Source organism: Prunus dulcis, chromosome 6 (genome assembly GCF_902201215.1).
Source record: "Prunus dulcis chromosome 6, ALMONDv2, whole genome shotgun sequence".
NCBI lineage: Eukaryota > Viridiplantae > Streptophyta > Magnoliopsida > Rosales > Rosaceae > Prunus > Prunus dulcis.
The window spans coordinates 16,369,312-16,440,724 of record NC_047655.1 but is presented as its reverse complement, the minus strand read 5'-3'; the positions used below and the strand labels follow the sequence as shown (position 1 = coordinate 16,440,724).

At 35.9% G+C, this 71,413-nt stretch overlaps 5 protein-coding genes across 8 annotated transcripts; 3 read left to right on the top strand and 2 right to left on the bottom strand.

The window, feature by feature from the left end:
- Nucleotides 1-25,796: 25,796 nt before the first annotated feature.
- Nucleotides 25,797-28,352, bottom strand: LOC117632138 (probable WRKY transcription factor 51). Its single transcript, XM_034365551.1, has 3 exons — nt 28,079-28,352; nt 27,801-27,947; nt 25,797-26,321 (listed from the first exon to the last, which is right to left on the bottom strand). Exons 1-3 carry the CDS (start codon nt 28,309-28,311, stop codon nt 26,111-26,113), a joined length of 591 nt encoding a protein of 196 aa, XP_034221442.1. The 5' UTR covers nt 28,312-28,352; the 3' UTR covers nt 25,797-26,110.
- A 6,853-nt stretch (nt 28,353-35,205) lies between these two features.
- LOC117631840 (ras-related protein Rab7) lies at nt 35,206-36,990 on the top strand. Of its 2 annotated transcripts, none has more exons than XM_034365162.1 (7): nt 35,206-35,499; nt 35,630-35,656; nt 35,792-35,891; nt 35,994-36,086; nt 36,343-36,423; nt 36,520-36,665; nt 36,794-36,990. In XM_034365162.1, exons 1-7 carry the CDS (start codon nt 35,441-35,443, stop codon nt 36,855-36,857), a joined length of 570 nt encoding a protein of 189 aa, XP_034221053.1. In that variant the 5' UTR covers nt 35,206-35,440; the 3' UTR covers nt 36,858-36,990. The 2 variants fall into 2 exon arrangements, with proteins under 2 accessions (XP_034221053.1, XP_034221052.1); XM_034365161.1 differs by having other exon boundaries at nt 35,994-36,140.
- A 529-nt stretch (nt 36,991-37,519) lies between these two features.
- LOC117632594 (iron-sulfur assembly protein IscA, chloroplastic) lies at nt 37,520-42,006 on the top strand. Its single transcript, XM_034366121.1, has 3 exons — nt 37,520-37,769; nt 38,465-38,683; nt 41,690-42,006. The coding sequence occupies exons 1-3, from the start codon at nt 37,604-37,606 to the stop codon at nt 41,830-41,832; spliced, it is 528 nt and encodes a 175-aa protein (XP_034222012.1). The 5' UTR covers nt 37,520-37,603; the 3' UTR covers nt 41,833-42,006.
- Nucleotides 42,007-48,805: 6,799 nt separating this feature from the next.
- On the top strand, nt 48,806-54,134 carry LOC117629929 (probable ATP synthase 24 kDa subunit, mitochondrial). Its single transcript, XM_034362600.1, has 7 exons — nt 48,806-49,007; nt 49,311-49,404; nt 49,771-49,915; nt 50,826-50,936; nt 52,694-52,840; nt 53,315-53,437; nt 53,762-54,134. The coding sequence occupies exons 1-7, from the start codon at nt 48,969-48,971 to the stop codon at nt 53,823-53,825; spliced, it is 723 nt and encodes a 240-aa protein (XP_034218491.1). The 5' UTR covers nt 48,806-48,968; the 3' UTR covers nt 53,826-54,134.
- An 886-nt stretch (nt 54,135-55,020) lies between these two features.
- On the bottom strand, nt 55,021-68,826 carry LOC117631579 (RNA cytidine acetyltransferase 1). Of its 3 annotated transcripts, XM_034364812.1 has the most exons (26): nt 68,289-68,826; nt 68,073-68,164; nt 67,817-67,988; nt 67,585-67,707; nt 66,839-67,012; nt 66,413-66,523; nt 66,181-66,314; nt 65,943-66,036; nt 64,960-65,058; nt 63,914-64,050; nt 63,624-63,712; nt 62,151-62,274; nt 61,963-62,050; nt 61,784-61,883; nt 61,653-61,705; nt 60,132-60,308; nt 60,001-60,038; nt 59,289-59,382; nt 58,181-58,360; nt 57,985-58,075; nt 57,815-57,884; nt 57,597-57,744; nt 56,593-56,721; nt 56,117-56,242; nt 55,519-55,584; nt 55,021-55,417 (listed from the first exon to the last, which is right to left on the bottom strand). In XM_034364812.1, the coding sequence occupies exons 1-26, from the start codon at nt 68,391-68,393 to the stop codon at nt 55,151-55,153; spliced, it is 3,081 nt and encodes a 1,026-aa protein (XP_034220703.1). In that variant the 5' UTR covers nt 68,394-68,826; the 3' UTR covers nt 55,021-55,150. The 3 variants fall into 3 exon arrangements, with proteins under 3 accessions (XP_034220703.1, XP_034220704.1, XP_034220705.1); XM_034364813.1 differs by lacking the exon at nt 58,181-58,360 and having other exon boundaries at nt 68,289-68,799; XM_034364814.1 differs by lacking the exons at nt 67,585-67,707; nt 67,817-67,988; nt 68,289-68,826 and having other exon boundaries at nt 68,073-68,148.
- Nucleotides 68,827-71,413: the final 2,587 nt, after the last annotated feature.

The following is a 71,413-nucleotide window of genomic DNA, read 5'->3' as shown; positions in this document are numbered from 1 at the left end:
TAACAGCATTTCATCCATTGGAATAAGGAAATTCCTAGCTACTATGACAGCAGTCGCATCATTCATCATCACAGAATCATTAACCATGAGATGACGATTTTGGATACAAAGGATGGACCAAACTTTGGCGTCACGAGTTGTGTTGGGAGCAACATTTAAATCAAGATGGTTTGGGCAAGAAGAAGAGGAAGCCATTTTAAGAAGGTTTCGAAAAAAGTCTTAGAAAAACTGAAGTTTCAGAAAATGAAGGAAGTTGAGTTGAAACGCAGTTGCTCCAATCAAGTTTTGCAGAGGCAATATCTATAGGCGGAAATATGGCTACGGTTTCCAGGATCCCAATATTATCTCCGATCCCCATATTCTCTTTTTCTTTCCCAGATTCCAAAACTTCACGCAGCCTCCATTAATGTTTGTCGGCACTTTCGGCTTTTCAAGTATTATTTTCATCAAAGCCGATCTTGCTTTGCAGATTTCACGGAGCTACTTTTTCAAAAGCACCCTGAGAACCTCGCAAATTTCTGTGGTTAATTTGAAATTCACCGGATCTACCTATTCCTTCTTTTTTGTGTATAAATATGTTACTAACGAAATTTTCTTTGCAGAAGACATCCAGTTTTCTCCATACCTAGTGATGCAATATCTACTTGTTTTTCCTATCATGAGCACTCGATGTGCTTGAGAAGCGAGACTATCTCTGATCATCCATTCAAGAAGCGAGACTATCCCTGATCACGTTTTCGCTACATCAGGGAACTGTAATGACGACCATGCTCTAATCTCCTGAGGTTCTTCTAGACTAGGAGAAATGAGAGTTTGTTGTCTGCTTTCATTAGCTTCCTCCCCTGATTGCTTACCTTACCTTGCAATCAATATCACAATTTTTGTATCTTTTCTTTCTTTTTATAACTCTCTGTTCATAAGGGATTTTATTTCTTTAGAATGAACATCCGAAGAAAGAATCCATGAAGTGATCCTAACTCTGAGGGTTATTTGTTTTGACAAAGACAAAAGAGTTGTGATTTTTGCTCTTGCAGGATAAACTAGATCATCAAACATTACATTGTATTTGCTGAATCGATACGAGCTTGGAAGATATTTGAGCAAAGTCTCTCCCACCTAAGGATGTAAGCGATACTTATGTTATTTCATACTTGTACTCTTATTTTGATATTTTGTACAACATCCTTGAAGGTAACCAAATGGGGAGATAAGGCTGTTCCACAAGAACGCCATGCAAAGGACCATTCCAGAAGAATGACTTGCATTATAGATCATTCCAGAAGAACGACTTGTATTATGACCATTCCAGAAGAATGGCTTGTATCATTCTGATATGTATTCATGAATTATTAATGCAAATTTCATAGATGGCAAGTTGAATACATTAACGATAGACTGCATAGATTAAAGTCCCATAAGAACAGAACATGGGTATAGCAGTGATCAATATGATGCACGCCTGTTACATAGCAAATGATATGGATTGAAGTCCCGAAAGGACAATCCTTTAACATGTCAACATTAATACGGTGCATGCCTAATGCGTAGCAAATTATATGGTTTAAAGTCCCAGAAAGACAATTAAATTGACATGTATGTATTAATATGTGGCATGCCTGTAACATGACAGATATATGGGTTCTAAATGTTCCAACTCCCTAAATGGAGATTATCCACGCCTTACTGTAAAATAACACTCCATTGGAGGTTATGATCCACATTCTCACGTAATTCATCTTATAAGAGATGTCTGTCTGGAAAGAGACAATAAAAGCCCTCTAAAGTGGCTTGGGTACCCAAAAGCAAATAAATGCTTATAATTGATGCATGCGCATGCACATGAGAATGATGGGATCATGAATTGATGAATGAAAATTTTTGATTTTAGAGTAGCTACTCAAATCATCAATGGGCTGTATTGAATGGAACCACGTTCAATTATTAAATGTCGACAATATCATTGGCCAAAATGGAAAGAGGTAATTTCATTATAAATGAGAATGAACGTGAAAGAACAAACCCATATTACGAACCCCAAAAAGATGTTAATACTAAAAGTTATACTTGGGTGTTCGGAATAAAAGGGAATATACCCACTTTATATGACACAATGTTTCTGGCAGAAACAATAAATGTTAGGTTTCTCCATATTTACAGATGCAATTGTGCCATCTTATTGCACATTTACAAAGACCAACATGTTATCTTTAGGGTTTATTAAATGAACAAAGCATATCACCAGAAGTGATTCCCTAAAGATGTATAAATAGCTGAGTTAAAGCTATATAATGTGTCATAAAGTTTAATCCCTTTAACAAAATCCCTAAAAGGATTGCAATTGCATGAAGCAAGTCCCTGAAGGACATATGCTTGAAGCACAAAACCTGTACTCAATACTAATGTGCATAAATTACCTCAGTGAGTACATTGATTATAATATGTTTGCAACACATTAAAACTCCTGAAGAGTTCAAGAAATATTTGTCTCGGCCTAAAGATCGAGCATTATGCCAATGAGATTCTTGCTTATACTAAGAAGATATTGACGTATTTTTATATGGATTATCCGTTGGGCACTTAAATAATTTTTCGAAAGCATACTAGGCCAAATATTATATTTTCCAGATAAAGCTCAGCTCCGTCACCACCATTTTGGGATGATGGGAGGCATATTTGATGCTATCTCCGCAAAACACCATATATGGGCATATTCTTTTCAAGTGAACTTACAAATAGCCCCAATTTTGTTAAATACGCGGACTCTGGAAATTTCTATGGTCGCTTACTGGAAAAAGTTAGGCATGAAGATTTTAGGGCGAGATTTTCAGGGGAGCATCTAACAATATTACAAGATTGACTCACAGAAGTAGTGTCACACGCATATCAATATACACAGAATTTTATGTTACACAAAGTTATGTACTCTTTTTCCTTTGACTAGGGTTTTTCCCACTGGGTTTTTCCTAGCAAGGTTTTAACGAGACAACATGAACGCATTTAACATTACCCTTATGTCCCAAATAAAGTTGTACTCTTTTTCCTTCGCTTAGGTTTTTTCCCACTGAGTTTTTCCAAGCAAGGTTTTAGTGAGGCAACCAATCTAGAGACATGTGGTCTTCAAGGGGGAGTGTTGTAATGAAAGTGGTGAAGCCCACATAAAGGAAAAGAAGGAAGCTTAGTCAAAAGCTTAATGATGATGTTGGATAATGAAGCCATCCAATTTGCCTATAAATAGACTTGCCCATTCAATTGTAGAAGACACCAAAGGAGAAGAGAGAAATGAAAGGAAGAGAAGAAATGAAGAGTGAGAGGAAACAAAAGAGAGTGAGTTTTTATCTGAGAGGAAATTCTGTTAGTGTAAACATCACAAGAGCAAATACAATTCTACTCCCAATATTCAGTGGTACTTCCTATACTTTGCTTATTTTATTTTTATAACAATGACTTGAATTTTCAGGTCTATTTCGAAGCTCAAAATTGCTTTATTGTTAATGCATTTGCACTTCCCCTTATCAATTGAGGGAGTGAAACTTGCATGGGCGTCGAGAATCATTAAAACCTGCTAAGGAAGATTTCAAAGCTTCTCATCCCAGCACCAAGTTCTCTCTATGAAAATATATATTGTAATGTTGGGAAATAAAACAACTAAAAAACGCAAGTAGTCTACAAATGATCTTCGCCAAGCCTTAATTTAAAATTGGCCAACTTAATATATATATATATATATATATAAAGGTGTCCTTCATTAATGGAAGAGAGAGGTCAAATACGATAAATATGGCAAAGGAATTCCAGATGGCTAGATAGGTTATTTACAAGAGAACATGCAAGTAAAACAATGGATCTGAATCAACTAAACTAAAGTCTTGGAAAACCACCCAAGTTTTTCTCCCAAAATGCTTTCAATCCTTTTTGGAGGATCATCTAGCCAAGTGAGAGTATTTTATAATCCAAATATGTTTGATCTTGATTCTTGAAGTGAGGCCACAAGTTCAAATCAGGCAAGATACAAGCGTGCAAAAAAATAAAAAATAAAAAATAAAAGAGGAAAAAAATGAAATTGAGTCATGGTAACCTAGCCAGCTGATGGTTCAATGACCATTTGTTTAGAACTAAATCATGTATTGAGTTTAGGAGTTTGGGAATGTGTATGAAATTACATTTTTAGGTTTCGAAAATGTACCACTGGAAATGCAATACCTAACTCATGGGTATGAACTTCCCACATAGGGAGAATTTCCTCCCCTTGGGAAAATAAAATTCCCTCCATTTGGGAAAATATTTAATGCAATTTTTGGACTAGCTTACCCCTATCATAATTTTTAAATACCATTTTTTACCCTAAAATACTATTCGTATTAATAACTTTTTAAAATGAAAATTTAAGGGTATTGTTGGAAACCTGATCAACAACTTATTCCTAACACTACACAAGCCAAACATGAAAATGGGAGAAAACGACATTTCATTGTCCTCATTTACCATTGCTAAGAATAGAAAATGGCAAGTACAACTACAAATGACAATACTTGTTGGAATATTACAATATTTATTATTGCTGGTGTTCAGTGGTTGTTGTATTGGGACGAATCTCATCTATTGAGCATCCCAAAGTGGTTGAAGAGAATATTGGAGATACTCTAAAACTATTGGTTGTTTTCTTGTCTCAATATTGGTGATTGTACTTGTTTAAATTGTTGGAGCTATTACATGAGTTCCTATTGTTGGAGAACAATCAAAATATAACCAAATAACATAATAAAACAGTACTAAATATTTTATATATATATATATATAATCAAATCAATACAGCAACAGAACGAATTACAAAATACTGATTAGGATAGATGATAGAGTCCTCCAGAGTTGCAGTGCCCTTTAGATAGTATTTCTCCTCTACCCTTTGCTTGTAGTTCGATAGGAGTTTGCCCACTAGGATTAAACTATCACAAATCAAAAGCCTAAGCACTGTGGCTTTGATTTGTGGCGAACAATGATATGCTTTCTCTAAGGAATTATTTATGTATGAGAATGATAATGCAATTCCAAATTCTATGTCTTCTAATTTGGACGAATTGTCAATATATAGAGGTCTGACACCTCTTCATCAGCCCAAAAGCCCCAAGTCCATTTTTTGACAATTAAATATATATATTCATTAGTTCCAAGGCCAAACCAAGATGAGGCCCAACTTTGGATCCATTAAGCCAATACTCTATTTTAGTATTTCTAAAGTACTGGTGCTTATAAACCATAAAAGAAAACAACTCTCTTCCGATACGGGATTAAATAAAAATGTATTTTTCTATACAAACTCTAACATCTATGAATAAACCTCCATTATCTTGGCTCCGTGGATGTAGGCAAAGAAAGTCATTGGTGAACCACATAAATTATTGTGTTGTTCCTTCTCTTTCTGTGTACCACGAAATCATTTGTATCTGAATGTGGTCCAAGCCATTCTTTGTCCATTCAATCAAACTCGGGAAGTGGTCTCCTTTCTTTGTATCTAGTCTTCGTCTTTATTCTGTTGTCCCCAATGGGTTTAACTATATTCCATGGTGTTGTTTTCTTGGCACTTGGTTGGAGGAAGTTCAAAGCTTCGTTACATAAATTGTAAATTTTCAGCTCTTATTGATGATGATCTAAAATACAACTATTCATGTATTTTCAGGACTTCAAATTTTTTCTCCTCCAACCCTACAGACTCATAATTTGAGTCCACAACTTTATTAAATTATTTAAGAATGATTAACCCTTAAATTTTTTTTATCATTAATTTTTCTTGACATTATTTTTGTTTCAACATTCGTGATTTAATTTTCTAAACATTTTAATCTAAAAAAATTGAAATTCCATAAACATAACATTTTTCTTTACTTAAAATTAAAATGAGAATGCCATTTGTACAGTTTGAGAGTGGGATCTCATTTAGATAAATGAATAATATTATTTTAATCATTTGATTTTTATTTTAATCAAGTTGGAAAAAATCTAGGCCATTTATATATATTTGATAAAGCTTGAAAAATCACAAAAAGTTGGTTCCCATTGCTTGACATGTGGCCAGCTTTTAAAGGCTCCAAAAGATTAGATTAAAAAAAAATTTTAAAACAAGAAGATGCATCATTGGTTTTCAAAGGGAGCTGTTGGATTCCAACGTCCCTTTGATGTGAGCCTTCCACGCGTCCAGAAAGTTGGCTTTGTCCTGCCATTTCTTCACGTGCTGCACAAGTTGGCTTTGACTTGGGCCCACAGAAATTCTGCCTAGACTGGAGAGTTTGGCCAAATTCCACCTAAGATTTCAGTCTGAACCAAATTACCACCTCTCCCTATACATGGTTGGAGAAAGTTTTTGGGGCTATAATTCTAAAATTTGGGTTTGTCCCTCATGGTTGGAGATGGTCTAACAACTTCTGAAATAAGTACGACCCCCCTTTTTTTCCAAGATTTTTTATGAAAAAGTTCACTAATTGCTATGTTAAGACACTTCTTACAATTTATGCCAAAAAAGTCTCGAGTGCATTGAACTGCAGCATAAACTAAATCTGTGGTCGATGCCGAAATTTTTGTTTCCCATGAGCATACAACAATTGACTAGTGGAAACTATATAGCTTAATTTAGTTAACAACGCTTGAACTTTCTTGTCAAACAATTGATGATTTTCAACGAAGCTGGTATTTATAAGTGTCAATTTCGTCAAAGAAATATGTATTTGAGCATTTTACAAGGCAATTTTCATACCAAATTATAGCTCCCTCACTGCGAGGGCAATGCCTACGAAGCTGTTCACTTTGCTTCATGGATATAAATTTTACAAGCGTCGTTGCCTCTTTGATAATGCGCATGCTAAATTATACAAACTCATTTTGTGGTGTAGTTTTGCGCTGAATGAAGCCCGTTTGATAGGAATGCCAGGGAGGCAATTCAGATAAGTGTACTGGTAACTTATTCAAGTGAACCCCATAAGTCTCATTTGCTGAAAATTCTTGTTGACTAAAACAGTTATACCACTCATGAAAAGCACCAAAATTTGCATGAGAAAACAAAAAATAAAAGACCGAACAAGATTACTGCCCTGACCAAAATATTTCAATAGATTTATCTTGAATTCGATTTAGTATAACTATTTTAACGTAGTTTGTAATTGTTTGAAAATTTGCGTATTTTTCTTTTCCTGAAATTTGTATTATGTGTTAACTTTCTTTTTTTTTTTTGACAAATATTATGTGTTAATTTATGCATAAATTGGCCATTTTTTCCCAAAAGAGGCCATCCATTATATTTGTTTAAAAACAGAAGAAAAATAAATATAAAATTTATTGATGTCTTAGATTAAAACCAAAGTGATGGGGCAAACTTTTTGTACCATTGGGTATAGTGTGTGTGTGTCTATATATATATATATATATATATATATAAAAGATAGAGAATGATAAAACATTCAAAATACTATAAAATGCTCATAATTAATGCAAATATTAAAAATTGAAATTATTAATTAAATGAAAATAATATGATAAATTAACACTTTTTTATATTAAAATAAAATCAAATAATGGGTTTTTATGGAACACACAACCTATTATCTATTTTTATTCTAAAATAAAATATAAAAATATAAAAATATTGTTTTTTTTTTCAAAATTGATTAGGTTCATTGCGTTTCTTACTATAATAAAATATCTTTGATACATTGTCTTTTTTCTTTTAAAAAAAAAATTTGTGAAACCATAATTTGCCCTGTGCGATAAAACCCAAGAACCAAACCAAAAAGCATCCCCAAAAAAAAAAAAGTACCATGGAGAAAGAAAACATAAAAACTCATGTAAATGGAAATACATTGCTGCCTTTTGGAGAACCATTTAACCTAATTACCAGGCACAACCACTGTTTTCACCAAAAGAGGCAGTAAAATGCAACTCAAAAAAGAATATCAAACAATGGTGACTGAAAAGGATCCTCTTTCAATTGAATTTTGAGGATATAAATGGTCCACCAAAATAAATAAAAAAGCCCCAGGGAAATAAATGGCCAAATTTTCTGAAAAGCACAAATTACATATTGAAGCTTTCTCTAGACATAGCACAAATTACGCACTTCCTTTCTCCTTATATTCATTCAATCAAACAACAGAGTTACCATGAACGTGCATCCAAGATAAAATGCTAAGCTCGGCAATGGGTAATGTTTGGGCCTAATTTGGCACGCCCAGTCCAAAATAGAAAGGCTCATGTCAATTTTTTGGCAGCTACCAGATTTTTCTTTACATTTTGGCCAAAGCTCTACATGACAACTCTTGTTTACAAAAGCCCACAAAACAGAAAGCAAAAGAATGGGCCTTGATTCCAGAAAAGTAGCCCAAAACCAAACAAAAGAGGCCCATATCTTTTTCGAAAGTGGCAAAGTTGCAAATCATCACCAAGCAGGTCAATAAAATTCTAAAGAAGAAATGGATTGGGCCCAGTTTCTAAGATTATCACCATCGATCTCAAAACCCAGAAAGCAAGTCAGCAGATCTTTTTTTCCTTTAGAAAATGTTATCCCAGATAAAGCCCCATGTGACCACCTGACTTTGAAAAGTCAACAATTTCACCTATCACAAGAGAGTTGATGGGGAGTTAATAAAGACAGGTCTTAAACAGGAAGATTTCTCCAGTTTTTACAGACAAGAAAGAAGATCAAGATCCTTTTTTATATATAAAAAAATATATATATATGCATCAGGACATGCATCATTTCCAAGGGATAAGCAGACTACATTTTCTAAAGATAAGTAGGGTGCAGGGAGCTATTCAACAGGAAAAGAAAACTGACCATCAAGGCAGATTGTGTTCTTTCTCTTTACAAGGAACAAACATGGAACAAAGAAGAGTTAGTTTTTCTTTCAGAAAAGCAAGGAAAAGACCTACATGAAAACTGATTTTTGAGAACCCTTCCTTGTCATAATTGTAGCTTCCTTCTCTTATGGCATTGAAAAAAGAAAAGATCTCCTAAAAAGAGATTTGCCGCCCATTATTAAAAGATTAGAAATCCCACTCCAGCATTTTTCTATAAATATGAGAGGAGGTGAACAAATCAACACACAGCCAAAAAATCAATCAAAACAAAAACTTAAAATGATCACTTGATCTCAAAAGCCTTCAAAACACTGAAGCAACCAAAAGCTCATTGAGCCACAAGAAACAAGTCAACTTGATCAAGAATCTCTAACTTCAGTTCAGTTTCAGAGAAATAGTCATTCAAAGCGAGATTTCTCTCGTTACAAATTTGGTTCAGCATAAGCCAAATCAAGCAGAGTTCGGGTTTTACCAATATGAAAACCTCAACAAATTTATGGAGAGCCCTGATCAAGCAGAACAGGTACTACAGTGCAGTTCCAGCTTAGTAATCATCAAATCTAGCCACTTTTGCCCCTCCCAAACTGAAGAGGTTCCAATTCTGCCCGTCCAAAAAGCCTCATAGGGCTTGAAATAGATTAAAGCTCTGCCAAACTCAAACGTTGGTATCGATTTATAGCTGAAACTTGACAGCTGAAGGTGTTGATAGTCCAATCCAGCACAGGTATACCCAGTTCAGCCGGGATTAGAATCATTTATTAGGCAGAAATTGAAGTCCAGTGTTCTTTTTGTCTTTTTTAGAGTTGATCTTCCTTTTTGAGCTTTGTAAAAGGCAGTTCTACCTAAAACAGTTCACTTTCTTATCATTTATTCTGACCCGAACTACCAGTTTTGTACTGTGAAAAATTGTGAAATCCTCACCAGTCTGAGGCAAGAAAAGAACTTACTTGGGCGATATTCCTCACCCAAATTCATAATCTCTTGTTTAGAAATCAGTAACTTGGGGCGCAAGTTATCTATTTTTAAGAAGTCTGCTAGGATTTTCATTGCTAGCAGTGGCACGCTCGCACATAAAAGAAAGTTGACTTGTTGACCAGTCAATGGTTTTCGAAACAATGGGGAACTTTACCCTACCATCACAGGAACGAATCTAAAACGGGTGAACATGTAATTAACGTTTAAGTATTATAAAGCGTAATGTCCAACTCATTTTGTTGATAAGGGTCTACTTGCGCTTGGCCTCTTGACTCTCTTCGCCTTGGGTTATGTTAAGTTTACCTATTCATTTATATCCAAAATTATTAGTAACCTTAATTAATATTCAAATAACTTTAGTAACTCCAAGTAATACCTAGATATATTTGCCCAATTAATACCCAAATGACTTGGTTCTAATTGATGCCCAACTAAATAAGTACTCCAACCCAATTTCTTCTTCTTTTCGGTAAATCATATATGTTCTTGTTGCGCTTCCATCTTTCTCTCTCTTTCCACTTATTTCTTTATATTTCTCTCTTATTTTATCCATTGTACATATTTTTCTCTTCTTCCTATTTTTCTATACTTCTTTTTCCTATTTCTCTCTTCTTCCAATTTTTCAAAACCAAAAATCAAGCCGAACCAAACCAGAACCACATAGGTCTAGTTTGATTATGTTCTTCTACACTTTCGATAAAAATTGAACGGGAACATGTGTGAGTTTTGATTTCAATTTTAGTTCCAATTCGATAGGAAAACCAGACTGACCTAATCGTGCCCACCCCTATCTTCAGCATATCATTCAATGCTACAATACACCTCACTTATGATTCCTAACAACACGTAGTAAGACGCATTTTGGGCAAGATAAGCTTGAGCCCAGGAACAAAACTGTGAGGGCCCAGGCCCAAAGCAAACAATATCTTGCTACAGGGAGTGGGTTGTGACACATTCTTCAAATGCAACAATATTTTTTATTACTTTAAATTCAATATGAAGGGGAAAACTAGTTCTATGCATTTCTCAAATACACAAATAGGATACTGAGCTATCTAACATGCATTTCTACTAAATACAAAGAAGCTAGAAGCAAAATAAAACAAAGAAGCAGAAGCAAAATAAAACCTTTAGAAACTCATACAAATCCTATGGAACCCAAAATATTTCTAAGCTTATGAAATGTTGCACCATAGACTCTCTAGACTTATTTAAAGAGAGGGTTAGAGATGTAGTTACCCTTGGAGAAAATCTTGAACCATAAGAGGTGTTCAAGTAGAGTGCATGATCTCTCCTTTCTTGATAATCCACTATGGCTCTCCAATAGGTACAATAGTGTGCACATCACCAAAGCTCTTTACCAAGGATGGATCGAGATGAGAGAATGAAAATTTGTGTGAGGACAAAAATGCTAGCTCTTGCTCTCCAAAGTGGCCAACCAAGGGGGACTTGAGAAAGAGGTTTGTTGTTTCCTCTCTTCAATTTTTCAACTTCAAAACCTTAAATCAAATGGTGTTATGGCATCATATGTATAGACCCATGTTGTAACAAATGTGGACCTAAATCCACATGTGTACAGCACCCTCACTTTGGTGGCCTAATTTTGGGCCTTTTTGGTCCAACACATTTGTACCTTAATGTGTCACATATGTCTAAAGTCCTATGATTCAATTCTTAATTCTTTAAGTCATGTGGGACCCAACTAAGTTCAATAACTTTAATTGTTCAATTAAACTATCCTAATTAGTTTAATCTATTTAATGACTTAATTAATTAAGTCATTAACTTGTCTTACAAGTATAGATCCCGGTCAATCCTTGTTGACCATGTCAAGTGTTGGGTCAACAGTTGACCTTTGACTTTGACCTTGACCTTGACTTTGACTTTGGCCAATGTGTAAAATCTCTCTCTCTTCTATTTCTCAATCGACTCATCTTCAATGTGATCTTATAGGTTCCAATTAGTGAGGCAGTGGGTAAGTCAGATTCCTTCTAAACTGTGAATGAATTGAATCCCACCATACAATTCTCACTATTGGAAAACGTTAATTGTAATTATGCCTTACATGATTTTCACAAGCCATGGTTGGCACCTAGCAGTATATCATGGCTACATAAGCTAAAAAGAATTCGTAGGAGAACCCAGTCATTTGTAATTGCAATGCAATATGGTCCTTTTCTATAACAATATTCTATGTTACATTATCAGGAGACGGTTAACTTTTGTCAAATCCCTAATGCGACATTTCTAGGTTATATGATTCACTTGGAAGAGATTGCAAACTTTCCTATTACAATCCTATCTGATACTTTGGTCAAAGATTCAATGAATCATATCTCTAGAGTATTTTCTCTTTTTAGAGGTTCCTTGTTGTACGTTCACATGTTTGTGTGAACTTGTCCCGATGATTACCTTTAAGTCATATCCTTCAATACGACCGTATGTGATCTCAAAGATAACTACTCGTTCACAAGACAACTGTAATGTCTCAGGTCTTAGGACTAATTTGCATTATCACAACTTAGAATCACTTATTTGACACTTGTGAGTAAAACTACCATACAATAATTCTATCGTGTTCAGTGAATGAGCACCTACACACTTGTCTCAGTGTCTCTACACAAATAACTTGAGACTTGTCATCCTCCAATTGAGCAAAAACAGTATGTACTAGTATTTGTAGGTCACCATCTGTCCAATTGGTGATCCTATGACCAGGAACATTTTAGGACGTGATATATCATAATGGGAATAATGGGAAGGTCTCGTCAATCTAACATCTTTAGATTATTTTCCATATGTATCGTAATCTATGGAATTGTCACTTTATTGCCTTCGTCAAAGTTTCCTAAAGTGACTTTTATGACCCATTAATTATGTAGTGTTATGTCCTGAGAAGTTTCTACTTTTGTATTGGCTTCCAGGGAATATTTCTAACACAATAAGCAATCGAAATGGTGGGATCTTCAAAACCTCTTTGGTCTTACTAAATCGTGCGTCAAATATACTTTTAGCTGGTCATGTCTCAATTTTGACTCCATCTTGCATAGATTTGTCAATGCTGGGTATTGAAATTCCTTGCAGCATGTGAGTCCAATGGAAGATCTACTTCGTACTTTTTTCTTGAAGATGTCAACAAAATGTTCTATTAATCCTGATTGGAAGTATGCCAGCAAGGACATTGAGCCTAAAAGGGGATGGATTATAAGACCGTGAGCTTAGTAAGAAGCAAGAACGGTGAGGAATCCAACATCACTTAGGGGGGAAAAGTGGAAGTATCTTATAAGGGTGTTGACAATGCACGTAGTAACACGCATTTTGGCTAAGATAGCATAAGCTTGAGCCTATAAATAAAATCGTGAGGGCGCAGGCTAAAAGCGAATGATATCTTGCTATAAGGAGTGGCATGTGACACATTCTTCAAATGCCACAGTAGTTTTGATTACTTCTGTGGGGGATTTTTCGTTCCGACAGCTTGACGAACTTGCTAGAAGAGAAGATTGGAAGATATGGAGGAATATGGCTCGAAATTGAAGGTTCTAGGGATCAGAGGTGATGCCTGCTCTCTCTAGATGGGGTTGCTTGCTTTTTATGAGTTGTTTTGCTGGGTAGAAGGTGCCTCCCTTTTATAGAAGCGAGGAGCTCCTTCTTCCCATGAAAACCCTAGTTGGTTCTCTCCAATTTTGTCAAGTCTTCTCCTTCATTTCTCTTCCCTTCCTTTGATTCAACATATTTTTATGAAATCTCCCTCAATCCAAATACACAGAGACGAGATTTTTGGGAGCTTTAGAGTCTTCATGTAGCTGTCTCTATGGCAATTTCCTATCTTTGGCTACCATCTCTCTTTCTTTCCTCCCTTATTTCATGGCAAGAGCTGGTAGAAGAAATGAATGGGTAATGGCGCTGGTTTAAAGGGTGGTTTGCTCAAGTATCCTTTGGTTTTTTGGATGGCTTGTGTTGGGATTTGTCTTTGGCCATGTGCTAGAGATTCCTAGCAACCTACATACATAGGTAACCTTTGGCTTTTGTTGTTGTTTTGTCTCCAACCATGTGGCTGGAGACTTTCATATATTTTATAGGTCATTTGGGCCATTCTTTAAGGTAATGGGCTAGTTCACTAAGGGGATGGGCCAACTTTCTAAAGTGATGGACTATTTTTACTAAGGTAATAGGTCAATTTTCTAAGGTAATGGGCTACTTTTTCTTTCTTTCATGCTTACCCACAGATTTGGGCTCAAGAAATGGGCTCGAGTTTTGGGGCTCCAAAGCAGCCCAAAACTTGCACTTCTTGGCTCATCAATAGGCCTAGTGAATTCTCGTAACCATCCATACCACAACCGGCTCAACGAGCCCTATGCATTGGCGTGGCTTGGGCCCACTTAAGCTTATAGCATGGCATGTTGCTTATTTGCTTGGCGTGGAACGTGTGCAAGCGCATATGACGAACTCTTGCGTACCCAAGTTAGGTTTCTTCCCAAGTTAGGTGTCGTACTAGGCTAGAAATATATTTGGGCCCAGCCTTGGATTTTTTAGGCCCCAACAACTTCAAATTCAATAACCAATTGAAATGGTGGGATATTCATAACCCCTTTGGTCCAACTCAATCATATATCAAATCTACTTTTAGCTGGTCCTGCCTCAATTTTGTCTCCATCTTCCACATATCTGTCAAGCTAGGTATGACTTCATGTCAGGAATTCCTTGCAGCATGTTAGTTGAAGGGAAGATCTACTTCGTAATTTTTTCTTAAAAAGGTCTGTTGATGCTCTTTTTGGAAGGGTCAACTTAGAGAGAAGTGGATTGTCTTCAGCAGGGGAGAATGTGAGGACCTTCGGAATGGAAAGAACTTGCAGAAGGCAAAATGGAAGAAGCAGTCGTCAAGCTTCGAACACCAGTATGGTGCCTGCCAAAGGCTCTCTGATGCCTAAGTCAGCTATAAGTGGTAAATTTGGCGGAGTAACAGTAAAGGTGGGAAAACAGTTACCATTTTTACTCGGGTACTGTTCCTTATTTATAGAGAAGTGAAAATGGATGCTTTGCACAAAGTTTCGATGTGGGACTTTGTGCAAGCTGTCGTGGAGGTGACACGTGTCATAGCTCTAGGTTCTGTAGTCGAGAGCTGCGGCAGGTGTTTACTGCTTCGAAATGGGGCCTTCCTTCGGTAGGCTAGGGAGGAGATGATGTCACTCGTATGCTAAGGGCTTGTCCGTATCCTTGTTTAGCATGTTTCCTCTCCCAAATGTCAATCGTCTTATACCAGACACGCTTAGTTAATTATGGTGTAAACAGTAGTCCCCCAAGTTGTTAATCAGGAAGTGGCTTCTAATTTGGGAACTTGTAAAAAAGTTGCGTAATTAAACCAAGTGTGTCGGCATGGCGAGTGCCGAAGGCAACCGCTAGTCCCCCAAGTTCAGAAGCTAGAAGGCACCCTTCTTTTTTTTCTTTTTTTTTGGGAGGGGGGGGGGGGGGGGTTCGGGGGGGGGGGAGGGGTTCGGTAATTCTGAAAGAGAAAGTCAAAGTCCACCAAGTCCCCATGCCTTCAGTGGGGAAGAGTTAGGGAGTGGTAGTCATGATGAAGCCCTGGGTACCGATGGGTAGAGTACTGAGTTTGAACATATAGTGGAAGGGCTGATAATGGAGGGGGATAGGGTGGGGGAAGAAGAGCAATCAAGGAGCTCTGGGGGGGAAGCCTATAAGGAGATGCAGAGGAATTATGCTACCTTAAAGGCTGTTGCCAACCGGGTGTTGGGTATAACTCAGGCAACATAAGCTAGTGCAAGTGGGCAAGTGGGGCCATCTGGGTGGGCACGTGTGTGCTGATAGTCTTCCCAGGCCAGCACTCAGTGGGGGCCCAACCCCAAAACAGAAAATATCTTACTACATGGAGTAGGATGTGACACATTGTTCAAATGCCACAAAATTTTTAATTGCTTCAAATTACCAAATCGAAATGGTGGGATCTTCAGAACCCCTTTGTTTTGACTGAATCCTATGTCAAATGTACTTTTAGTTGGTCAAGCCTCAATTTTGACTCAAGCTTTGCACAAATCTATCAAGATGAGTATGACTTCATGTTTAGAATTCCTTTCATCATGTGAGTCCAATGTAAGATCTACTTCGTAGTCTATTCTTGAAGAGGCCAGCAAAATGTTCTATTGATCCCAAGCGATTTTCCATTCCCTCAACATACAGTGCAGAACTGAAGAAATATAAAGCTAGCTTCAGTATTGAGATCCCCAAAGCATAAGGAGGCAGTGCATTTTTTTTTTCTTCTCAAAAAGGTCTTCCATAATATATAAAAAAGGGCATCTGATTTTCAAGCATACAGAGATCTGGTCATATCTCTGTTAGCAAATGTGGTTTTCCAAATATTAGGTCATCTACAAGCTCCAATTCACCCAAAATATTCTTCAATAATAGTGTATTTGTTCTGTTCAAAATAATAGCAAAGGTCTTTCCATATAATTTATGTACTAATATAATTAGTTCAAAATATTTTCGTAGTTCCAAGTCCTTATGATAAACATTTATCGTCAAAAATAATCAAAATCAAATTGGAAAAATAAATGTAATCATACTCTGATTCACAAAATGCACTAGTAACGGTTGGTCAACGCCTCATTGTACCGACCATTACTAGTACTTTCCCAGGTTGCGATGAGGGAGAGTACCAACTTGATGAGAACTATCGCCAATTATTGGATTATGTAGATGGAAGTGTCAATCAGTGGCCCTAGCTTGGGTTTCCAGACACGGAGAATATTCATTGTTAAAGAGAGCAACATATTCCCTCAAAGGTTCATCATCTCATTGCCGAATGGTATATAGATCATCCGCTGAATATAAGTGATCTGTCTAAATAAGGGTTAGTGTGAGAAGAAGAGCGGCTACAATGACAAAGATGACTGCCCAAGGTGTATCGAGAAATTTTGTCTTAAAACATCATTACAACTGTTTCCTGTAATATTTCTCCAGTTCCTCACATATATAAGCACAAAAGAAGTTATCATTGTTTACAATAAGCGATAGCACCATTTGATAACCGATGAAGTATACTTCTTTAATCCTTCGCTTAACATTTTATCTTCAAATATAATTTTTCTCTCAACTAGCAATTACACATGAAGCATACTAATTAAAATAACAATCTATTGAGTAGTGACATTGTGTAAGAACCCTAACCTTGTTAAGAAGCAAGAATTCAAAAATTGGTATAAACCGAGTATTCTTAATCTTTAGAGGCAAAACACAACCCACTCAAAGTCAAACATATGTAAAAAGCAACGCAATATTTCCTTAATCAAATTCTTTTAAAATTTCAAAGCTTGTGGTGCGCTCCTGAGGGTTAACTGCGAGGCACCTTTTAATTATCATTGTCATCCGCAAAGCTTTGTTTGGTGCATACTCATTTTTTATTTCCCTATCTATCAACTTCTCCAACTTTCATTTCTGAAAATCATTCACATCTCATGGACATGTTTTGCCCAAGATAGCATAAGCCTGAGCCTATGAATAAAATCATGAGGCCTCAACCCCAAAGTGGAAAATATTTACTACATGGAGTGGGATGTGACAATTTGCTCAAGTGCCACAATATTTTTTATTACTTCAAATTACCCAATCGAAATGGTGGGATCTTTAGAACCACTTTGTTTTGACTAAATCCTATGTAAAATGTATTCTTAGCCGGTCATGCCTCAATTTTTCCTCTAGCTTTGCACAAATCTATCAAGACGAGTATAAATTCATATTTGGAATTCCTTCCACCATATGAGTCCAACGTAAGATCTACTTCGCAGTCTGTTCTTGAAGAGGTCAGCAAAATGTTCTATTGATCCCAAATGATTTTCCATTCCCTCAACTTATAGTATATAACTGAGAAATACAAAGCCCTCTTCAATATTGAGATCCCCTCAGCATAAGGAGGCAGCGGAAATTATTTTCTTCAAAAAGGTCTTCCGTAATAAAATAAAAGCACATGATTTTCTAGCATACAAAGATCTGACCATATCTCTATTATCATCAAATGCGTTTTTTTCCAAGTATTAGGTCATCTGCAAGCTCCAATTCATCCAAAATATTCTTCAATAATAGTGTATTAGTTATGTTCAAAATAATACCGAAGGTCTTTGCATTAATTTATGTACTAATATAATTACTTCAAATAATTTTCTAATTTTCAAGTCTTTATGATAAACATTTACTGTGAAAAATAATCAAAATCAAATTGGAAAAATAAATGTAATCATACTCTGATTCAACAAATGCACTAGTAACGGTTGGTCAACGCCCCATTGTATCGACCATTACTAGTACTTACCCAGGTTGCGATAAGGGAGAGTACTAACTTGATGAGAACTATCACCAATTATTGGATTATGTAGATGGAAGCATCAATCAGTGGCCCTAGCATTGGTTTCTAGATATCGAGAATATTCATTGCTAAAGCGAGCAACATATTCCCTCAAAGGGTTGTTGCCGAATGGTATATAGCTCATCCGCTGAATAAAAGCGATCGATTTAAATAAGGGTTAGTGTGAGAAGAAAGCGGCCACAATGACAAAGATGACTGCACAAGGTGTATGGAAAACTTTTTGTCTCAAAACATCATTACAACTGTTTCTTGCAATATGTCTCCAGTTCCGCACATATATAAGCACAAAAGAAGTTACCATTGTTTACAATAAGCCCAGTAGTATGAAGTATACTTCTTTAATCCTTCAATTAACATGTTATCTTCAAGTATAACTTTACTCTCCACTAGTAATTACCCATGAAGCATACTAACTCATAAAACAATCTATTGAGTAGTGGCATTATGTAAGACCCATGACCTTGTTAAGAAGCAAGAATTCAAAAATTGGTAAACCGAATATTCTTAATCTTTAGAGGCAAAGCACAACCCACTCAAAGTCAAACATATGTAAAAAGCAACGCTAAATTTCCTTAATCAAATTCTTTTAAAATTTCCAAGCTTGTGGTGCGTTCCTGAGGGTTAACTGCGAGGCACCTTTTAATTATCATTGTCATCCACAAAGCTTTGTCTGGTGCATATTCATTTTTATTTCCCCATCTATCAACTTCTCCAACTTTGATTTCTAAAAATCATTCACATCTCATGTACATGGTTTGCCCAAAATAGCATAAGCTTTAGCTTATGAACAAAATCTTGAGGACCCAACCCCAAAGCGGAAAATATCTTACTACACAGAGTGGATGTGACAAATTGCTCAAATGCCACAATATTTTTGATTAATTCAAATTACCAAATCAAAATGGTGGAATCTTTAGAACCCCTTTGTTTTGACTGAATCCTATGTCAAATGTACTTTTAGTTGGTTAAGCCTCAATTTTGACTCCAGCTTTGCACAAATCCATCAAGATGAGTATGACTTCATGTTTGGAATTCCTTTCACCGTGTGAGTCCAATGTAACATCTACTTCGTAGTCTATTCTTGAAGAGGTCAGCAAAATCTTCTTTCGACCTCAAGCGATTTTCCATTCCCTTAACATACAATATAGAGCTGAAGAAATATAAAAGCCAACTTCAGTATTGAGATCCCCTCAGCAGAAGGAGGCAGTGCAATTTGTTTTTTGTCAAAAAGGCATTCCATAATGTAAAAAAGGGCCCCTGATTTTCAAGCATACAGTGATCTGGTCATATCTCTGTTAACAAATGCGGTTTTCCAAATATTAGGTCATCTACAAGCTCCAATTCACCCAAAATATTCTTCAATAATAGTGTATTAGTTATGTTCAAAATAATAGCAAAGGTATTTGCATGTAATTTATGTACTAATATAATTAGTTCAAAATATTTTATTAGTTCCAAGTCCTCATGATAAACATTTACCGTAAAAAATAATCAAAATCAAATTGAAAAAATAAATGTAATCATACTCTAATTTACAAAATACACTAGTAACGGTAGGGCAACGCCTCATTGTACCGACCATTACTAGTACTTTCCCAAGTTGCGATGAGGGAGAGTACCATCTTGATGAGAACTATCACCAATTAATAGATTATGAAGATGGAAGCATCAATCAATGGCCCTGACATTGGTTTCTAGACACCGAGAATATTTATTGCTAAAGCGAGCAACATATTCCCTCAAAGGTTCTTCATCTCGTTGCCGAATGGTATATAGGTCATCCGCTGAATATAAGTGATCGGCCTAAATAAGGGTTAGTGTGAGAAGAAGAGCGGCTACGATGGCAAAGAAGACTGCCCAATGTGTATCCAAAAACTTTTGTCTCAAAACTTTATTACGATTGTTTCCTGTAATATTTCTCTAGTTCCTCACATATATAAGCGCAAAATATGTTATCATTGTTCACAATAAACCCAGTAGCACCATTTGATAACTGATGAAGTATACTTGTTTAATCCTTTGCGTAATATTTTATCTTCAAATATAACTTTACTCTCAACTAGCAATTACCCATGAAGCATACTAACTCATGTAACAATCTATTGAATAGTGGCATTCTGCATGACCCATAACCTTGTTAAGAAGCAAGAATTCAAAAATTAGTAAACCAAATAGTCTTGATCTTGAGAGGCAAAACACAACCCACTCAAAGTCAAAGATATATAAAAAGCATTGCAATATTTCCTTAATTAAGTTCTTTTAAAATTTCCAAACTTGTGGGGCTCTCCTGAAGGTTAACTGCCAGGCACCTTTTAATTATCATTGTCATCTGCAAAGCTTTGTCTGGTGCGTACTCTTTTTTGATTTCCCCATCTATCAACATCTTCTGAATTTTTTTTTTCTTCCTCTGATGGACTAATATTTTTATGTCAAGTTGCTGAAATAGTCAAAGCTGCAGGGTAAAATATTTTCCAAGGTTTAAATTTGAATTTTATTTTTTAATTAGCTCCTATTTATTGATTAGGTTATTATTACCTTGTGGATGCTGGTTACACAAATTGCGAGGGATTTCTTGCACCCTACAGAGGAGTGAGATATCACTTATCAGAATGGAGAGAAGGATGTGCACCCTTGAACCATCGAGAATTCTTTAATATGAAGCATGCATAAGCAAGAAACGTGGTGGAACATTGTTTTGGACTTCTTAAGATGCGTTGGGCAATCTTAAGGAGTTCATCATTCTTTCCAATACAAACACAATGCCGAATAATAACGGGTTGTTGTCTTTTACACAACTTAATTAGGAGAGAGGTGAGAGGACCCAACCCAAATTCCACTTTGGAATCCGAGCTGAACTCTGTTCATGTCCGACACTTGGCGGGTGTCGGGCACAATGACTAAATTTCCCTTCTAGTTAAAATTCAAGTTTATTACAAGTTCAACTTCTACCAAAAATTCGGCAAAGTCTCCCCTGCAATTTGATCATTTCCCAGAATTTTCACCTGTCAAAAGCATAAATATACATATCCCAACTGCCAGCATGCTTCCAATTTAATATCCAAACAGTTCTAATAAACTAAACGGCCTCAGGCCACACAGAAAGTCCTAGGGTAAATCATCAGAGCAATTAATTCAGGAATATACAACAGAACAATTTGATTTCAAAAGAAAATTCTATTAAAAAAAAAAAAGGAAGAGTGGAGCGGAGTGTGGAATCTGCCCGGTGGTGGCGCTTTGGTGCACGTCTATTGCCTGGGGAGCAAAACATTCAAAAATGTGAGTGGACAAAAATAAGGGTCTAGAAAATAGCATATGAACATACTAACCCCACTGTAAAAACAGTTATGCAAAACTGAACTTTCCTCTTTATTATATTCGTACTAAAATCAATGCATTCACATAATTATATACGTATATGCCAATCATACTCAAAGTCAATAAAACTCTCTTAAAAGCATTGAAATCAATTTAAAACTACCACCTAGGTGTACCCTTTTAATTCTGTCAATTCCTGATATCCGTCAATTCCCGATAATCCGTCAATTCCTGATAATCCGTCAATTCCCTTGGCAGGTCTCGGTGACACAAAGTCAACCCGAGCCGCAAACTGGCAGGATTCAGGGGACCGTAGTCACCCTGATCCGCATTCCTGGCTCCCACGGTCCGGGCGTCCCCAAAACTCGTGAGGCAAATGTCAAGCAAGCTAACAAAACTGAAGGCAACCTGGACGTTCGTGGACATCGTCATATCCGAAGGCAACATAAACCGAAGGCAACCTGGATGTCCATAGACATCATCTTATCTGAAGGCAACCTGTTTCTATAACTGGGTACCTAAGGTGGCTTAAGAAAATATAAAATTTCTAAAAGATCTGATAAATAATTGAATTTTTGTTAAATTTAGAACTCTGCTGCCATTTATCTGATATATATATATATATATATCTTAATCTTTACTTTCCATATCTTTTTAGCATATTCAACTAGGCAGCATATAAAAAAAGATATTTAACTTCAACAAATCATGCTAGGAAAACCATAATCAATAAAACTTATTCAAGATCAAATAATGAAATTCATTTGCATAAAATCATTTATAAAACAAAAGTCCACTCACTCCTGGTCCAAGCTAGCTGGACCTCCTGAAGGTCCCTCCTGCGGGTCTGCCTGGCCCCGGGTGCCTGATTAAACCACCATGAATATTTAATTAATAAAACTGCTCGGTATAAGTATTTAATTAAAACCCTGACCCCCGGCTCCTAGAAGTGCGTGCACTAACTTTAAAGTCATTCTTATGCCCACCTAAGCATTTCGGATGGTTAGAACTGTCTTAAAAGACCCGAGACTCACTAAGTGATAAACTTCCATATTGGTCAATACGGGACCTCGTGGGGTCCACGACCTCCAATTACCAATCCGAGAGTTCCTATAAGTTCCTCACATTTAAATAACCATGTCCTGCAAGTCTGGTCTGAATCGGACAATCGGATTGCTCACGATCATACGATCGGATGGTTATTGTTTAACTTAAACTTTGAAATATTAAATTGGAGTATCCGGGACTCCGATTCTTGATCCGTGAATTTCTACACGATCCTAGAGGTGTCTAGATTAACATATTTGAAAATGAAATTGATCCAACGGTCTGGATGTAACAAACCCGGATAACGCCTAATATGCGATATCCGATCAACGACCAAACGATAACCAAGTTGAAATCCGACCATACCGTCATACTCAGGACGACGTGGCGAACATTCTAGGACAAAAACCTAACATTGACACCCCGGTGACGCGCTGACATGCGCCGCCACCGCCGACGGGTGCATTGAGAAAATTTCCGGCATCAGAAAACTCCAAACCGTCGGCCAATAATTACACCTACGGATTAAGCACATCAAGGGGAGTAACTTTATACCTTGGCTCGATGATCAATTCCATCTCTAAAGCCCTCGAACGAAGCTTTCTGAGCTATGGCGGCTGGAATCCGCCGGAAAATACCCCAAAAATTCTGGGTTCGAAACTGCCCATTTTCGGGCTCAACTTTGGCTCGATTTTCTGGTTGATTCGCTTGGAATCAAGGCTGGATATGGGTATTTATGGGAAGAGGAGAAAGAGGCGAAGAGTTTGCAAGTTGTGGCACTCGATTTGGTGGCCAGACGGAGGAGAAATGGTTGTCTGAAAATGGCTGTTCGAAACATTCGCGAGAGGAAGAAGAAATCTGGGTTTAAAAATTTTAAACTTTGAAAAATTTACGATTGTGCCACTGAACTTCTTTTGATCATAACTTCTTCGTTACAACTCCGATTTGAGCCCACTACGTGTCCACGGACTCATCTCGACGTGCTCTACGTAACGGTATAATTGAAATCCCCAGATTCGTTCTCGAGCAAAAAATCAACTTTTGACCTAATAAAATATTCCAAGGGTAAATAGTCTTTTCCCATAATAAATTAATAAATAAAAATTGATTTAGGATTGGGTTGTTACAAGAGGTGTCTATAGATCCAATGGAACAAGAAATTTATTATGATCCCCTCACTGAGAACAATGTAGATCATGGCACTATTGATATCATTACCGCATCCAACCAATGGTCTACATGGAGGGATAATTTGGCTACTAAGATGTTTAATGAGTAGATGGAAAATAGAGCAACATAACATAAGTATTTATTGATCATTTGAATCTACTTAGAAGAATTTTCGTGTTAATATTAATTTTGTGAATTTTTGGATTATTTTTATGGTATCTTCATGTGATTTCTTATTTTTTATTTTGTGTACATGTTTTTTTTAATCAAATTTAATTTTTTCTTATATTAAATAATTTAATAAACATCAAAATAATTTTTTTTTGAAGTCCAATGCAATCCAGCCCATACTTATACCAAACAACGAACTGGACTTTAGTCCAGTGCAATCTAGCCCAACTTAATGTACCAAATAACTTATTAAAGTCTAATCCAATCCAAGCCAAACTAGTCCAACACTCCAAGTCCAATCTAGCCCACCAAATAAGGCCTCATGTCATCACTGGACCTCAGCTCAAATCAAACTGCTCTTATTTGTTTCCAACTGAATATCTCTATATTTATTTCCCATTCTATTTAATTTCCAAATTGTTTAGGTAATGAAAATCTCCTTTTTATTTCAAAAATGCCTTTTCTCTTTGCTTATACTATAGTCAGGAAAATAGATGGGGAAAAAACCAAAGAAGAAGTCTAGTAAGTTAGGATTACCATGTCAAACTGTCAGGACTTTCATGTCAGATCCCGTTTATAAAAAAATAAAATAAAATAACCAAAATAGAAAAGGTTGAGGCTTCATAAGGGTCAATTTTTATTTTATATTTTTCCAACTTTGCTCGTCATTTAAATTTGCCGCTAATTATAGAGGCAAAAAAGAAGAAAAAATAAAGAAAGCAAAAAAAAGTTTTGGTTCAACTGGGACTAGCAGGCCACAGTGGATCCAGGTGGCACCGACCTGTTATCCTTCCACTGCCAAGAGCGGGAAGTAATCATTGCTCTGTGAAACCAGCCTTATGCAGTGCCCTCCACTCTAGGAACCATGAAGCCCAGAGCCTTCGCCCAAGCCACATGGCTCAACTCTTTGCTTGGAATGGGCAGGCCAGAATAAAGCCACACTGAATCCGACCTGCTATATTGGGCCAATGTTCCAACACCTCATAGCCCCCACTTGGGTTACAAGCTTGCGTTACTCAGCTCGGCAGTTGTTTGCCAAGGTCAAAGTCTTATAAAGCGTGTAGTCTAGATTCATTTTATCGATGTGGGAGTACTGGCACTTGGCCTCTTTACTCTCTTCCCTTTGAGATCTTTAGCGTAAAGAATTCAGGGAGTATAGGGAGTGAAATTTGCATTGGCACTGGAGAATCATTAAAATTGACAAATCAAGAGAATGGGAAATAAACATAGAGATATTCAAAAAGCAAAAGACATATTTCACCCACCAACTATAGTCTACAATTATTCACTCATCTCATACTATTACCATTGGCGGAGGCAGAATTTGTGCCATGGAGGAGAGTCAAAACTTTAAGATACATAAATATAAACAAATTCGAACTTTCTGACCCTTAAGCCTTAATTGCCTCACTTAATCCCACTCAAACTATAACTTGTTCAATGCCCGCAAGATGAGGTATGCCTACTCCTCTCACTATTACTCTGTCAAATTACCATCACACTACTCCTCACTTAATTAAATTAAGCATCAGAGGGTACTCAGCCAGTACGACACTAATAGTTTCACTACTAATTATCGTTTACTTTCTTACATATAACATCAAAACTCCACCCCCATACGGCCTGACTAAGCATGCCAAATCGGTTCTAGTTTTCTCTTTGGTCAATTTTTGGTCATCAACTAGAAGTCATTCAGTTCAATGTTACCACATTTGGATTGAGACTAATTTGGTGGTTCACCTTATGTCTTTTATGTCTCATTTTGTCCCTTTGTTTTTGCCTACTTGTGCCTCGGCATAATATTGGGTATGTTGTAGGCAGTACATTGAAGGGAGGACACATATATTTCAATGAGTCTCCTTATAGAAGAGGAAAAAAGAAACACACATGCACATCAAAAGGATACTCTCCAAGTCCTCGAGGAGTTTTTATATGCATGCACCTATCATACATAAGGGTGAGTATCAATTCGGCCGAATCAATTAAATCGCCCGATCAGACTCATACAAGACATAAATTTTTTACAATACACATGTCATTTAGTCTTATAACATGAGTGTATCCCACTTCTCTTCCAGCCAGCATATCTCATTCTCTTCAACAACAACAATCATATAAATCATGTACAATGATCTAAATCATTTTCGAGCCCCATTTTGGTGAGATTACATATGTGTCTATATATATATATATATAATTAATTAATAAAGGAGCAACCTATGAGGAAGCCGAAGACTGTGAAGAAGCTCGCAAAGTCCAAATGTTGTTGGGATCCACAGGAGGAGGCATCTGATTGTAATATACCACACAAGGGCTCTCATGATTGTGCACTCCATCATATGTGGTTATCACATAGCTCGAGTCTTCTCGGTCCCTCTCCACCCTCTTCTTTACATTGCACCCTCCACTTGAACATTTGTAGTAATTTCTGTTGAAAACAAGCAAATCTTACTTTAAAAGATATATAGGAGAATCTGAATCTAGTAAAAGGGAAAGGAACTAAGCACAAGTAGACAAACAAAGTACAAAATAATGAAGGGTGTGTGCCCTTATTTAAAGGTAATTAATAGTTTTAGATTTGTCTCAATATGTGTCCTCCAAAAGTGCTATGAACAAGTTTAGAGAGGAGAGACACCACGACTCTCAAGTCATGCCACCAACACTTATTTTATTTCAATTATTCCGACTGTCTATTTTATTTTTTAGGTTTCTTTCAAAAATAGTATGTAGTTTGAGAGTAACAAAATGACAAGTTGTGACCTGTCTTGGCTTTTATGTCCTTGTGCTGTGCGTGTGTGTGTGGTTATTGATCATTTGATGTGATCTATGACAATTGACAAATACATGTCTCTCTCTAGTCACCTTCAACTCCCAACAATTTTAACAATATTATTGGATGCAGAAGCAGCAAACTTAAGCATGCCTCTTCATCAGTTAGTCCTGTCTCTCTCTCCCTCCACTAGATCAAATAGCCGCCTAAATAATGCTTAGGGATGGCAATGGGTCGAATCGTTTGTGGGTATACCATTTTCATCTTCATCCTTGAAAAGATTTTTTTCCCTCATCCCTACCTTAATACTCGCAAAATTCATATAGGGGATTTCCCATCCCCACCTTCGTTGGGGAATGAGTTCCCTGATCCAACCCATTACAGAAGAAAAAAAAAATCAATAATATATAACTATTTTGTTGAAAAAGAAAAGTACGAAGGCAAGATAATGAATATATATAATATATACTTATAAGATAATATAAGAATGTTTATATATGGACTGGAAGTTAACTAAATAAATAAGTTGTGTGGCTTAAAATTTGTATAAATTATATAAATATATAATATAGTAATAGAAAATATAAAACTTAGTCGGTACAATCACTTTTAATAGCATATTTATATATACTATAATATATATATATATATATATATATATATATATATACCTCATCAAAAAATTAATATACATATTCTAAACGGAGAAGGTTTGGGTTGGGGATTAAAATACCATACCCGCCCCTCCCTGAACGCCATACCCAAAAAGTTCCCCATACTCGTTTTTTGTCCTTCATGTCCGACTCATTATGGTCAAATCCTGGCGAAGACCCTTACTCGTGGGGAAAATTGTCATCCCTATTAATGCTATACTTCTCTTCTTATCGGATAAGTAAAAGCTTTTACATTCTTGCTGAGTTTTTCATTATCTTATGCAAGTTTTTCAAGTAGCCTTATTATAAAATTTATTATCTTATAATTAATTATCAAATCCAAGTTTTTCATTATAAAATTTATTATCTTATGCAATCTAATTTTAATTAAGAAAAGCATTATGGATAATGATATTTAAAAAAAAAATTAATATAATTGATCTCCTCCTAATCTTAGATATAGAATAAATATGATCATTATTACCTTGGATTTGGGCTGTTCTTGACTGACTTCTTTCCGTACTTCCTCCACTTGAATCCATCATCCATAACCTCCAGCTCCGATTTAGTTCTGAAAGCAACCCTATGACCCATTTCTATCTTGTTTTTCCTCCCCTCATTTCTGCATTTCCTACAAATCAAATCAAAATAAGTCTTTTTCATAGTTTCAAAAACAAAATAAAATAAAACTTGCTAATTATATTCAGCAAAAAAAAATTTTAAAATTTAAAATAAATGATAATAAATATAAGGATTACTTACATATTATTGTTGCTATTTCTTGATGTTGCACCACCACTGGATCCAGTAGAGCGGTCAGCCATGAACTTCTCCGGCGACACGGTGCTTAAAGACGAAGAATCTTGATGATCATCAACACCATAATCAAGCATGAAATAGTCTGAAAACTCATCAAAATCCATGGAAGGATCGATGCTCTCTCCAAAGTGATAAGGGCCGGCGGAGCTAGGGTTTGGATTCTGAAGACAGTCCATTACAAAGCTGGAAGTGGGAAAATGGTAGAAGTAAAGACAGGGCGTGCTTAATTGGTTGTTACTTGTTGGGCATGGTTTCTACATATAAATAGTAATAAACATATAATTTTTTCTTTTCCTTTTTTCTTTTTTCTTTTTTAAATCGCTCCTTCATATACACTTTCCTTGAGGATGTCACGAAGCTTCTTTGCTTGCGCCACGTGGCAACTGTAGGGCATCTTGGTGACGTCATCGTGAGGACGTAAGATTGGTTTGCTTTAGGTATTGGCATTTGGGACCAGTGGCTTGTAATAATATTTGTTTGTTTTGATAGGCGGCACGATTGTGGTGGGGATATTGATAGTTACTCCGACTCAGATAACAGGAGGCACTACTTGAGTGGATTTAATCCACAAAATATATCAAAAACACAGACAAAATATATATGCAATATAGAAAAGACCTAGACAATATATATACACACACTTAATAGTATAGGGAGAGAGAGAGAGTTTGAATACTAAACATAATCCTCTCACTCACGGCTAAATTCACGGCTAAAGTTAAGGAAGTTAAGGTTTTATTCCAAAATTAAATTTGTAATGGGGCTCAACTTCTTATAAGCTCATGCAAAATTTCTTAACTTTCCACACTCATGTATAGCAAAATTTCAAATTTGATATATGGACAACTTATTTGGGTGAGGTGGACGTGTGGTCGTTGAGCTTAACATGCGGGTGAACCTGCTATGATAACATGAATGAAGTTGAGATTCCACCCTTCAATTAATTAGAAATGAAAAAACACCCCAACTCTTTTTAAGCCCATACAAGATCCTTTGTACTTATGGATGTCTTTAAGAACCTATATGTGTTTAAACAATATTATTATTAGAAATGGAATTAGATTCTTATGGAATGTTTGTTCCCTCAAAATGGTTGATGCTAGTTAGTGTTCAAGTCTTTATACTTTACCCCATGATAGTGCTTTTTATTTATCTTCCATAATAATAATAGTCTTTTCTTCATTCTTTACTCTAACAACCACATATCATTTAAAAATGGTAAAAGAAGATAGGATACCGACGATCCGCAGAGACTTTAAATAAAAAGCAATGTTTTGTAATGATGTTGGAGACTGTACGTGAGTCTTTTTACTGGACTTAGAAACAACAAATTTTTCTGTCTACTGTGATATCTGATATGCTTTATAAAAGAGGTAATTCTTCTCTATGGAGTTGTTTTGACCAAGGTCTAAAATATCGATGATATCGGAAATATCAGTAGTCCAAAAATATGAAAATTTCGATGGAAATATCGGGATATTATCGATATCAATAAAAATTGAATAAAAACCACGGAAATTGTAAGAAAAACTTGAAAATTTTCATTGAAACTTTGGAGAATGTTTATTTAGTCAATTATCTATAAGTTTATCACAAAAAATTAGAAGGAAATGCATTGCATGATGAATTTAACTAATTTTAAGTTGATTATACAGCAAGCAGACAAACACTATGAGTGTAAAAAATATGTAATAATTAATGAAAAAAGATTAAATACACCGTAATCATTTATATATAATGATTTACTATAATATTTTACACTTTATACATTGCATGGTAAGATACATGAGTGACTTAGTATCGCATAGAGTTCCTACGAGGTTCAAATTTTTCACTATCTTCATCATCTCTATGTGTAGAATAAGTGTATTGTGAAGAGTAGTCATCAAATGATAAATCCCCAAAATAGTTTTGCATGTAATTGTTAACATACCACCCATATAAATATAAATATTTTAGCATATTATCACAAAAACATAAGTGATATGGTGTTTAAGGTGTTGGAGGAGTAAAATGGGAGGGGTTCATATCCCATTTGTGCTTTTTTCTCCCCTTTTTCCCTTTTTTTTTTAAAAAACTTTTTTTTTCCTTCACATCTATATTTTCGATATTTTAGCGATATTACACCGATATTTTGACAAAATATTGCTGAAATGTGAGCGAAATTATCGACATCGATATTTTCTGATATTATCGTCGATATTGTCGATATTTATACGATATGTACATAGATATGTTCCGAAATATCCGTGATTCGAAAACACCGAAATATCCTCGATATTTCCTCGATATTATCGATATTTCAGACTATGATTTTGACCTAGAAAATTTCGCCCATGGTCGCAAAGGAAATGGTCATTTCAGAAGTAAAGGAAATTGAAGGGAACAATTTGTTGGGCTTTGAGGGACATTTGAATAATTGATCAAATGGGCTGAAAAGAATTAGTGGTCAACAGGAGTTTGACGGACTATGATAACAAAATTTTAACCCGATTTTTAATGCAGCTCCTCAAACACAACGGATTAGCAGTTTAGAATGTAATAAACATGTTAAGTTAGTGCCAAACACAATTAACCTAGCTAATTTTTTACACAACAAACTTGTTTATATGTATATCTATATCTATTTATATAAAGGGAGAAAAAAAAAAATTAAATGAGGATACTAATATCCCACATCTGCTTTCTATGTCACTTTAAGTGGCTTATTTTCTTCTTTTTGGATGGCTTCTTCGCCAAACATTCCCTCAAATCCAAAGAGTGAAAGCATACAAGGTAATGTGTACATGTGTGAATAAGACAGAAAGGTAATTAGCATATCTAATCAAACGAATCATATAATTAAACATAATAATTTTGTATGGAATGATTAGGCACTTGGGCACATCTGCCTAATAATAAAGAAAACCTAGGCAGATTTTGTGACAAAAATTCATAATAATTGGCAATCATCTATTAAACTTATCATGCATGAACCATGTGAGTCAATATAAAATTTGTGCATACAAACTAGAAACTGCACCTGTAGATTAATCACCACGTCACACCATTGTTGGGTGAAAAGAAAATAAGAAAAATAAAAAATTAAGGTAATTTATTCCTGAATTAATTACGTATTCAACTTTCCTGAATTAATTACATATTCAACTTGCCTTAATTAATTACATATTCAATTTGGGTTGTTTTCATTTAGTCAAAAAGGAAGCAGAGGTCAATATCCAATGGGTGACCAGCATGTAAGAAAATCCTATGAAGCAGACCCAATAAGTATTTAGGTGTTTCTGGATGGGTGAGAAGTGAGAGGGAAAGTGCAAAGAAGTATCAAAACTTGACAAGATCCTTGACCTTATCATCAGAATTTTATAATGTCTAGATTCATACTTTATTTTGTTTTCTGAGATTTTATATTGGATTTAATTTGAGTGGGAAAATAGGAAGGAAACTTCTTTTGACAGCTATGGCCGCAGGACATTTTGCTAAGGCTAGTACACTAGCTAGTAATATCCCTTTCACTTTGTTGGTTTCAATTTTCAACTATGATGATGATGATGATGATGATGTAGTGAAAGTTATCTGGTCTTCCATCTAAATTCTCTCTCTATACAGGACGGAAATTCCTTCTAGACTATATTGGACTTCAACCCAGTGTAAATTTTCACAACTAAAATACTTTGGAACTAGTTTTTAGGAAATTTACCTCCCGTAGTGAAAATTAACTCATCCTGTATCAGTCAAAAATAGTAAGTTCATCGCAAGAACTCATTATACAAAGTCAGTCAGTCAGTCACCCACTATAATAATCTGGGGAAAAAGTTTAGAGCACAACTCTTACAAGAATTCCTTGTTCCACACTTGGATGCAACCCTGCCTCATACAATTTGTTGTGTTTTATTTTTGTTTGAATGTTTTTAATTTTCTCTTAGAGCCCTCTACATTTTTTGTTGACCACATAATTTCCAATAGATATGATGTGAAAACTGAATGGGCCGACTTTGTTGAACTGGAAATTAAAGTCATGCATGTGTAAGATACCTATTGAATAATATTAAAGCAAAGGAAAGCAACAAGGTTATGTTCACGGGTTGGTTTGTGGGGCTACAAATGTTGTTGGACTTTACACATCTTCCAAGCTTTTACTTTTATCGGCCTCAAATTAGTCTTCGCTTATCAGTCGGGAGATGCATGTTCATGTTCTGTTACTTTCCCAGTTTACATGGAGCTCAGCCGCCTCAACAACGTGGATTTTTTGGCCAACTGAAATACATGGAGCAAGTTTGAAGAAAACTACTATATATTATGGGAAGCAAAGTGTTAGATTTGTCAAAAAGAAAATCTTTAGCTGCCCGAAATTAGTAAAAATTACTCTTAAAGCGAGAAATTCGTACTCAAATACGGTATTGTTTGGATTAGTTAGCCGGCACCCCCGCAACCCAACAGAATTTCATTTTTGGTGTTGTGTTTTGTGTTTTGTGTTGCAACCCACTTTTGGGTAGTTCCATCATGCTTTCCAATATTTTAGGGTTTTGATGTTTTCTCCAACCATTCCCCCCATGACACACAGTTGACAAAAATGTTTTGTTAGACCTAGGCCAATATTTTAATATTTAGACAAAATCATACAAGTGTCAACTATGACTCAGTTATCATTTTGTACCAACTTAGTTTGTCACCTTCTAAAACTACCTCTTATGTCTCAGTTACTGATGTTGTGCGTACGTAGCAAAAAGCTCTTAAGGTCTTTTTCGCCACATAGATACGACATTATTCTCTCTTTAATTCAGATTAATTGTTTTACGCTTTTGAGGTTTTATAGATAAGTTATTATTATTATTATTGAAGGTCAATTTCTCTTCATATTTTCATTGCAGGAATTTTGTTTTGAGCTATTTTAATTATGGTCAAAATAATTTTCAAAATTAGGGATAAACCATATATCTTTTTTTTCCCTTTGTCTTAGATCAAAGTTCAAAAGGTAAACTAAGACACCCAAAAAATGAAAATAGGAACGTTCTTGTAACTGAAAGCTAAGAAAACATAACGTACTATTAATTATATTCTCAAATTTCAAAACAGAATTATGACATTGACCTAAACTAAATTTTCTAAATTTTCTAAAATTACTAGGGGTGTTTGAACCACAGATATTCAAGTGGTCAACATATAGAGGTACAATTATTCTAATGTGTTTTTAGGAGAAAAGAAGCTCAACGAGAAAAGTAAGGTATGGCAAAAGGTAAGGCTTTTCTTCCCATTCTTCTCCCTTACTAGAAGGATCTCACTTTTTTCGTCCCTTTCTACAAAAACTTCTGCTCTATTTATAGGGAGAACCAAATGAATTAATTTACAAGTTGGCCACTTCGGCTTAGAGTCGAACCGTTTGTGTCACATTAGATTTGTCAAATGATGGGTGGTCGGGGTTTGTCCACATCATCTGCTCATAATGACCCTTTTCATACTTTTACTAGAGAGCGGGCGTGGGCATAGCAGCCTATTGCACACGGCGGCAATCCCATCAGGTGAGATGCTACTCTGGGCAGTTTACACATGGCTTTTGAAGGGACGTGAGCAAGCTTTATGGGTTACGAAGGGGTCGTCAGTCAGAGAGGGTCTTGTCATTGACATGGCTGATTTGCATTCTCTTGAATTTCCTTAAGGCAACTCAAAGTCCAAGGCCGAGGGCGATTTGCTCGTTTCTTCCAAGGTGGTGAGTAAGCCCCACATGTCGTGTTTTTATTGGGCAGATGAGCTCAATGTGTGCCCAGCAACAACAAGGGGTCGGCATAATTTTAGGTCAATCCAACTGACCTGTCTAACCCGATCATAGTAGGTTGGGTTGGGTTAGCTTAAAACTAAGCGAGTCTTGAGTTTAAAAAATCATAAACCGCTATATACGGGTTGGAACCAAAACTTAAAAGTAGGCTTAATTTTGAGTTAAACTAATCAAACAACCCAATAAATCATAAACTGCTATATATCGGGTTGGGTTACGAGTTGGGACTAAAACCAATCCAACCCAACCCATGTCCACCCCTAATTCATGCTTTAGTTTGAAATGTTAGTCCTTTCTCATATTGGGGCGTAATATAAGGTGTCAGGGCTCTATACGCTAAATTTTTCTTTAAAAGGTGTACTTCTAACACATAGGTATTGATATTACTCTAATTCATGATTTCCCAACATGTACTAACACATAAGAAATAAATAAATAAGAAGAAGACTATGTGAGTTCCACGTTAAAATTCATAATCTAATATCTTTAAATCAAGAATTGGATCAACTATGGGGAGTAGTTGATCCAATTCCAATTCCTTAATTTTCTATTCCTAAATTCCTTAATTCATGACTTCTTCCATTCCTAATAAGTGCTGGGAAAATAATACTTCCTATTTAATTTTGTGAGGTGAATAATGTGCATTATATTTAGGGAGATTCACTATTATACCCAATATGGGGGCCCAAATTATAAAAATACCCTATATAAAATGGACTTTAGAAACACACCCAAAACTGCAACTTCTATAAAAAAAACTGTCAATTAAAACAATGACACATTTTTCTATTTTCGAGGATGTAATTAATTGAGAAAAAGCCCAAATGCGAAATCAAGCATGCCAAGTTAAAAGCCCAAATTAGCAACAATGCATATTCCATTTCCATAAGATCGATTACAAAATAGTTCAAAATCCAAAGTCCAAATTGACGGTGGGCAGGTCAGAATGCAAATTTGAAGAATTTTAATATATATAAAAATTTAATTAAAAATGCAGCAACGGCCAGTCAATTTTGCAAATTGAAACCCGGACCTGCCAATTAAAATCAAACAGGGCACACAAAATGTTGAGGCAAGCACGACTGGCACGTAAGCAAATAGTCAACTAAACCACTTTAATTTTCAAATCCAATACCTTACGAAATATTTAAAAATATATATAAAATAAAAAATAAAAAATAAAAAAGGAGCTCAGCTGGCGGGTAACGTTGGTTTTGGTTGGCAAAGTTCACATGGCTCTCACTTTGTATAATTCAAACACACCACAAGCAAAAAAGAAAAATAAAAAAAGAATCCCAAGAAAAAAGTTGAGCACGAAGAAAGAAGGAGAATCAGGAACCACTTGGAAAAGTTGGCCTGTCCTTTTCTTCATCAACTGTGATCTCTCTTTTCCCAAACTTTCCCAACACTATTGGATTGGATATTCAAAGGAAGCAGAGAGCTAAAGTTTGGAGCTTCAAAAAAAAAAACCCTTTTCTTTCTTTGTCTTCTTTGTATATTACAGAGAGCTACAGTGGTCCAATCTTCAATCTTCAATGGATATTTCTATGAAAAGAAGAACTCTGCTTAAGGTCATTGTCCTTGGAGATAGTGGGTATGTCTTACTTTTTTTTAATTTTTGATGTAATGGGTTTTGTGTCCTGCATTTTCTTTAATATGAGCTTCTTTTTTTTTTCTTTTTTTTTTTTTTTTTTCCTTTTTTTGGGTTTTATTTGGTATTTCAGGGTGGGAAAGACGTCTTTGATGAATCAGTATCCTTTACACTCACAAACTATTTTGTTCCACATTTTATTTATGCAAACTCATGCATGACATTTGAATTTGCTCCAATTGGATTGGAAATCCATTGTTATATATGTTCTGTGGATCCTTAATTTGTTGTTTAGATATGTGTACAAGAAGTTCCATCGACAGTATAAAGCTACGATCGGTGCTGATTTCGTCACGAAGGAACTTCAGATTGATGACAAGTTGGTGACTTTGCAAGTGAGTAATTTAATCAGAGCAATTATTATTTAGTGGTATCCATTCATATTAACAAAAGGCTTTATGCTAAGTTTTCTTTGCTGCTGCATCTGTCTTGGACAGGTTTGGGACACAGCGGGGCAAGAAAGATTTCATTGTCTTGGAGCTGCGTTTTATAGGGGAGCTGATTGCTGTGTTCTTGTGTATGATGTAAATGTGAGCAAATCATTTGAAACACTTCAGAACTGGCATGAAGAGTTTCTCAAACAGGTTTCGTTGAATTGCTTTGATGCTTGCTTCTTTATTTTCCAATTTTTTTCTGTTCATGGTAACAAGACAGCAATTGATTTATAAGGTCATTGGAAATTTAAAATATGGTTTAGTTTTTTTATTTTATTTCTGGTAGATTAAGATAGATGGTCTGCAACTCATCCTGGTTCTGATCATTGGCATTTTCATGAATGGTTACCAGGCTGATCCAACTGACCCCGAGGCATTTCCCTTCGTATTACTTGGAAACAAAATCGATGTAGATGGTGGAAACAGCCGAGCGGTATGAACAGAATGCATATACTGAACTTTTTTTTTTTTTTTTTTTTCTTGGCCTTGTCCTTGTAGTACAAATTAAAATAGCACCCCAATTGTGCAGGTTTCTGAGAAGAAGGCTAGAGAGTGGTGTGCTTCAAAGGGAAACATACCCTACTTTGAGACCTCTGCGAAAGAGGATTATAATGTCGACGAAGCGTTTCTATGCATTGCGAAAACAGGAATGATCAATGAACATGAACAAGAGATGTAAGTATACTTTACAGAATCACCAACATTGTGATAATGCATTGAGTTCATGATGCTGTTTTTTTTCCCCAGCATCTTTTATTGATTTTCCTTTCATGATGCTGATATACCAGTTTACAATGTTGCAGTTACTTCCAAGGTATTTCAGAAACTGTTTCAGAAGCAGAGCAAAGAGGAAGATGTGCATGCTAAGGATGGGATATGTACATCCCTACTAATTTCAATCTGAATATGTAAATTCTTTCATAATATATATATTTTTTTAATTCTTTTGAGGGTGGAAGAAAGTGTGTTATATATTTACCATTTTCATGTGTTGTACCCTTCGTCATATACCATTGTAAGTTGTCTACTTTTTAGCTCTTGAAAGCAAGTGATTAAACCATCATATACCTTATGCTAATATGGAATGACATAAACTTGATTCTTCAAAATGCAGAAAAATGTACAATGTTTTTTTATAATGCAAGAGATAGTTTAATCTACGAGAGGAGGTTTCTCAAATGTACACTAACAAAGTGTGGTGAGAATTCGAATCTAAAACCATTAGTCTGCAGTCCAACGCTATTTTTCATTTAGCTAGAGCTCAAAAATGCGCCATTTTTAGGAGACTCAAACTCATCAACAAACGAAAAGGTGGAGTATTATTGTTGGCCACAGAAAACCGTTAAAAACAATACAGTATATGCAACTTCTACAATAATTATAAAAAAAACAATTAGTAACAAAGAAAAAAAAATAGATTCTACCTTGACCGTCCGATCTCTGTACAACAACACGCATGTAACACTCAACGCAGACCATCAGAGATTTGGACGGCGAGGTCTTTTTGATGAAAATGTCCCCACCTATTTCCTTGACCTGAATCACACAAACACAAAATTTCTCATTTAATCATTTCTACGAAGAAAAAAGGAAACCAGAGAAGGTTCTCAGCGATGGCGTTCTCTGCAATTACTACGCACTGCCCCTCTCTTCTTCGTCCGCCGACGAACCTCCCTTTAACCTCTTCACCTCCTAATTCAATTTCGTTTCGATTTTCAAAGAATAATCTCAGCCGTAGAAAACCCCTTTCAATTCGATCAACTTCAACTCCAACTTCGGGTATTTTATTTTCTTCTTGTTCCCCAATTTTGTTTTTTATATTTGAATGAACTAATTTAAAATCTTTACTTTGCCTGTTAGAACATATGTAATAGCTTACACTTTTAGCTGTTAATTGATCTTTTACTTGTTTTTCTCCTTCATCTGGTACATAACAATTGGGATATTATGACTCTTTTAATCATTATTTTTTAATGTTTAATTTGGTGCATTTTGGGGTGTGATTTGATATGGTTTGCTTGAATTGAATTCTGTATGTGGAAAATGTATGTGTTGGTTTTTTTTTTCCTGTTCAATTACATTGAACATGTTGTACAGTACAAATAATAGCTGCTTGAATTTTGGATGTAAAATATAGTTTGCTTGTAATATCCGAATTCATGGTTCTGTGGGCTTGCTGCTGAATTTGATGGTAATATATGCAAGTTACGTGATTGTTTTTGTTTTGAAGAAAGTTATGTGACTTTCACAGGCAAGACATAGAATTATTGAAAAGAAAAAAGTTTGGTATTTTGGGTAAATGCCGCGACTAGACATCATGATGTTGGGCCAGGTTCATTTCAAGAGATTTTCAACCATAAACTTGTCATGAGATTTGTTGAGAAATGCATTCCACATAGTAATTAAGTGTTTCATGAATTTCTTATCATTTATGAGACTGACTGTGCTGATGCTAAGATGCTTCTATGTTTCAGCTGCACCGAAAACCGAGGGGCTTGCACCTGCAATTTCACTTACGGATAACGCATTGAAGCACTTCAATAAGATGAGATCTGAACGTGGTGAAGACTTATGCTTGAGAATTGGTGTCAAACAGGGTGGGTGCTCTGGCATGTCTTATACAATGGACTTTGAGAGTAGGGCCAACGCAAGGCCAGATGATTCCGTCATTGAATATAATGGTTTTGTTATGGGTAAGCCTTTATATTTTCATTCTCTTAGTCATGTGAAGATGTGCTACTTATGACAAATAACTGATATGCTACTTGTCATAGTTATTGTAATGACTGCACGAGTTCCCACTTTCATTGATTTCCATTTGAGTCATGGTGCATGTTAAAGCATTTTCATGCATATTTTAAACTGTGGTAGAGTCTTTCTTTCTTTCATAGAAAAGTAAATGTTCAATGTTTCTCTTTAGAACTTTTTAAGAACAAATGATCCAGTTCTTAACTGCTTCTATAGACATGATACATTAGCATTTTCATGAGCAATTATTCAAGCACATGGACAAGGAATCCACCACCAAACAAAAATAATAAAAAAATTAGTGTGAATCCTACCTAACAAATGTAACCTGCTGAAATTATTTTAACACCCTCATATGATCCTATCTAGAAGAATATTGGACAGAGAAACACCCCTGAAGTCAGTTGAAACAGATGCCCATACAGAGGACCAAAACGTAACCTTGTCCCATAATCCCTCAGCTTCAACAGGTCTGGGATCTTCAGAAATTTTTCTCTTCCTTTCCACCTAAGTAACCCAGATGACAGCCAACACACTGCAAGCCCAAAGGACCTTTGCCTGCTGGCCACTTCCATAATCCTTAATACTCTTCGCATAAGAGTGGGACATGGACCTGTCTCTCCTTAGGTTTTTGACATAATATCCACCACAAATTTAAGGCAACTGAACAGTGAGATGCATACACTTCTGCTGGGAATCTCCCTAGAAGCACATCAGATTTTTTCAATTTAGCATGAGCAGCTATCCATTCCGATCTCCGCCACCTAGAACCAGGCCTACAGCACCCCTTGGATAAGAGCAGCACAGAAGAGACTTCTACCAGCTCATTGGGAAAGAAGAGCTTTCAGCCATTTTTGCATGATGTACTCCATAGAAACTTGATAGACGAAACAGTCTTGGAGATAGGAGTTGTAGTGTGTTCCCACCCGCCCATTTGTCTTCCCGAAATCTCATTCTCTCCCCATTTCCCATTACTAACTGACAGCACACTAAAAAATCTTGTCTTTCCAAGAGCTTCTATTGGATCATCATATCATATGGCTCTCTTCCCTTCCCATCCATTATCTTGCATACCATATTTTCCTTTTATAACAGTAAAGTGAGAGCTCTGCCCTATTAACCCATCAAACCCCTTCCAATCCCTTTACTGTTGTGTTACAATAGTATCAGCTTCGGTACTATTTAATAAAAAGATATTATTTAAAAACCCATTTTAGCTTGACATATTATACAAAAGCCCATATAGAGCCTATTTGGAGAGAAAAAACCCAAAACTAGCAACTTGTTATTTTCTAATGAGTAATGCTACACTTACCACATTTTTATCCCACATTTCTAGGAGCGGGCATCTCATCCGAATTATCCGCGTATCGACTGTACCGTACCGACGGTTTGGTTTGGTTTGGTTAAATAATTATTTTTTAATTTTAATTATTCCAATCCGATCCGTACCGAAATGTTTGGTTTGGTTAACAGAAACAAAATTCCTAACCCAACGGAAACCTGTACCGATCCGATATTTATACTTATTTTATTATTTAAATACAAAATAAGAAACCAAAGGTAAATACTTTCAGCATTTTGTATCACTTCTTTATCACTACTGTATCACTTATTTATCACCATTGTATCATTGCTTTATCACCATTTTATTACTGCTTTATCACCACTGTATCACTTCTTTATCACCATTATATCACTTACTTGGGTACTGTAGCACTTTTTGGTCAGAGAGGAATTTATGAACTTCCTATGTTTTTCTAGTTTCGACCTTTGCCCCTTTTTTTACCTGTAACTTTCTAACTGTTGATCCAAATTTTATATTCTTTATATGGTTAGATTCAGCATGAAAAACTAAAGAACCCAACGCGGAACAAATGTTAAAATCATTTACATAAATGTAGAGAATTTAGTAAAAAGAACCCTCAAAGGTTCAAACAACAAACACAAAGAACACTCAAAGGTTCAAACAACAAACACAACATCTTGAGTACATATTGAATGATAAGTGACTAAGTTATTTGATTTCATACTTGCATGAATTAGACTATTGGATTTTTATATTTTACAAGGATAATTTGGTGTATTTGTTCAAGAACTTATGTTATGTGAAAGTATTATAAATTGTATTTTTATTAGTATGTTTTTATTACGGTACTACCGGCGTACCGGCCAATCCGAACCGAATATAGGTTAACCGATCCGAAGTCTACCGAAGTCTTTGGTTTGGTTAACGGAAGAGAAAATGGTCTACCAAAGTCCTTGATTTGGTTAACGGAAGAGCCTTCTACTGTTCCGAACCGATCCGTGCCCAGGCCTACACATTTCTCTACCACATGATGTGGCATGTCCATATAATATGTCCCATCAATTAAATGAATAAAGTGTATTTTAATAAATAAAATTAGAAAAACAGAAACTAGTATTTTACGTGATGTGTTATGTACACATCATGTGGTATGAAATTGTGGTATAAAAATGTGGTAAGACTAGTATTACTCTTTTCTAATTGGTTCTTAGTGTGTTAAAATTTTATAAGAACCAATTAGAAAATGACAAGTGGCTAGTTTGGGGTTGTCCCTCCAAATAGGTTCTTTAAGGTTTTTTGTATAATATGTCATGTTGGAATGGGCCTTCAGACTTTAAATGAAATAAGATCTAGTTACTATATGGTTTTATATAAGAAAATATTTGTGAGCAGAGCAGTTGTATATTCTTGGTCTTATGACTTCGAAGTGTCCTGTGATGTTGCTTGTGCGTTTCAAGATAGTCTGAAGATACTAGTTAATGTTCTCTTTTTTACCATTCCATTGATGTACATATCCAGGTGATAGACTGCACTAATACCATATTGTCATGCTATATGGCACTTGCTTTGTTTGGATCTTTCCCAGTAACTTTGCATTATGCTTGGCAAGGATAAGTAACTCGTGTTTCCCTTTGTGTTGCAGTTTGTGATCCGAAGAGCCTCCTCTTCTTGTATGGCATGCAATTGGACTACAGTGACGCTCTTATCGGTGGAGGCTTTTCTTTCAAGAACCCCAATGCTACGCAAACATGTGGTTGCGGTAAATCTTTTGCGGCGGAGATTTAGGATTGTGTATATGGAACATGTAAATAGAATGAATATGATACAATAGAGAAAACTTTGCATTATGTTAGTCATCCATTACGTGTTTCAGATATGTTCTTAAAGGACCAGTATTAACATATATTGCATTGCTGCGTATCTGCCACCAGAATTTCTAATTTTACTTCGTCCCAATAACCCTGCTCCAGCCTTGCTTTTGTTGCTGCTGTTATTATTATTTGTATTTGTTGTTTTGCATGTTTCTTCAATTCATTTTGGTCATGATCCTTCAATCGTACCTCCTTTGCTCAAGTCATAATCGCTAGTTCTAACAACTGCTGCACCTGACCATTAGCCAAAAAAGAAAAAAAAGTTCAGACAAGCTCTGAATCTTTCTTGTGAATGGGGGCCGGGTATGCCATTTCTATCCAAATTCCTGTTAACATTTTTCATCCCTCCCTTCATATATGTAATATTCAAATATAGGGGGTAAATTGCAAGAATGGTCCTCAAACTTGTATGCGGTGTACATTTTGGTCCCTAAATTAAATTATTAGTCCAAATGGTACATAAACTCTATGTTAATCGCCCATTTGATCCAACCGTTACATTCTATCAATATTGCTGTTAAATATGAGGGCAAATTGGTCATTTCGTACGTTAAAATAAAAAATAATAAAAAATAAAATAAAAACTCAGTAATTGGAATATGGGAGAAGAAATCGAAGGGAGGGGGTTTGGGCCTCATGATTTTTTACTCTCTTTTTCTTCAATTATTTTCTAATTTTGTATTTATTTTAACCCTATTTTATTTGTTAATTATGAAAAGTCATATTTACCCCTAAAATTTGGTTACATTTGACAGAAAATGTAATGGTTGGATCAAATGAGCGATTAAAATAGAGTTTATGTACTATTTAGACTAATAATTTAATTTAGGGACCAAAATGTACACCGCATACAAGTTTGAGGACCATTCTCGCAATTTACCCCAAATATGGGATTTCCCATCCAAGTCTGCGTCTTCATTAGGAAACTTCGGACTGCCCCATTACAAAAATATCAATATAAAAATAATTTTTGAACAAAAGAAATGAAAGTTAAAAACTATTGGACTACTTGGAAAAAAAAAAAAAAACTATAGGACTAGGAAACAAACACCTTTTTTACTGTGCTAGCCTTTCCGCACCTGCGAGAGGCTTTTTATTTTTTATTTTTTTATTTTTAAAATTTTAAAATTAAAATTTATTTTAGAATTAAAAAAGATAATGAGTAGTTGTGTTCCATAAAAATAGAATTCATTATCTGATTTTTCTTTTAAAATTTTGTTAATAAGAAAAAGTATGAATTTACCGTATTATCCTCATTTAATTAATAATTTCAATTCTTAATATTTGCATTAACCAAGGGCAATTTTTGGTATTTTGTGTTTCACCATTCTCTGCCTTTTGCTTTATATATATAGAAGATATACTAGTCTCTTGGCACATGCTCGCGCATGTGCCAATTGGTTTTCTTTTTTATTTTTTTATTTTATTTTTAGAATTAAGAAAAGATAACATGGGTAGTTATGTTTCATTAAAGTATGACCTATTATCTTATTTGTTTTTAATTTTAATTTGTTGTAATATGAAAAAAAAATTGTGAATTTATCATATTATCCTCATTTAATTAACAATTTCAGTTCTTAATATTTGAATTAACTAAGGGCATTTTTTGGTATATATTATACAAGTCAAAATCTAATATGATATTGTGGAATATAAAATTTGGTGGAAGTCGTGGGGGACATCTAAGAGCCACTTAACAATATATTGATATGAAAATAAAATAATATATATTTAAAACGAGGCAGGTTTTGGTTTTGGAATTAGAATATTATCTATTTCATGCTCTGAATGCCATACATGAGAACTTTCCCGAACTCATTTCCATATCCGATTTCTATCTTTCATCCCCAACCCATTAGGAACGAAGACTCACTAAAACTCTTAACTCATTGGGAAAATTGCCATCCCTACACCCGACTGGCTGGGACAAATGGAGGGGAGGGGATGCCAATCAAGATGATGATATTTGTCTGGCCCAACAGGTTTTCAACTGTGTAATTCACAATCAATTATCAACACTGATTGAAGCTAGAGAATAATAAGAGATTGTAGAATTGAGTTCATACTCTTATCCTCGTAAGAGCAACTCCAGCGGAGGGCTAAGTCCAAGGTTGGGGGGAGAAAAATAAAATGACGTTCCAACGAGGAGTCCAGGCCCGGGTTGGGAGTGGGATCCACGAAGTCGGGCTGGCTCTCAAACCAGTTTAGCCCAAGCTCGAGCCTGAGGGTTGATGACGTCATGTGCGACGTCAGCGCGACATCATCGGGCGGTTTGAATTTTTTTTACTGTTGGCGTGTGCAATGCACTTTCCAACGGTAAAAAAAATTTAAACTTGCGTGCGCTGACGTCAACCCTGCTCAAGCCCCAGTGGGTAGAAGCCACGTGGCACGCCCCCGGTGCTCCGATCTGCTTCTCCTTCTCCAATCCAACAGTTGTCATTTTTTTGGCAATAAAATTATGAAAAAATAAAAAAAATAAAAAAAAACTAAAAAATTTTGATTTTTTTTTCTTCTATAAATACCTATCAATACCCTTCACTTTCAACACCAATCTTCATATATTTTCTTCTACTTCTACTATTATTCACTCTTTATACTCAACATTTTCCTCTCTTTCACCTTGTATTTTTAGTTCTTATCTTTGTGGTTTCTTCTACAGAAACCTGAGGGGCGTGAGCACCATGGAAGATGTTTCCTTGTCTGAGGCTTGGTTCCAAGTTTGTCATTGTCCTGTGTCAGGCAATGAGATGAAATTTTTTCATATGTAGAAAAAATTTCATGCCAAATTTTGTGAAAAAATTTCGAGGTCGACTCGGACGGAAATGACATTGTCTAGTAGGTGAAAAATTCTCAATAAAGAGTTGGGAAAATGGAGAGATGCCTTGGCAAAAGCGATGGACGCATAGAAGCGGAGAAAATCTTAGTAACGATGTAAGTATTTTGTAATTTTCGTTTTATTAAGTTTAATGTCCTAATATATATATATATATATATATATAATATTTATTGCAGTTTCAACATTTTGTTAATATTTCTTGCATTTCCAATTGTTTCTTAATATTTCTTGCACTTTCAATTTATTTGTAAGGCTAATTGCATTTCCTTTTTTTTTTTTTTTTGGTTACTTGCATATCCAATATATTTTAAATATTTCTTGCATTTCCAAATTTTTATTTTTAAATAGATGATTCAAGCACAAATGTGGTTTGATGTAACTGGGCAAGGCAAAAAAAGTGTCAACCATTTTGAATGTTGGAAGGTGGTGAAATATTGCAAATGCTTCAGAATTATTCTCATGGGTCCGGCTGTTGTGTTAAACGAGACGCCACTCCGTGATTCAACGACATCGAATTCACCTCTCAATTCCCCTATGAGTCAAGACTCACCCATCGGAAATGAGCTGAGGCCCATTGGCCAAAAGGCTGCGAAGGCAAAGAAAGCGGGTAATTCGAGCAATAATAATTCAAAATTTGTGGAGGAAATTGTAAGGCAGAACGCCATAAGAATTGAAATGGAGCAGAAACGCCAAGAGAATGAAATGGCAATGCAAGCCGAGTATGCACGAGAAAGGGAGTATGTGTGCAAAAAAGATATGTACAAGACGGATCGGGAAACCATGGAGATGGATACAAGCCATATGTCCCCGAAGACAAAACAATTTTGGAAGCTAGAACGAAGGGATGTTATGCGAAGAAGACTTTTCGAGGATGATGGGCCTAGCAACACGGATTGGTTAAAGGATGAAAACCATTAAATTAGTTGGCATACCTTTTATGTATTTGTATTTTTCATGTTTTCTATTAAAGTTGTTGTAATTCATGTATTTTATTTTAGTAGTAGTAATTCTTAATGACTTGTATTGGATTTTTTTTATTTAATAAGCAAAGCATTCAATAAAATACCTTTTTATTCAACATATTCCATACATCAAACAAAACATAATTAAAATTAAAAAAAACGACAAACAAGGCACAATAATAATAATAAAACACAACCAAACCATAATAAATAAAAAACAACACAACCAAACCATAACTAAATAAAACATAACAAAAGCATCTATGCTCCATCATTCATCTTCATTGCCTTTCATTGCCCATAGATGCTCCATCAAGTCAACTTGACGCCTTTCATGAATATACAAAGATTGCATCTCTGTATATCGATCTATCATCCAGGTCATGAAACGATCATACCTCACCAACAGTTCCGGCTCAAATGGTTCTCTGCTTGGCCCTATGGGCCTTTTATAAATCCGTGTCAAGGCCGTGTTCATTGGATCCGGTTCGTAGACCTCTAAAGCATCATAATCATACTCATCCTCCACAATCATATTATGGAGGATGATGCAAGTCATTATAATGCTTCTGAGCATCTCCTCATCAAAATACAGGTCGCACCTTGAATAATCAACCACCGAGGTTGAAGGATGCCAAAACACCTCTGGACATCTTTCCTGTATCCTTCTTGATAGGTAGCAAAATAATTTTTGCTTCTGGGATCGGGGATTCAGAATGGATTTGACAAATGTGGTCCACCTTGGATAGATGTGGTCAACTAGATAATACTCCATCTGATAGACTGTATTGTTGATTTGATAGGTGATATTGGGGCATTGGCCTCTCAAAACATCGTTGAAGACCAGGGATTGACCCAGCACATTGAGATCATTTTGGGATCCGGCAACTCCGAAGAAGGCATGCCAAACCCATGTCGAAGCTAGCAACGGCTTCAAGGATGATACTTTTTTGGCCTTTTCTATTACCGTAATCACCTTGCAAGGTAGTTGGGCAATTCTTCCATTGCCAGTGCATGCAGTCATTGCCACCAATCAGTCTTGGAAATCCTTGAGCTTCGGCTTTTTGTAGAAGCCGTTGGAGGTCTCTGGGAGTAGGTCTACGCAGGTAGTCCCTAGTGTACAGAGTTTCAACTACATCACAAAATCTTACCAAAGCCTCCAACGTAGTGGACTTCTCCATCCAGGCAATCTCATCCATCTGATCAGCAGATGCTCCATACGCCAACATTCGTATAATAGTTATAAGCTTTTGCTCAGGAAGAAATCCCAAAACCCTAGCAGCATCAGACTATTGAACAAAGTATGCATCATAATTGCAAATATCATGCATGACTTTATTGAACAAATGGGGTTGCATTCTAAATCGCCTTTGAAAATCAACATCAGAGTACAAAGAAGTTGGGATAAAATAATCTTCCAAGAGATTCTTACCCCGAATGCCTATGTCTGTCCACATTCCGGCGGCTGCTGACTTTTGAACCACGGGGGCAACCTTGGTTCTCTTCATCTTGCAAAGCCACTGATATGACAACTTGTTCATCGACTTCTCTCTGCAACATATTGATTTCATCTGCTCTACGGTTTCTCTCATTTGTTTCTCACTCTTGCCTCTCCAAGCATCTCCTAAAATCTTCCATTGAGAATGAATGGAGTATGAATTCTAAACTCTGAGAAATGAAAATATAGAAAGATGTGGTGTGAGAGGTATGAGCTGAGTCTCTGGTTTTATAGAAAATTTTGGCAAGATAGAGATGCATTGTGGCTTGATTTGATTGGATAAAAATCTTATCTGAAATTTGAACCCAAATTTATCTGAATTTTGAATTTTGAAATTCATCCGAAATTTGAACCAAAAAATTTATCTGAAATTTGAATTCGAAATTCATCCGAAATTTGAACCCAAAAATCTTATCTTGAAATTTTATCCAATTATGAATTGTCTTGACACAGAGGAACCTGGAAATCTTATCCGAAAATATTATCCAAATTAATTATTGAGGTAAAGAAATTTGTGGAAAAAACAAACAAAAAAATGAATAGTAATTGTCATTTCCCATGGCAACAGGTGGAAACACAAAATACTATTTGCAAGGGCAACCACTATTCACATGAATAGTAGCTGCCCTAGCTCCCTCCTTGCCATGGCTAAGAGCAACTCCACCCATTTGCCCCTTGCCATGGCAAGGGGGAAGCTATGGCATCCACTATTCACATGAATAGTGGTTGCCTTTGCAAATAGTATTGTGTGTTTCCATTCATTGCCATGGCAAAGGACAATTACTATTCATTTTTTTGTTTTTTTCACAAATTTTTTTACCTAAACAATTAATTTGGATAATATTTTCGAATAAGATTTTTGAGTTTGTATGTGTCAATATTTATTATAAAATTCATATCTCAATCGGATACAATTTTGGTATTTATAGAAAAAAAAAATCAGTAATTTTAATTTTTTTCATTTTTTTATTGCACAAAAATTGGCTGCCGTTGGATTGGAGAAAAAAATCTGATCGGAGAGCCTAGAGCACGACACGTGGACTTTAGTGGCACTGTAACACATGAGTACTGTATCGTTGACGTCAGTACCAAAACGAGGGCTGGCGCTCGGCCCAACCTTGCCCTCCGGCCAGCCCAGGTTGCTGGGTCCTACCTTTTGCACGGGCTTGGACTCCTCGCTGGAAATGGATTTTCTCATTTTTTTTCCCCCCAACCCGAGACTTGGTCATGCCGCTGGAGTTGCTCTAAGGATAAATAGGTGGAATTGCTCTAAAGGGATACAAATTAAGGAGGTGCTTGTATCAATTTTATACACACATAACATATGCGCAAGGTAGTTTTTCTCTCTTCAACTGTGATTTGTCCCACTGGTTTTTTTTTTTTTTCCTAGCAATGGTTTAACAAAACAGCATAAACAAGCCCGACACCATTCTAAAAATTAAAAAAATTAGAAACAAAGGAACTCAGTGGCATTTTGGTAAATATTGACAACTATGTCTTCAGGTAGTTTTTGGTCGAAAACGTCTTCAGGTTAACTCACAGTGGCTGAGTCAAAAAAAAAAAAAAAAAAATTGGGCATGAGACAATAAAACGACATCGTACAAGATCCAACGGTCCGCATATAAGGCAGACGAACTCATCGTCTCTCCCACTCTCCATAGTTTCTCAGAAGTCAGGTAGAGGCCTCAAAGCAATCAAATCCAAACCCTAAAACCGAAACTCGAAGAAGAAGAAGAGGAAGACTGAGCTCCGATATGGCCTTCTCTTCCCGCCTCTTATCCAAATCTAGACCGGTCAGTCAATCGATCCCATTTCTCATTCATCTCCTTTTGTTTTTAGTTTCTGAGAAAATGTTTGAGAAAAATTAGGCATTTCAGATTACGATTTGTTTTTTAATTTTCTGAACGTTCACGGCGATTAAATTGCATAATTTGTGCTAGTTTAATCTGATTTGGGTGATTAGAAATTGTTTCTAACTTGGTTGTATTTATTTTTGATCCGAGTGATGATGGATATGTGAAAAGCTTTTGGGCTTTGGATAAATAAAGGCTTGGAATCGATGGACGTTTGTATTAATTTTGCTTGCAATGTTTCAGCTGCGTGGCAATGGAGTCATTCTTCAACAGGAGCGTGTTATTCCAGTCCGTTACTTTGCTAAGGAAGCAAATCGCCCTGTGCTAAAGGGTGATGGTGAGTAGTCGAAAATCTTGGCCCTATTCAAGTTTACGCTATTGATTGTGATTTGCGAGCTTGCCAAAAATATCAACTTTGAGAAATATGGATTGCTTTGTGATTTTCACAGTTTAGAGTGATCTGAACCTGGGAATGTTATACAATGCTGGGTTCCAAAGTTGGTCTCTTGCATTTGTGTGTGTCTTTTAGATAGGATGTATTTATTGTGACTGCCTATCCATTGTTGACCTTATTTACATCTTTGCCTCCTTAATATTGAGTAAGAAATAAAATTCTAGTTGATTGTGTTTTTTTTTTTTTCATTTATTAATACATATCTGTGATAAAACCGCACTGAATATTTCTTACGTTTGAGGGGTAAAGAGATGCTGAAGAACATCTTCTTGGATGTTAAAAAGAAGTTTGAGACAGCCCTTGGAATACTTCGCAAAGAGAAGATCACCATAGACCCAGAGGATCCAGCCGCTGTTTCTCAGTATGCCAAGGTCATGACAACTATAAGAGAGAAGTCAGTTCCTTTAACCCTTTACCACAGTCTATTCCTTCTAATAATATGATTGCTTTGTTGTTTTGTGCATTTGTGCATTTGTGCATTTGTGCATTTGTGCAGATGTGCCTATTTGTTTGCATATGTAGTAAACTTTTATATTATTTGTGACAAACACGTAAACACAAGAGATGACATTGTTATGTTTCTAGGGTGTACATTATCTTGATTAATTATTATTATTATTATTATTGTAAAGTTTATACATGATATAATGCTTCAGTACAGAGGAAAGGAGTGGTAAGTAGTGCAATTTAGGAAATTGGTAGGGAGGGGATGAGAAGGGAGGGGATATTGACAACTAATATTCTCGATCAACAATCTGGGAAGGAACTTGAACTATAGTATATTGTTCTTTGAAAAGAACAGGGAGAAAACTTACCCTTTCAAACAAAAATAAAAAAGAGGGCTGTTTAGATTCTCGTGGTTTGCCACATGTTCAGCCTTGCAAAGAGAATTTATATATTGCACCTATTAAATTGAAGCTTTTTTTCCAAAGGTTAACTTGCATTAGTTTTTTTCTGTCGTGAAACTTGGTTATTGGAGGGAGCACTACTCATCACCCTATGTGAGATTGGCATTTGACTGTCTCCGGACTAGCTACAATCATTGAATAACATAGTTTTGCCATTTGTAAATTTAACTTCCAAAAAATGGTAATATTACTGTAGATCTCCTTTTATCTTGTTAGTCCTTTTATTACTTTTCTTAACTTCTACTGTTACAGTGACTTAAGAAAAGTGGATAACATTACTATCACTGTAGAGTAGGGAGCTTACGCATTCTCCTGTTTTTGCTCCATTAGATGCCACCTGCATTTCAGTGTTTTAATTTTGTTGAAGTGGCCACTAATGCATGTTGTGTCCTGCAGGGCAGATCTATTCTCAGAATCTCAACGCATCCAACACACGATCCAAAGCCGAACACAAGATATCCCAGATGCTAGAACATACCTGTTGACTTTGAAAGAAATTAGGATCAAGTATGTGCTATTCCTGCTCTCAAATTGGTTGATGTCTTGTATAATGTGATTAATGTGGCTTTTAAAATTTCTGCCTGTACTCCATATTCTTTCTGCTATAACTCATGGGGTCCTTATTTTATTATGTAATTTCTACCAAGCTTACTGTGGTTATCATCTGTGATCTAAAAGCAGAAACAATTTCTTTGGTCCGTTGACCAATAATGTTTGCTGGGTTAAGTTTTCTAGTGTGATTATATTTAGAGGATGTGTGTTGCTCTGAATTTATATTTGGAAATTAATTTCTAGAAGGTAAAAGTGGAAAGGTTTCCTGGTTCTTTTGGGGCTGGAGGTTGGATTTTGGGCTCTAAAGTATTTGGGCTTACCGTTAGTGGGAATACAAGGTCTGCTAGCTTTATGAACAGGATGGTAGAGAAGGTTAAGAGGAGATTTTGGAGGGAGTTGTTGGTCAGGGGGGCGGGGGGCGGGGGCCGGGCTTTCTATCTATAGGAGGCTGGTTAACAAGAATCCAAGCTCTTCTAAGCAGCTTCCTAGTAGGTTGATAGGAAGGTGGAGAATATGATGAAGGATGTTTTGTGGGCTGGACTTGGGGAAGTAAAGAGAGAGGACTTAATTAGATGGGAGGTAGTGTCCTCAATAAAGGAGAAGGTGGTTTGGGTAGCTTTTTTATTGAAAAACAGGTCACGTTTGGTAATGGTAATGGTTCTGGCGTTTCTCCATAGAAAAGGAAGCTTTATGGCATAGGGTTATAGGAAGCATGCTTGGGATGCAAAACTATTGGCTAGGGGATCTAGTACCCTTTGAAGGATATTTGTTAAGGATGTGATGATCTCTTAAATCACTGCTTGCTTGTTGTAAGAAATGGCGAGAAGAGAAGGTGAGATTTTGGGTAGATGTTTGGGCAGGGGAACTACCTTTCAGCAGAGCTTCTCCTCTTTTATAATTTGTCAATATTTCATTTATGGTTATTGTAGGGAGGGCAGTTAGCTCTGATTTTCCTTTGAGCTGAGACTTTGGTTTTAGGAGGAACTTAAATGATTAGGAGGCATGGGAGATGGTTGAGTTGTCAGCAGCTTTGGAGAATTTCAAAAAAAATTATTTTATTTTTGTAACAGTAGAGAAGATTCTAGAAGGTTGTTGCTGGAATCTCGAAGCTTGTGTTGCAATGCAGGTGATAATGGCAAGGTGAATACATTTGATAGGATTCAAAGGTGAAGTCTAACACAATCTTGTCTGTCACCTCATTGGTGTGTTTTGTGCAGAGCTGAAAGTCTATTCCGTTATTTCTTCATCATTCTGCATACTTCAATTTGTGTTGAAGCTATGAAAACAAGGAAATATAGCTGGGTGATCCAAGCAGGATTTAAGGCATGGTTAAGGGAGAGTTGGAAGTCTTTCTGGTAGGGAAGAAAGTTAAAGTGTTGGAGGGATGTGGTATACTGGCAATTCTTTTGAGTTTGCTGGGGAAGAAGCAAAAGGGTTAAAATCTGGTTCCATATGCTGGTAGTGTTTTGGTAGAATTATATGTAAGATAGATTCTTGTTTGTATGTGTATACCTTGTCCACTTTGTACCTTGTTCGAGGAACTAATACATTTTGTTTCGTATAAAAGAACAAAATCTGTTTTGAAACTTATAATGTTAAATTTTCATTTAGGGTTTTTCTATCTACACGTCTGCCTTGCAGACATTCGTACTTATAACATTTTTGTATATACAACTACATTGGTCAATTAACTTATTTCTTACCCTTTACAGGAGAGGTATCACTGATGAACTTGGTGCAGAGGCTATGATGATGGATGCATTGGAGAAAGTTGAACACGAACTGAAGAAACCTCTTTTGAGGAATGATAAGAAAGGGATGGCTCTTCTCCAGGCAGAATTTGAGAAAATAAACAAGAAGTAGGTGACAATTGTTTTGAACATTTTTTATTTTCAAAGGTTCTGAATGTAGAGAAGGTGTTGTTAATCCCGATTAACCTTCATTCCACTTGAATACAAGTTCAGCTTTTTTATGTAGTTTATTCTAAACTCTCCTATGAAACAAATTGTATATGCTAGATGAAAATTCTTTATTTTTTTTCTTTACATTCTATATCGAAATGCATTGCCCGGTCCTGAAGACTATGTGGATTTGGGGCTGTAAAATGCATTGCTAAATGATACCTTGTTGTGGCTGCGCCTAATCCCAGACCCCATAGTCTAATAACTTTGCTAGTACAAGTGTGTTATAATAGCTTAAAACACTTGCTATGGTTTTTCCTATTTGGCACTGATTGGTTTGCAGTTGTTTTATTTTGAACACTTGTGTATGATTTGCTTACATAGCTGATGTGAGATACAGGATTCCTACCAAGTCTAACCTCTTATTTTCAGGCTTGGAATTCGGAAGGAGGATCTACCAAAGTATGAAGAACAGCTAGAACTCAAGAAAGCGAAAGCACAGCTGGAGGAACTTAAGAAGGATGCTCTTGAGGCGATGGAAACTCAGAAGAAACGGTAATTTATGTCTTTGCATAGTACCTCCTCTTTTATCAACATGTTTGTTTCTCTGTTTCACTAAATCATTGAGCGTCATTTGGGATTCAAGTTGGTTCTTCTGTTGAGAACAGTTTATGACTGGTAAAATTTGCTTGCATGCTAGCATTAGCATGGCTATATATTTGAGTCTTTATTACTATTCAGTTTAATTCAAGGTTGGTGATTTTGCTTAAAATGGAACATAGGTTAGATGGCACGGGGGGAGAGGAATTGCTTTGGCTTTTGATAAATTGGCATTGGTTTACAGGACTGACAAGTACTTTCCATTTCAATGTTTCTCAGGGAGGAATTCAAAGATGAGGAAATGGTTGATGTGAAGTCTTTGGACATCCGAAACTTCATCTAATGATCTGGGATTTACCTTCACTGGCTTGTTTTGAAATCAACCAAATGTTGGTAGAATCTGGAAACTGATGACTTTCTAGGGTATGGGGAATAGCCCTCCTGTTTTAATAAGGCCCTATTGGTTTGGAGTGCAATTATGCCAATCGATCAAGATTATGCGCTCTTTTATATTTTTTGGATTTACTTATACATTGCCAGGTGAGAACTGGGTGCCTGTTGTCACTGAGAGTTACTTTCACTACATAAAAAGTGATTGAATTTATAAACCTCCTCGTGTTATATTTTATGCAACTGTGCTGCCAGTGTACCTCAACTTGTAGTCCAAGTTATATTCAAGCTACAATATGAAACTGCATGAAATACTTTTTGGTAAATGAATTTAAACACTAATTCATAAAAGCAAATATGTAATCACTAAAACATGCGACATTTTTTCCTTTGTTTCCTTGATTGAATTTAATCCTATGGAGTTTGTCCCAAAAAACATAATAAAATAAAATTTAATCCTGGATAAGGCAAATTTTTCTCCGAATGTCAAGTCCTACTGGTAATAGTCCAAGTCCACATAGCATTATGATTACAAAGGCTCTAGAGTTGCACCCAGATAAGAGGCCACATGATCCCCATACTCATGCTAACTTCCAAAGTCTCAAGTTATCCTATGAGATGCTTAAGGATGACAAGGCCAGGAAAATGTTTGATGATTTACTGAGAGATAAGAGAGCAGCAGCATCGCCGGGGCGGCGGCGGCAGCGGCGGCCATTTGGAACGTGATGCCAAGCGACAGGACATGGTCTCTGACAAGAGAACGAGCACCTGCCAAGGATAGAGATGAAAAGGAGAGAATTGCTAGGAAGCTTAAAGAAGAGATTGCGAGAATAGGTGCCATGCACGCGAAGAGACGGTGGTCGGCTAGTACTGCTGTTCGGAAAGAAAAAAGTGGCAGCGAAGTTTGGGGAGAGTGGGTGGTGCTAAAATTGATCGACTTTATAATTTGGCTGGGGCTGGCTTTCAAAATTTTGAGGACGCTGTTTTGAATAAACTTCAAAATAAAATATTGTAATAATCTAAAGAAAAGTAGCCTTAATAAATTTTTAATTGTGCTGTTGCTCTTGTAATTTTGTAGTTAGATGATGTCTTGATTAAACAGTTTTAGACTTGTGTGAATGGAAGTGATAATTATACACTAGTCAGCAAATAACAAAATCCATGTCATTTACTGTCAAAATTTGTGATCTGCATATGCTGTGACTGGTAATTTATAACATCGTACTAAAAGTAAAAAAAAGTTACAATGTTATGTAGAGTCTTGAAAAAGAGTAAAGACTATTGTGAATATTTCTTCTTTTTGTTGGACTTGGAGTTGGAGCCATGCTCATGTTTACGCCACTTTTCCCCGCTATTATGACTCGATTTCCGTTTTCCTTTCTCCTCCATTTTATTTCTACTTGATTTCACACTAACAACACCGCCAGCTGGTAACTTTACACCACCATTCTGTAATGCATTCTCAAGTTCTGCATCTCTGTCCCCAATCGCATACTGTTGAAGCAACTCAGGATTTAACCCATCTGTGTTGGATCTCATCCCATCCTGTACGTAAGTAGTCAAGTCAGCTCGACTCTTGGACATCAGCACAAGGAAGTGAGAAAGAGAGCTTAGGTAACAGGGAAGGTAAAAGGAACGAAGCATACCTCAACTTTCCTTGCAGCCTCATTGAGATCATCGTCGACAGAGATTTTGTGAGGTTCCAAGACAGTCTGAACCCAAAATTTCCACATGACCGAATTTGATGTTAGAACATAAGCAAAAGATTGAAAAAGGATAAGTGTATACTTGAGCTCAAGCCTGACTAAATCCTAGTTATGTGGTATATAAAATAAATTTTATTACCTTAAAATATTTTTATAGATAACTTCCCATGCAAACAGCTTTCTAGATTCAAATGCTATAGTGCAGAATCAATGTGATACATCTATAATTTTTTTTTTCAAGGGACAGCTTGAGATTTTGGAACTTTCAAACTCTGGACTATATGATTAAAAAAATGTCTGGAGGAGAAGATAGTAGGCAAATAAATCCGATAATGTAAACTTAATGATTGCATATCGAACAAAATAGCTAAGGTGCAAACAGTGCAGATGGCATGATGGTTGTATGTGCCTGCGTGAATATCAGAGTTAAGCCTACTAGAACCATAACGTATAATACGCCATGAAATAGGAGATAGAAACTATCAACATAACCCGTATTTTCCATACATAAAAAAGTAAACTGCTTTGCTCAACTTACTTCTTTTGGTCTAGGCAAGGTTGACTCAATCTCCTCAGATGCAATAGCGTACAGATATTTGTAAAACTTCTTCATAACTTTTATAAACAGAGACAATATTTGTGACCGATCCAATTTCATCAGCCCCTGTAAAACGTGAATGTAAGTAAAAATGAGACCTGATAGTCTTTTACATACTAAAACTAGGAACATTTGAGCATCAAACTTGGAGACACAAGAAACAAGCTGTGAAACAGCATAGTAAATGCACATACAAAAGACAACTGATTAAAATACATGTTGGAAGCCAATGTGAAGAAGAAAGAAGATTCATGGAATATATATTTTGATTACTACGGCAGTAAACCCTTCACCATCAGCCACCTCTTTTGTTGTTCTTTAGGGGGTGGTGGGTACAAATCATCATATTTAAATGGCACATATTTGAGTTTGCATGCACGGTCACAACCACAAGATGAAAAAGTAAAGAAACAAACCTCAATATAGGAGATATCTTGATTTTGTAAGCCAATGCAGAGCAATATGGAAGCCTGGGCATATGACAATGTTACTGGAAGTTTCTCTTGGAAATACAGATGTGAAAGGGTTGAAACAAGATCCAAAATCTGTAAAACAAAAAGTATGTTAGACATCTGTATAAACAAACAATTAATTACAGTACAAGAGGTTTCAGTGTTCCAGTTAAATGTGAGTCCCAATGGTGAAATGTACTGCATTGGAATATTATTATAATTTCCAAATGGACCACAGGGATTATATTCTAACTTCAGAAAGCAATCCTTGGGTGATTTGAAGAAAGTAGGGCCTATTTGTCAGGGATGAAAATACAATAAATCCTCAGATCCCTCCCTCCCTACTATCTATGTCTCTGCTTCCTAGATAGAGGAGGACCATCTTGACACATTCAAAGGAGACTGCTTTTTCCCAAAAAAAAAAAAAAAAAAAAAAAAAAAAAAAAAAAAAAAAAAAAACAAGAAAGAAGCAAAAACTGGGACTTTTCATTGCTTCAGGTGGAAGAAATCTTAAATTCCCATTTTCAGTTGGGTGTTCTATTTTATGGCGTCCCTCTATTTGTTCAGTTGCCCCAAAAAAGGTTTGTTGATGAAACTGAAATTTTGTCCTTCATAACTATTTTATTTCCAAAAACTATTTTCACAATTTTTTATAATTTTAAAACTACAGAAGAGGGCAGCCATGGCAGCGCCTCCCTAAGAGTTGCAAAATAGAGAGGTCCACCTCCCTCAGAGGAGCACCGCACACCCAGAAGAAGGTTCACCATTGGTAGGATGGGTTGGGTTTGGGAGGGGGAGTTTGGTTGGGGCAGAAGGGAAAATAAGGTGTCTAAATAGCCTCACCCTTATTGATTTTGTCGTTTAAACAATTATTTTATCATCTTATATGGCACACAAGAATTAAAGATCCTCATAAACAGTACATAGCACCACGACAGTGGCCATCAACCATTGTTCAGAGAGCTTACCATATGAAAGTCAGCAAGATTGCTGGTGTAAGCTCCAAGTCTCTTCATATCATAAGGTGACAATATATTTGTGATTGACCTTAAGAACCCATCAACGGTAGGCAACTTGGGTTCTTGCTCTGTGAAATTGATCTTAGGATCTATGATGCTGAAAGATTACGAGTAGTATGAGCATTTGAAAAAAAAAACATTTATCAGAAGGAAACATGTGATATTACCTCATAGCGAGCCTATAATCCATTGAATGAAAACTATAACCCAGTAGTCTCAAAAACCTTCGCCTGAAATCTAGGGTAGCCAACAAATTATCAAGCTGTGAGGTGAAGGGATACAAAACCTGCATAAAAGTCCAAGTAGAGAAATAGGTTCTGAGAAAAAATGGGCCCACCTTGGTAGAACGGACGAAAATTGTTAACTTCAAGTTCATCATTCTTCAAAGATTTCAGGACCATACATGTATGCTCACCAGTTACAGCACTCTAATCCATAGAAAAGAAAAATATCAAATTACTGTTTAATCAATCATTCATCAACAAAGTACAATATTCAAAACATTCAATCTGGGAGAAAAAATCCATCTTAACTGGAATATGTCCAATATAGAATGGAACAAATTTATGTTTCCACCAAAAGCGGAAAAGGTCTAAGGTAAGCCCAAAGGAGACACCAATATAATGGAGCTTCTCTGGTCGCCTTTCACGAAGATGAACGAGCAAATGAGGAAGATCTGTTCTAGGTTTTATACTTTCTTCCAGCAATGAAACCTACAAGTAAAATATGACAGATGTATGATTCCACTAAAAAATATCAAAGGTAAGTACAGGTAACAGGTTTATTGAACCAAATAAACAAACCATTACGTAATAAACTCTCACAGCCATGGAGTGATTAATGTCATTTTGCTCAAATTTTACATGAAAAGCAATGATTCACAAAAGTTTGTTCAGAATTTTATATTCGAACAACAAAATTTTCATACCACACAAAACCAAGTTTGACCAAATCAAATATTTTGACAGAACAAGAATTGCATTCAGCACCAAACAGTGACTCAAAAAACTGTCCAATATTAGTTTTCTGTAATTCAATAAAAGAGTGTGTTTGTGTGTTGGAGGGTGTGTGGAGGTTGAAAGTTCAAACTTAAAGGGGAAGAAGATAAATTGATGATGAATGAAAGGAACCAAACCCAATAATGAGCACAGCAACTTCAGAGAGTTCTGATTTGCTTGCAAAAATAACAGATTCATATATTTATAAAGGGCTAAAAAAAAAAGGTCAAATTTAAATTAATAAAATATGGCATGTTTATAAATATATTATTAATTATTACGGTGTAAAAACTTAGCTGTATGAATAACTTCTGAATGGCACACCCTAGCCCACCCACATTGATTATCAGTTAGCAAATTATTGGAGTTCATTTTTGTTTACACAATTATGGACATTATTGTTATATTATTATGGCACACATAGCACACAGCACAAGAGTGCAATGAACATATGACATAGCAATGAGGTACAACCAAGGTGGGAAGTCTGTCTTCTACTCTCCTTAAAAGGAGGTCATCTTCCCAATGGCACTTCAACATTCCAATTTTTAATTATAGAACAGTCTCCACATAACATTTTCCAGCCCGTTGATTAAAAAGAAAAAATAACAAAAGAAAACTAAGCTTAGTGATTATAATAAACCTTCTCGGCAGCTTCTGTGACTCTGACAGGCACCGTCTCAACAACATCTTCAACATCCACTTCAGAAATAGGAGCAAACTGTCCTTCGTAGTACCTGAGGCGAAATAACCTTAGTAGTTTCACTCAAATTATCTCATAGAGACTTTTATCTCAATAATAAGTACTTATGAGTTCCACTGCTACAACAGCAGTAGAATATCTCCCGCATATCACACCAGAAGTTCTGTGTATCTGTGTCCCCAACAAGAGCAGCAGAATATCTCCCACACATCACATTAGACGTACCAGAGGTATCACTAGAATATTTCCCACATTTCTAGTTTCTTGTACTATTCATAGATGCACATATGGAAACACTAGAAGGACTTGTGTTCCAAATTCAACTAAAAGCATGAAATTCACATCCCCCATTGCAACTTGCATGTGCATAAGTATTATCAAACTATAGGGTTTTGTAATTGAACTACTTCCCTCTAAATATTCTATCAATTAAAAGTATATTTGATTAAGAGAAGGCAGCATGCAATACATTTGTTCAAAAGTATTTGAAGCCTGACTGAGGCCTATAAGCTTCAATCTTTTCTGTCAACATGTGTGGAATTAGGGGCTAAAGAAATAAATCAAATTTTCTAAACATCTTAGGCATCCAAATACACATCCAGATCCAGCATGTGATCTACAACAATGTTACAGTGGGTGAACACGAGCATACCTTGTCAATAGTTCCACTGCTTGTGAACCATATCCAATCTGCGATAAACAATAAACAAAGAAGAATAAATTATCATTTCAACAAAACCCTGGATAGCATAATCAATTTGGAAACCACGAAAACGAGACTACCTTCATGGCACTTGGATGTGTAGCGATTCGTACAATCCGAGCACCTGACAGACTGGGAAACACAGTGTCCTGAAATTGCTCACAGAATTTCCATGGTATCTGATCACCAAAGGGCTGACGACCATTGCTTAAACTTTTCTTTGCAGAATTACGAGAAATCTGTCCCTCAAGGCAGACCTAAGAACAAAAGGATGGCACATAAATTTAGAGCATCAAAGAATTGAGTTCTCTTACTATAGGGACAGCTAAAAACCCTTTCGGTGGGAGTCTACACCTTGATATAAGGGAAAACAGCTAAATATTGACACACTAATTGAAACAGTGCAATAGAAAGAAAAGAGAGAGAGAGATGAGTAGGGAGAAGTAGGAGAATAGGATTTCATTATTTTCTAATTCAGGTTTGTCAAAGGAGTTGCACCATGTCTAGCTTATAGAGCTCCTTGACTCACAAGTCAAATCAAATTCCTAAGAAAAACCCTAATAAACTCAATTCCCATCATTACCATTAATCACATCAAATACCTCAAGAAAATCCCTAAAATTATGATTTCCATCACTAATATCAACAAAACTTAAAACATTACCTACGACTGAATCTGCATCATTAGATACAAAAAGAATTTGAAAATCATAATTGCTGTCTATGATATTAAGATAATTAGACTTTTAAAGTTCAGATGTACAATATGACAATAAAAACAGGCATCTTGGACAGAGTTTCAACTACCCAGCTTTCGGAAAGAGCCATCCTCAACTGAGAGATGGATCTCAGTCTCATGGTAATAAGAAAACGATTAAGCTATGTTGGCAAATTTGGAATACTAGGAATTCCGTTAGCTTTGGCATGATAGGCCTCATCCTAGTCATATTTGGCAACTCGTTTTTTCCATGGAGCCATGGCTGAAGTTTGGGGACTAGGTGGATAGGTTGCAATTCACAATCCATGAAATATTTATGGGCAAAAAGGTTTCCAAACCTAACAGAACCACGGAAATTTTTTGATTTCTTCTTTCCTTTTTTTTCTTTTCCTGGAAACGAGACAAATTTATTGCTAAAGAACAATAAAACTACAGAGAACAGAAGTGGTCAAGAAGATAAATCCACAAAAGTTAAAAAGAAAAAGAAAACAGGGGTTCAGCAGAACCAAAACGACTCCCAAAAGCAGAATTAACAAATAGCAGCTTGCCAATCTAGCCGGATATTTCAGAAAGACGAACTGCTAACTTTGGATACAGAAGCTTATAGTGCAGACCAAAACCGTATTCTGTAAATATGGAAAAAATTCCCATTTTGAACACAAGGTTGAGGCACCAATGGGACACAATACCAAAAAGCATTCATTTCGGACGAACCCCAGAAGAAAACACTTGTATAGAAGGTACGAGTTTAAAGTATCGTGTCCTTTATTCTCATTTCATAATAGGGTAAACTTGAAGGAAAAAAAAACCGTTGAAATGTTCAGCACATAATAAAAGCACCAACAAAATATTAGTTCACCACTAAAGGAAAACAGATGCAAACCTGAATGACGCACAAAATATCAGGAAGCTGATTTTTTGACTCATCAACAGGACCTGCACACATAAAGTAAAATCAAGTCCAGCCAATAATAGCAAAGGAAGGAAAACCAGTTCAAAAGGAAGCAAACATACCAAGTAGCACGAACAAGTGGTGAGCTGGAGCATCAGCCATTAGTTGCAAATCATTTGGAGAATTTTTGTAATGAGAGGCAACATACAGTGCCATCATTCGCTGGAAGTGTTGGGTATGTAAGAATCATTCATATCAAAACTGAAAATTAATGGTCAACAGAATTTGAATATGTAGTTACCTGTAAGAACAACTCGCTATCTTTATGATATGAAAAAAGTGTATCACGGTTCACATAGTACAGATCACACTCATTGGGTGCAGGTAACCTGGTCATCAAGAGAGAGAGGTCAATAATGAAGATAATAGATATAATGTAGATGGTTTCATCTTCCTCAGTTCTAAAGTTCTAAGCATAGTTGTTTTTACCCGTTAAGTTTAGGGATGTAATTCGTAATATCCAAGCAAAGTAAACCATGAAGCCAGGATTCAATTGGATCACCGGAAGCATATCTGATAGATTCTTTCAATTCAATCTTTTTGAAAAGTCGACCTACAATCAATCACATTTATCAGTTCAGAATGTTATGTCCAAATATTACAACAGATAAAATATTAGATTACATTACTTGCTTGCAAGAGTCAACAATTCCATTATTTCAGAAACAAGAATGTTACCAATTGTGTAGACTTAAAAAATTGAGTGAGTTGAGTATGTCAGTCTAATGTTACATAGGAGGCAGCTTATGACCACACGATGTCCAGACATACATGCTTATTCGGATGCCAACGTTTCAAAGAATATAGAAAAACAGGCCTCCGCCAATCTAAAGAACTTTAGCAAATTTAACACAAAAAGAAATAAGCAAGCAGGCGTTTATAGAAAGTATATTAGAGTGCCACAAAAAGGCTCCTAAAGCTTAGAACATACAAAAAAAGTGAAGAATGTAAAGGAAATCATCCAAGAAAGACAAATTTTGTTTGTACGTGGTCAGTTTTATTTAGAAAAAGAAAAAAAAAAAAAAAAACCCTGACAAAAAGAACAAAACCAGATGTTATGTCCAAAGGAGACCAGAACAGCATCACACCCCATATAATTGAAGCAGAGGGTTGTCTTGAAACTCCATAAAAGAACTTTAAAAAAAAAAAAATTCAAATTAATAAAGGGAAAGTTAAATTCATAACATTAACATAAAAGGTATAAAAGAAGCTCACAACCTTTAAGCTTCGTTATATAAAAATTCTGACTACAAATTGTAGACAAATCCAGCAGCACTCTATTATTACGTCTTGAGAAATGGTAACAAATTTTTATTACCATAAATAACATGAAAGTTATCTAGTTTCTCATAATCTAGACTCAACAAGTGTAACCAACTTGGGGTGTTGTACATACCCTTGATTTGACTGAATCAGGTTTGTTGTATGTTATTCCTAACTAAATTTTACTTTTGCCCTGTCACCTAAAGTAGAACTCTGACAATTAAGTGCTAAGGAAAAGCAATCAATGTAGACGAGCAGATGAATATGGTCATTTTACTTACGAGTTGAATTAACCACAAAAAGATGTCAATGATTTTAAAACACTTTGTGCTTCACCAAGCAATACTTGTGATGTTTATATTTTCCCTTGCTTTGATATGCATACAACCAACTTGTGCTTCACCAAGAAATGCAATTGTGAGGGGAAAACAGTAACCTTAGTTTATTGCCCCACAAATTCTAATTTGTTAACCCGTCACAGTTGAAGAGGTAATATTGTGCAAGTTATAAACTGAGGGATGACATTGGAAGTTAAAGATAAGGTCAAAATATGATGGGGGAAGGGGGATTTTGATCCAACCCACTTTAGATATAAGCCAAAAGGAGGAAAAAAAACCGGTTAGTGAAGGATAAGCATACCAGATATAGGGCCTTTAGCAGACATCTGGCTTTGCTCTTCCAATTGCTGTAGAAGTTTTAGGGACAAAGACCGACCAGTACCTTCATAGCTTTCAGAATCAAAGAAATGTGCTTCAGTATTTAAATTGCAGTCAGATATTTTTGGCAAAAATTTTTCGTAAATTGGAAGACAACATCAAGAATGAGTAAAGGAAAAGTGGAAACAATATGGGGAAATTGAAAGTCTTTCATGAAATCATTGAAACATAAACTACATGATATGATGGAAGAAGACCATGGACAAATCTTACCCATTAACAGTAGATGAAAGGAAGACCAGATAAGGACCAAGCAAAGACTTCACCACTGGTAGTGGAATAGCTGCTGCTTCATCAACAACCAACAGTTCAACTTGGGAAAGCTTTTCATGCTCTTGTGGTCGTATATACTGCAACGAGAAGTAACAAAAAACATCTAGCCCATAAGCAAACAGTAGATAGAATCTTTTCTTCGAGCCACAAGAGGTATAATGGTTGACTAATCCATCAAGAACATGCTTTTGAAAGCAAGCTTTAGAACCATTTAAATTTGTTCAATATACTCACACCAATAACCAAAATGAAGCACACATAAATGAAACACATTTTATGGGCAAAAGGTGCACACATTTATGCCTATTAGTGATGAGGCCTATCCTATGAAGGAATGTTCCCTACTACTACCTCAGCAATCATGTTTTCAAGGCACATGACCAATTCAGCCAAAGCAACTTCCTTTCCTTTTTCCTCACCTTGCCACACCTGCCTTACAAAGTATAATGAATAATTCCTTACTCTTTCCATCAAGTTCAACTGCCTGAGCAAACTCCTTGCTATGCAGTACTGGAATTATCTAAGCCGTGTTGCATGAAAACCCTAGGATTGCTGGAAGAAAAGAGAACTAATAATAGAAGGTGACTGGCTTCGGGATGAACTAGGATAATGCTGTGAAAATATATAGAATAGACAAACTAGAATCTTTGACAGTATGGAATTATCCAAAAAGAAATGGAAGACAGTAGCATTTTCTCAGTAATCTTCATTCACATTGGTACTAATTATAAGTTAAATATACACTTCCAACTAGACCATCTATAACTTATGCATAGGAAACAGATTATATCCTGATATTTTATTATTCATTCATTTTAAGCAAATACTTTTATTACAATGGTGGGCACAGATAAAAAGTTAACCCATATCGTGTATCCACTGAATACAATCTTCTGCATGTGCCAATAGTTATACGAATTATTCTCACCCACACAATATGCACACACAGATATTACAATAAAACCGAACTTTCCATATCATTCTACCTGAATTGTTTGTCTGTGCTGCTTGAATATATTGATCTGTAGAGTTGCTTTTTTCAACAAAGGGTCACTGCTTTTCTGTACATCATAATCTATATGTTCCTGCAAACATAGGTTACAGTAGTAAGCTCAAATAACTAGTGTACAGTTCAAAATACACGATTGAGAAATGAAGAATAAGAATAGGAATGATCTTATAAGAAATGGATGAAAGCTAAAATGTAGTTCACAAAAAAAAAAAAAAAATTTAAAATAAAACTTTCAAACACCATCATGCTTGGTAACTAGACATTTTCCAGTGTAGAACCTATTAAGTTTAGCATTGAAAGACTAAACTTTATGCAACGTTTAAATCTTAACTACACTAATGGAGGTGAAGAATCAACAAATTATTATCAATCTACTGAATCAACAAATTATTATCAATCTACTCTTTAGAAAATTCATTCTTTGTTAGAGCATTGGACTGATCACATGTTTGAGCTAGTGTACCTATAAAAGTGTAGATTTCTAGGTAATGATTGATAGGAAAACTAATACTTGTCATATAATCCAAAAAAAGAAGACTATCCTTGTTTATCTCCACATTGGTGTATTCTATGCAAAGGTAAATCAGAGAGTATTGACCATATATTTTTGTATCGGCCTCTCTAACTGAGGGGCCGGGTATGGCAATACCATCCCCATCCCTTCTCCCCATCCCTGCCCCCATCCCACCCCCATCCCGGGTAAGAATTTTCGGGGAATCCCGTCCCCATCGGGAGGCTATTTGCCAAATCCACCCCGTCGAGGGGCTATCTGCCAAAAAGGGGCTTACTCTTTGGCAATGTATGGCATATCGTTGGATTGCATGGAAAGAAATAACAGAATCGTCAAGGATGCGGTCAAGGAATTGCTTTATTTATTTATTTATGAGAATAAGATTTCCGGCAGACTACAATAGAATAAATCACAACCAGTCACACGGGAATACCTCACATACATACCTTATATTCCAGTGCATCAAAACCCTTGCAAACAAATTCGAACAGAGTTTTTAAGTTCTCGGGGCTGGGTGCAGTTACAAAGATATTTGAATACCTGTGAAGATATATTTGTCTCGTCAAAATCTAACAACAATCAGCCACATTTACATAAAATAAATTAAAATAGTACGTGCATGTAAGTGTACACCTACACATACACACAAACAAACAATTCAAATAAATTGTGAAGGCATACTACCCTGCAGCAATAGCTCCAGCAATTGCCAAACCAAGTGCAGCTGATTTCCCACGGCCACGAGCAGCTAGCAAGGCAACAGTACTTCGAAGTGTCTTGTCCAAGATTGTATCCAGAAATGTAGCAACAGCATTTCCCTGCTCAAACATTTACCAACTTAACCTATGAGTCATATTAGTAGTAAACCATGTGATACAGAACTTAGAACTAATACAAATCAGAAAAAAATGTCTACCTGGTCCAATGTACAACATTTCTTTATTAAAGGGCCAACAGGAAATGCATCACTCAGTTGTTCTTTTAGATCCTTCAATTCCCTTTGTGACTCTGATATCCCTTCAGAGTCCTTCAATCATGATCAGGAGACAAAACAGAACAGTTCAACAAAGCTTCATTGACCATACACATATACGGAAACTATCCTAATAAAATGTATCACTAAATTCTAGTATTTGTTTAATAGGACACTGATAAATAGTATCACTAAATTCTACAAACTATCCGAATAAAATGATGAATAACACCGTTTAGCATACACATATATACGGAAAGACCTAGCCTTTTATTCTTTTCCAGTTTTGCATAAGATATCACAAAAATAAATATGCTCAGATTTAGCAGTAATCCTTCCTACCTAAAAGTTTAGAGGCCAAAAGGTTACCTCTTTAACTGGAACCGGAGCAATTGACCTCATATGAGATGAAATGGGTAAAATATTCAGCTCATCATCCATGACTACACACGCTTTGCATGATGCAATTGATAATAAGAAACGTTCGTTAAAACGTCCAGTGGCCTTAGAATGGGATTCAGTTCGAAACCTGTCATGAACATCCTGAAATCAAAAAGCCTTGATAAGACTTCATAGAGATACTTTTTGCAAATGAGAGAACTGGGAAGAACAATTGTAACATAGTGTTGTAAGTAAATTATGACACTATTGCAAGCAAAAATTTATGTTGAAGATTTTATCAAAATGAATGATAAACCTAGAAATCAGACCTGTATGTCAACCAAGCTATAAAGATTAAATAGAACATGTGGTTTGACTATATTCATTTTTAAGTATAATGTAGTTAAATTTGAAACTAACTCAACAAGTAAAATACAATTTCAGGTAAAGTAAAATCGTGAGAAAACCCTAGAATATGAAAAAGTGAGAACTAATCAACTTCGGCCCACATTGAAACTGATCTGCCCAGATGAATTGCTTAAAGACGGTCACGCATTTCAATTTACCAATTGTCTTCTCGTAGCCACATTATTGCAGAAAACAAATAAATAAATGAAAACTTTGAAGTGTGTAGTTTTCAAGATTAAACTGTATGTTTATTAGCATAACCATTCTGGCCAAAAAACTAAGCATAACCATGGTGTGTGTAAGAGAAAGAGAGATTAAATTCATACCATGACCATGGTGTATAGGTTGGTGAGTGAGGATAGAGAACGAAGCAACAATATGATTAGTCCACCACCCTCCACGGTCTCTATTGTTCTTGCTAGTAGATTTGGAGTCAAGGCCTCAAAATCCTTGATGCAGAGTAAGAGCAAACTTAGTCTTGAAAAAGCAGGGGACAACTTTTTTATATGAGTGGTCAGCTAGACTAGAATATTTGGTGAGAGATAATTTGCAAGTTACCTGAAGTATACACATTCCAAAGGTATTACCAAGAACTCTTTCTGAATCCTTGTATAAGCAATAAGTTAATCCCCCACTTTCAACAAAAAGTGAGAAAGGATCAACCTTCTCAGGATCAAGCAGCCCTCTCTGCATCAGCTTTTTGACCTGCTTAGCACGTTTTTTCTTGTGACTGCATTAAATAGTTTAACGAATTAAAGTGCAGGCACTTTTTAAACGAAATTCCTTCCAACGAAAATGAAAAATGAAACAGAACCTGCTGAGCTCAAGCTTGTCCTTGTAGCACCACAATACAGTAGGCCTTGATTTCTTTACTTCATTGCTTAGCATATAATGAAGATTCACAATCTAAAACCAATATAAAACTACATCAGAGCCATAGCTTTATTCTCTTCGAAACCATTCTCAGCACCCAAACAAATTATAACGAAAGCACAGAGAGTAATCGAGTAGAAAAAGGAGAAGGGTGTACCTGGTCGCGGGACTTGTCGCCCACGATGACGAACATGGAGCGGTGCCTGTTTTTGACGCCATTGCTTATTAGGGTTCTGATGCGTTCGTCAACCTTCTTCCTCATCCTCTATCTTCTCTGCAATTCGTTTTCTCTGTGTGTATTTGGCTGGGCAGCTCTACAGTTGTTGTAGGGTATGAACGAGGGGAGAGAGACGAACCTACAGCAAGAAGAATGGCGGTCAATGACCGGAGCTCGAAGAACGACGACGGTGAAGTTGCTGTTCCCGGTGGCTGCAACTCCTGTGGTTTCAGATCGAGTTTCCGGCGGCTGGAGAGGCTAACGGCGTCGGGTCTAAGGTGGGTCAGGTAGAGGAGAGTGTGGTGAACAATTTCCCTGAAGGGTGTGTGGCCAAAATATGAACGGACGGCGCCGGAACGTCACCGGAAAAACAAGGGGCTGTGCTGCCCTGTTTTTCGCGAGAGGGAATGAGAGCGAGATAGACGCGCGGCTTAGGGTTTTGGGGTTTTGGGGTTTTATTGATATGTATATCTTATACGTAAGGGGGTGTATTTTAAAACATTTTGTTTGAGTGGCACATTTCATGGAACTTTATAAGTACTCTAGATTTCACCTGGACTTCATGAAACCTTTTTTTTTTTTTTTTTTTTTCGAGAACCTCGACGGAGCTAGGGAGGATTTCATGAAACTTTTATAAGCTTGGACATTCATATTTTTATATAGGCTTTTGTTATAGATTTTGGTGAATTTGCACAATATCTAGCAGGCCTTACACTCGATGTAAACTAGGAGAAATAAACTAGAGGTTAATATATTTATCATTTAAAACCCAAATTTTCCTTTGTTCTGGAGAGATGGCGAAATAAAAAATTTCAACAATGTGTTTTTTTAACTTCAATGTATGGGAATTGGCAACTAATCCTCTGTTTTACTTCTATGCTGAGTTAATCATTTCAAATTCCATATATATTGCTGCAAGCAGCTTTGTTTTCGACAATTACATATCCAGCCATAGATTTTTAATGGTCACTCTACAAAGTATTTCTATGATATGCTTTGCCCATGTAAAGTTTTCAACTTTTCTTTCTATATCTCAGTAAATCAACATGAAACATAATAAAAACAAAAATTATTATGCTACCAAAGATACCCATATTTTCACGAAAAGCAAAATTATAAGAAATTTTAAGCAACTGGCATTCACAGAAGTATAGTGACAAATTTATACAAAGTTTGAAAGCAAAACTTAAAGGAAAATATGCAACAATCATTAATAATCCTTGATTCTCATTGTTGTCATTGTGCCGACATCTCTCCACGTATTCAAAGTTATACCAACTCTCCATTCATTAGCATTTGCTCGTTGTTCTTGAGTTTGAAAAACTAGTTCAGCATCCCCTTCATTTACAATGAGTTTTTTCCAATAGCAGTTGCATTTCCAATGAAAATTTGCAAATCCTCATAGTGTTCACAAGTTTTTGTTCGAATATGCCTGTGGGTTGGGTGGGACTATTAATTAAATAATAATATTGATAATGAGTTCTTAGGTTACTACATAACACATATTTAAAGAAATGTTAAGAACTTATCTTAAAGTAGTCTTCCCAAACTTCTTCAAGAGTAGTGAATTTCTTTAGGGTCCCCTACGAAATTTTTTTCAACGATTCAAATCATCTATTTTTTAAGACTACATTCATAGATCATCTTTGCAAAAAATTAGACAAATCAGACACCTTTTCGATATCCAATTGTGTTTTACAAAATCAATGAACATGGTGCTTCAAGAAAGTACTAAAATTTCAATAACTCAATTGAGTGGTCAGATAATGTAAAAATTCAAGTGATTTTTTTTGTACAGTTGATCTTTGAATGAGCATCTATAAAATAGACAGTTTGGATAAGTGAAATACAATACGGAGTGGGCCCTACAAGGGTGTCCCTCAAATAAACTAATTTGAGGGATCCCTCAATGGAAGGTCTCTCTCAATGTAAGCTTTTAAACACGAGACATAACAACATAATATTCTTCATAACTTAGTACAATGAACATAGTAATCATACCTTAGCAATGTGAAAAAAAAAAAAAAATTATATCAAAACATGTGTACATATTGATTGTGTGAAGGTACATATAATAATCTCATTTCCACGAGGTGCTATCAAGTTGTTTGCAATTGATTGGAGTTGCTTATGCATATTCCCAAATGAGTGTTGATGACGAGAGTTTCAATAGGATTGGTAGTCACCTTACGAAAACTAGTTAGTGTAGGAAGCATAAACCCTAACCCCAAGCTAAAACAAGAAAAACACAATCAAGTTATCATCAATGAATAGTAATAAAAAATCATGGAAGAAGGGTGAAAAAAAAAACAAGAAAAATTGATTGAGAGAGAGCGTACCTTAATAGATGGAGGGTTGTTCGTCTTCTGCAGAGAGAAAAAAAAAATGTTGTTTGAAATCTTTGTGTGTGTGTGTGTGTGGGGGGTGGGGGGGGGGGGGGGGGGGGGGGGGTGGTGGGTGGTGGGTGGGGGTTGGGAAGAGAGAGAGGAAGAGGTTGGACTTATGTTGGCCTTTGTAATTTATACCTCCCACCTGAAAATTCAACAAATTCAACACTCAATTAAATCATTTCCAATGAAACAAGTATGGATTGAATACACCCAAATTTTTATAGACTTTTTAAAAGTTAGTAAAAATCCAAATTGAATACATCTGGATTTTTAAAGTCTTTAAAAAGCTTATAAAATCCTAATTGAATACACCCCTTGGTAAATTTTGAGTTTGATTTGTTGAAAACGTTCATTGATAATGTACATAACATCTATGAAAGTTTTATTAGTAATCACATGATGGTGTATTCAATTGCGATTTTAATAGATTGTAATCACATGATTTTACTTATGATTCACTTATGACTTTTTTGTATTTTTCAAATAATCAAAAGATTTGCTATAGGATTCCATATGAAATAAAAATCATGTATTAATTATACCACATAGATAAATAACCAAATGAGAAAAGTAATAACAATAACTTCGTGTAGCAACTAAATATGGCTTAAGGAAAACAAAAGTTACTCAAGACATAATAAACATTTGTTGAAGCTCCATGTCTTCATATGACCT

Coding starts and splice junctions, on each gene's coding strand:
- LOC117632138 (XM_034365551.1), bottom strand. CDS start 28,311: ATGGACTGTCTTCAGAATCCAAACCCTAGCTCCGCCGGCCCTTATCAC. Junction 27,948..28,078: donor AGAAATAGCAACAATAATAT/GTAAGTAATCCT, acceptor TTTGATTTGTAG/GAAATGCAGAAATGAGGGGA. Junction 26,322..27,800: donor AAGAACAGCCCAAATCCAAG/GTAATAATGATC, acceptor TGTTTTCAACAG/AAATTACTACAAATGTTCAA.
- LOC117631840 (XM_034365161.1), top strand. CDS start 35,441: ATGGATATTTCTATGAAAAGAAGAACTCTGCTTAAGGTCATTGTCCTT. Junction 35,657..35,791: donor AAGACGTCTTTGATGAATCA/GTATCCTTTACA, acceptor TTTGTTGTTTAG/ATATGTGTACAAGAAGTTCC. Junction 36,666..36,793: donor AATGAACATGAACAAGAGAT/GTAAGTATACTT, acceptor ACAATGTTGCAG/TTACTTCCAAGGTATTTCAG.
- LOC117632594 (XM_034366121.1), top strand. CDS start 37,604: ATGGCGTTCTCTGCAATTACTACGCACTGCCCCTCTCTTCTTCGTCCG. Junction 37,770..38,464: donor AACTTCAACTCCAACTTCGG/GTATTTTATTTT, acceptor TCTATGTTTCAG/CTGCACCGAAAACCGAGGGG. Junction 38,684..41,689: donor ATATAATGGTTTTGTTATGG/GTAAGCCTTTAT, acceptor TTTGTGTTGCAG/TTTGTGATCCGAAGAGCCTC.
- LOC117629929 (XM_034362600.1), top strand. CDS start 48,969: ATGGCCTTCTCTTCCCGCCTCTTATCCAAATCTAGACCG. Junction 49,008..49,310: donor TCTTATCCAAATCTAGACCG/GTCAGTCAATCG, acceptor GCAATGTTTCAG/CTGCGTGGCAATGGAGTCAT. Junction 49,405..49,770: donor CCCTGTGCTAAAGGGTGATG/GTGAGTAGTCGA, acceptor TGAGGGGTAAAG/AGATGCTGAAGAACATCTTC.
- LOC117631579 (XM_034364812.1), bottom strand. CDS start 68,393: ATGAGGAAGAAGGTTGACGAACGCATCAGAACCCTAATAAGCAATGGC. Junction 68,165..68,288: donor GCGACAAGTCCCGCGACCAG/GTACACCCTTCT, acceptor TATTGGTTTTAG/ATTGTGAATCTTCATTATAT. Junction 65,059..65,942: donor TTGATGCACTGGAATATAAG/GTATGTATGTGA, acceptor CTATGTTTGCAG/GAACATATAGATTATGATGT.